General features: G+C 45.4%; 2 protein-coding genes across 3 annotated transcripts; one reads left to right on the plus strand and one right to left on the minus strand.

Annotated features, from left to right (window-relative positions):
- The first annotated feature begins 8,657 nt into the window (after positions 1 to 8,657).
- On the plus strand, positions 8,658 to 46,053 carry LOC121571353 (calpain-1 catalytic subunit-like). Of its 2 annotated transcripts, none has more exons than XM_045222073.1 (23): positions 8,658 to 8,769; positions 29,393 to 29,414; positions 29,791 to 30,068; positions 30,848 to 30,917; positions 32,355 to 32,473; positions 37,139 to 37,272; positions 37,564 to 37,732; positions 39,313 to 39,396; positions 39,655 to 39,740; positions 39,973 to 40,047; positions 40,210 to 40,370; positions 40,468 to 40,628; positions 40,741 to 40,752; positions 41,520 to 41,731; positions 41,855 to 41,894; positions 42,018 to 42,083; positions 42,179 to 42,236; positions 42,501 to 42,565; positions 42,710 to 42,778; positions 43,662 to 43,740; positions 43,963 to 44,079; positions 44,267 to 44,325; positions 44,906 to 46,053. In XM_045222073.1, the coding sequence occupies exons 1-23, from the start codon at positions 8,671 to 8,673 to the stop codon at positions 44,930 to 44,932; spliced, it is 2,262 nt and encodes a 753-aa protein (XP_045078008.1). In that variant the 5' UTR covers positions 8,658 to 8,670; the 3' UTR covers positions 44,933 to 46,053. The 2 variants fall into 2 exon arrangements, with proteins under 2 accessions (XP_045078008.1, XP_045078009.1); XM_045222074.1 differs by having other exon boundaries at positions 8,693 to 8,769; positions 29,393 to 29,475.
- A 577-nt stretch (positions 46,054 to 46,630) lies between these two features.
- LOC121571354 (purine nucleoside phosphorylase) lies at positions 46,631 to 50,673 on the minus strand. Its single transcript, XM_041882763.2, has 6 exons — positions 50,380 to 50,673; positions 49,005 to 49,174; positions 48,471 to 48,574; positions 48,011 to 48,186; positions 47,676 to 47,866; positions 46,631 to 47,486 (listed from the first exon to the last, which is right to left on the minus strand). Exons 1-6 carry the CDS (start codon positions 50,400 to 50,402, stop codon positions 47,269 to 47,271), a joined length of 882 nt encoding a protein of 293 aa, XP_041738697.2. The 5' UTR covers positions 50,403 to 50,673; the 3' UTR covers positions 46,631 to 47,268.
- Positions 50,674 to 65,923: the final 15,250 nt, after the last annotated feature.

A 65,923-nucleotide genomic window follows, 5' to 3' on the forward strand; every position in this document is an offset into this window, starting at 1 on the left:
GACCAACTGGCAAGTGTCTTCACTGACATTTTCAACATGTCTCTGACTGATTCTGTAATACCAACATGTTTCAAGCAGACCACCATAGTCCCTGTGCCCAAGAACCCTAAGATAACCTGCCTAAATGACTACCGACCCGTAGCACTCACGTCTGTAGCCATTAAGTACTTTGAAAGGCTGGTCATGGCTCACATCAACACCATTATCCCAGAAACCCTAGAACCACTCAATTTGCATACCGCCCCAACAGATCCACAGAAGATGCAATCTCTATTGCACTCCACTCTGCCCTTTCCCACCTGGACAAGAGGAACACCTAGGTGAGAAGGCTATTCATTGACAACAGCTCAGCGTTCAACACCATAGTGCCCTCAAAGCTCATCACTAAGCTAAGGACCCTGGGACTAAACACCTCCCTCTGCAACTGGATCCTGAACTTCCTGATGGGCAGCCCCCAGGTGGTAAGGGTAGGTAAGAACACATCTGCCACGCTGATCCTCAACATGGGGGCCCCTCAGGGGTGCGTGCTCAGTCCCCTCCTGTACTCCCTGTTCACCCATGACTGCATGGCCAGGCACGACTCCAACACGATCATTAAGTTTGCCGATGACACAACAGTGGTAGGCCTGATCACCGACAACGATAAGACAGCCTATGGGGAGGAGGTCAGAGACCTGGCCGTGTGGTGCCAGGATAACAACCTCTCCCTCAACGTGATCAAGACAAAGGAGATGATTGTGGACTACAGAAAAAAAAAGAGGACTGAGCACGCCCCCATTCTCATCGACGGGGCTGTAGTGGAACAGGTTGAGAGCTCCAAGTTCCTTGGTTTCCACATCACCAACAAACTATCTGTCACACCCTGGCTCTGGGACTCTATATGTTGAGCCAGGGTGTGTTCATTTCTGTTGTGTTTATTTCTATGTTGGCTAGAGTGACTCCCAATCAGAGGCAACGAGTGTCAGCTGTCGTTGGTTGTCTCTGATTGGGAGCCATATTTAAACTGTCTGTTTTCCCTTTGTGTTTGTGGGTTTTTGTTCCGTGTTGGTCATTGTTACCGTGGACTTCACGAGTCGTTTCTTGTTTTGGTTATTGTGGTCTATTATCACTAAAGATAATAAAGTTTAACCATGTTCGTTCATCACGCTGCGCCTTGGTCTATTCCTTACGACGATCGTGACAGAAAAACCCACCAAATAAGGACCAAGCAGCGTGTTCCGGGGCAGAACTTGGACTGGACATGGGAGGAAGCGCCGGGAGAGGCCCTGGCGAAAGAGGAGCAGCGGCGTCAGCAGTGTCAACGTCGGACAGGCGAGAGGCAACCCCAGAACATTTTTAGGGGGGGGCACACGGCATGGACGACGGGGCTGACGGAGGCAGAAAAGGGGCGGATTCAGAAGGCCACCAGGTTACGGGTACACCGCCCTGTACGTCCTGTGCGGATGCCTCACACAGAGTGTGTGAGGGTAGGCATTCAGCCAGGACGGGTTGTGGCCGCTCTTCACTCCAGGTCTCCTATCCGTCTCCACAGCCCGGTTCGGCCTGTCCCTGCTCCACGCACCAAGCCTACGGGGTGCGTCGCCAGCCCAGTCCGGCCTGTCCCTGCTCCACGCACCAAGTCTACGGTGCGCGTCGCCAGCCCAGTCCGGCCTGTCCCTGCTCCACGCACCAAGCCTACGGTGTGCGTCGCCAGCCCAGTCCGGCCTGTCCCTGCTCCACGCACCAAGTCTACGGTGCGCGTCGCCAGCCCGGCCCGGCCTGTCCCTGCTCCACGCACCAAGACTACGGTGCGCGTCGCCAGCCCGGCCCGGCCTGTTCCTGCCACTCGCACCAAGTCTACGGTGCGCGTCGCCAGCCCGGCCCGGCCTGTTCCTGCCACTCGCACCAAGTATACGGTGCGCGTCGCCAGCCCGGCCCGGCCTGTTCCTGCCACTCGCACCAAGTATACGGTGCGCGTCGCCAGCCCGGCCCGGCCTGTTCCTGCCACTCGCATCAAGTCTACGGTGCGCGTCGCCAGCCCGGCCTGTTCCTGCCACTCGCACCAAGTATACGGTGCGCGTCGCCAGCCCGGCCCGGCCTGTTCCTGCCACTCGCACCAAGTATACGGTGCGCGTCGCCAGCCCGGCCTGTTCCTGCCACTCGCACCAAGTCTACGGTGCGCGTCGCCAGCCCGGCCCGGCCTGTTCCTGCCACTCGCACTAAGCCAGGGGTGCGAGACGTCAGCCTGGTAAGGCCCGTTCCTCCTCCACGCACCAAGCCAGGGGTGCGAGTCGTCAGCCTGGTAAGGCCCGTTCCTCCTCCACGCACCAAGCCAGGGGTGCGAGTCGTCAGCCTGGTAAGGCCCGTTCCTCCTCCACGCACCAGGCCAGGGGTGCGCGTCGTCAGCCTGGTAAGGCCCGTTCCTCCTCCACGCACCAAGCCAGGGGTGCGCGTCGTCAGTCCAGCACAACCCGTGCCTGGGTCACCAGTGCCTGGTAAGGTACCGGTCAACTGCTCCACTATGGAGCTGAAGCTAACCGCTCCTGCTAAGTCCAGTTCAGCTCCAGCCAGCGGGGCCAGACTGGACCAGGGGCGCTATGGGGGGTTTATTGGAGGGTGGGTGGCAAGGCCGGAGCCAGAACCGCCGCCGAGGAGGTATGCCCACCCAGCCCTCCCCTGTTTTGTTCAAGTTGAGGCGCGGTCGCAGTCCGTGCCTTTAGGGGGGGGTACTGTCACACCCTGGCTCCGGGACTCTATATGTTGAGCCAGGGTGTGTTCATTTCTGTTGTGTTTATTTCTATGTTGGCTAGAGTGACTCCCAATCAGAGGCAACGAGTGTCAGCTGTCATTGGTTGTCTCTGATTGGGAGCCATATTTAAACTGTCTGTTTTCCCTTTGTGTTTGTGGGTTTTTGTTCCGTGTTGGTCATTGTTACCGTGGACTTCACGAGTCGTTTCTTGTTTTGGTTATTGTGGTCTATTATCACTAAAGATAATAAAGTTTAACCATGTTCGTTCATCACCCTGCGCCTTGGTCTATTCCTTACGACGATCGTGACACTATCATGGTCCAAACACACCAAGACAGTCGTGTCGAGGGCACGACAAAGCCTATTCCCCCTCAGGAGACTGAAAAGATTTGGCATGGGTCCTCAGATCTTCAAGAAGTTCAACAGCTGCACCATCGAGAGCATCCTGACTGGTTGCATCACCGCCTGGTATGGCAACTGCTCGGCCTCAGACCGCAAGGCACTACAGAGGGTAGTGCGTACGGCCCAGTACATCACTGGGGCCAAGCATCCTGCCATCCAGGACCTCTATACCAGGTGGTGTCAACGGAAGGCCCTAAAAATTGTCAAAGACTCCAGCCACCCTAGTCATAGACTGTTCTCTCTGCTACCGCACAGCAAGCGGTACCGGAGCGCCAAGTCTAGGTCCAAAAGGCTTCTTAATAGCTTCTACCCCCAAGCCATAAGACTCCTGAACAGCTAATCATGGCTACCTGGACTATTTGCATTTACCCCCCCACTCCACCCCCTCTTTTACGTTGCTGCTACTCTGTTTATTATCTATGCATAGTCACTTTAACTCTACCCACATGTACATATTACCTCAATTACCTTGACTAACCGGTGCCCCCGCACATTGACTCTGTACCGGTACCCCATGTATATAGCCTCCCTACTGTTATTTTATTTTACTGCTGCTCTTTAATTATTTGTTATTTGTTATTTTTTACTTTCTATTTTTTACTTAACACTTTTTTTCTTAAAACTGCATTGTTGGTTAAGGGCTTGTAAGTCATCATTTCACTGTAAGGTCTACACCTGTTGTATTCGGCACATGTGGCAAATACATTTGATTTGATTTGATCTGTCTTCAAAGAGCGAGGTCTGGGCCAAAGGCTCAAACGGTGGTTCACACAATGCATCTTGGGCCACAGTAAGGAGCCGCCGCGTCCCTAACAGAAAACGTTTCCCCAGCGAGTGGCTAAAAACAGACCGCCAAAACCCTCATGACAAGCAGAAATCGCCAAGGTATACACCTTGATGGTGGACGGCAAACGTTGCATGTCAAACAGATGTTGCAGGAGCTGCACCGTGCGCCCTGTATCATGCTGATCACAGCAGGTGACAACCCGTGACACACTGGCCGGTCCCTCTCAGGAACCAGGCCATCAGTGGCTGGCCAATCACAGACAATAGACTCTCCCCTGAGAAAAGGCGTCCCAACGATGTGGATTTGGCCAAGGGCTCGAGACCAGTTTCTGAATCAATTTTGCCAACGATCGGTACCTGTCAGGATGACATTGGGGGAAAAGCTTACAGGAGAACCCTCGGCCATGGGTGGTGTGCGAACGCATCCAATACCAGTGGCGGTTCATCCTGTGCCCAAAGAGAGAACCAGAGTGGGCAATGTGCGAAAAGTTCCCATAGCTGGAGGACAATGTGCGAAAAGTTCCCATAGCTGGAGGACAATGTGCGAAAAGTTCCCATAGCTGGAGGACAATGTGTGAAAAGTTCCCATAGCTGGAGGACAATGTGCGAAAAGTTCCCATAGCTGGAGGACAATGTGCGAAAAGTTCCCATAGCTGGAGGACAATGTAAGGGTGTAGGCGTCACTCGTCATCTAGGGGGCCTCCTCAGGACATGAGGTCTGCCCCCACATTGAGGTGGCCTGGAATGTGGCGTGCCGTCAACGAGAGAAGATGCTCGTGATCCCACAGCCACAGTTCCTTCCCCAGGGTGTGAAGAGCAGGAGATCTGTGAAGAGCAGGAGTTGATGTGACACTCCGTTGGAGGCCCCCCCCCCCCCATTGACAGAGCTTGACATGTCTTGACATATCTCACCCCATCCCATCAAGGATGCATGTTTGAAGACTGGGATGTGCCGTGTGCGAGGACACTCTACCCATGGGAACGCCGCGCGTCAGAATGTGCGGGTTTCTCCAATTATCCACATCTGCTCTGAGAGAGCAGGGAACAACCAACAGGCGATGGGGATGACGCACAGGGTGTAGCCGTAGCTGGGCAAACCACCACTGTTACTGCCGCATGCGCAAAAGTCCCCGAGGGACCACAGTGTGGAACGCTGACATAAGACTCAGAAGGGACATGACGGAGTGTACTGTCTCTGTGCGCATTGGATGAAACCGATTGAGGGGCGACAAGATCAAGGACTTCCGGGGATCTGAAATCTGTGTTGTCATAGTCACAATGTCTAGCTTAAGACTTAGGTAAACAATCCACTCACTTAGCCAAGGCGCGTTCTTTTCCCAATTTACTGCAAAGCCCATTCGCGTCAGATGAGTCACCAGTCGGGTCGTGTGTGCGATCGCCAGCTCTGCTGATGGGGCGAGAACCAGCAGGTCGTCCAAGTATGCTAGAACCCTGACTCCCTGGTGACACAGTGGCTCTATTGCCGCCTCCACGCATTTGAAATAGGTGTGAGGAGCGTGGGCGTACCCAAAATGCCATTCCCAATAATGCTCTGATAGCGAGAGAGTGCAAAGTCGAGGAGCGACTTAGTCCTTAGTCCTCTATGGCCCTGTCCGCCGCTGGCTGCTGCCTGTTGGGCGGTGGCACAGCCCAAGGGAGGCCCCCCTTGAAAGGGAGAGGAAAGTGTGTTACACTCTGTGTGAACCGGAGGCATCGCCGTGATGGTTACATCTGTAACCACAGCGTTTGAGCCTGCCGCAAACACAGTGTGTGTAGGCCCCATGCCCTTACTTGGCATGGTTGGAACCTGTAGTGCAGGGGCCGTAGAGCATATGACACAAGAGAGCATATGGCACGTATGTGGAAATGGCAGCTAGCGGCAGGTAGCCTAGTGGTTAAGAGCATTGTGCTAGTAACCAAAAGATTACTGGTTCGAATCCCAGAGCCGACTGGATGAAACGTCTGCCGACGTGCCCTTGAGCAAGGCACTTAACCCTAATTGCTCTGGATAAGAGCGTCTGCTGAAATGTAATGCAAATGCTGTTTTACTAGACCTGGAAGGGTAATCATTGCGGACCGCACGTCTGTGTGCATGAGAGGACCAGCTCCAGCACTTACAATACAGGAAGGGGCAGAGGACGCAAAGGACCCGCCTTAATAGAGAGAGAGGAGGGAGCGACTTTGGAGGTTGTCTGATCATTATGGAACATAGGTTATTTTGTGACTTTGTCAGGAATAAGAAAATCTTTATTTGACAAGCAATAAATAAAGTCTCTCCTCCCTTCAACAGAAGGAGAGAGCGTGCAGAGAGGAGGCTTAGCAACAGAACAGTTGGTCACTGAATCCTTGACACACTCTCCCGCGTCCCGTCAGTCTCGGCATCTCTTGTTGTAGGAACCTTGAGGCGCGTTCTGCCATGTAGGGGCTGCAACCAGCTATGACTTGACTGTGGGCCTTAGAGGCAGTCGGTGGCGCCTGGAGTAGGAGTAGAGGTTTTCACAGGTGTGACGACGATGTGCCACCACTCCGGGTCGGGGCCGCGAGGAGGTGGAGGCGTGGGGAGCCGAGTCTCGGTGGGCAGCTAGAGCTCTGGCTAGAGGAAGGTGTTTAGACAGATGTCATGTCTCTTCATCTTCTTAAAGCTCTCCGTAGCCTCCACAACGGTGACTCCAAATACGCCGTCATCGGAGATGGGAGCATTCAGTAGGGGCGTTCTGTCAGCTTCTTTGATGGCTGTCAGAGAAAGCCAAAGGTGCCTCTGTGTAACTACAGAGATGGCCATAACTCGTACCAAGCACACAGCCAATGCCTGGGTAAGGTGGAGCACGGTGCCAGACAGACGTGACACCTCCTCGACTTCTGCCTCGGAGAAGGATGTCTGACCCATTGACATTCGGGACAGGGCCGCAGTAAGCAAGGCGACATTGTTAGCTGCTGCCATAGCTTGCCAGCCGAGGGTATAGCTCGTGTCTGCCATTTGCGCAGTGAAGCGGTCTTTGAAGGGGGGCAGAGAGGGCGTCATTGCATTCCATTGGCTGTAGCCTGGAACGAAGTGGGCAGCCAGCCGAGGGATACCACTGGTGATGAGTTCTTAGCATCCATCCACTGTGGTAAAGGGCAAATACGATTTTGCCAGCGCCCTTGCCCTTGCGTACTTGTCCAGCGAGGCATGACGGGAGCCATAGGTTCCGTCACTTTGTCATGATCTCTGGCCGGGAGTCAGGAGGGGAGGGGGGTCCCGAGGCGTCTGGCAGCTCCCTCAATAAACCCCGGGAAGTCGGAGCGTAGGGAAGCTGGCAGAGTGGATGATTGTCCTGAGGAGAGGTCGAAAAACTCTTCCCTCTCCTCGTTGTCACGGCCACACTCACCCTTCCCAGAGGGGGAAGGGGGCCGTGAATTTATGTCAGTGAAGTCGGCTTTTGGAAAAGAGAGTCCTCCATATCCCCATTGTCATCCCTGTCAATGTCATCATGTCTGGAAGAACCCTCAGAACCTGAGATTGTGGAGATAACGTTTTCGAGGGGGACCTCCACACCGAAAAATGGCAAGCATTCCCGCTGCACCTTGGAGGACAGCAGGGCGCAGCTGACGCACTGCAGGGTTCCTGGATGCCGTCCCTGGCATGTTTTGGGCCCAAGCAAACGAAACACGTGTGAGTCCAAAGCCACAGAGAGAGAGGAACAGCAGCATTAAGCTCTTAAAACAGCTTTGGTGGTGGCTTCTTGCTCATGATAATGGACGATGCTGCGAGTTGATCAACAGCGGCAGGATCATCTTGAGGCTCATCTTGTCATGCAATTCTTCAGACTAATATCCAGTTTTGCTGAAGAAAATGTGTTGTCACTAGTTATTAAAGCCATAAAGTCACAATTGGCTATATCATAAAGATTAATGTAAACAAAAATTGGCTTTTTGGTCATCATTTAAATTTAGGTCAGTTGTCAGTTGCACAACAGAACGCATTCAACCGAAATGTGTCTTCCACATTTTACCCAATGCCTTAATCAAGGTCGTCACACCCAGGGAGCAGTTGTTGTTGGGGGTTAGGTGCCTTGCTCAAGGTCAGAACAACCCCTATTGGGTGGCTTGCCAATGCGCAGCCTCACTCCTCATACTCATCCGCGCGTTCTTGCTGGGTGACAGTGACGGGGCATTTCTAAACCAAATAGCTACGGCTGTGAAGTGTGAACAGGGGCGTATTCATTAAGCCAATTCTGTTGCAAAACATTTCATAAATGGAAGCAAACGGAACAGGGAGGGACCTATTTGAATTTGTCCAGTAGAAACTCTCGGTTTAGTTGCAAACGGAACTGTTTGGCTAGTGAGGGGGCTCGATTAATCTCGCCTGGGCGCCCGTGTATGCGTGTTTTGCACTACTGAAAATTGATTGCATTCGGAACCGGGCTGCCTACCGGGCGTGCCAGGTGCCCCCCTCATGTCCGATGGCAAAGTCGGCTCAAAACAAAAGTGATGTAATTAAGCACGTGTAGTAGTTAGTAGGATTCGTTTTTTTACCATGTGATTGCTTTTAATAATAAAAAAAACGCTTTATCTGCCTTCCCAATGAAAACTAGTTAGAAAATTGAAACATTTATTTTATGGAAAATATATATTTCTGGACTATGCACCATGCTACCTTGTGCCGAGCGGCACAGATTACTGTTCGATTTCAGAGGGCGCTCCTCCCTCCCGGCTTTCGCCCGATGACGTGCCCTGCGGCTATGCATAATCGAATCCGCCCACTGGTTACACCCATGAGCTTCACGCTGGCCTGTGGATGGAACGGAACTAAACATAATGGACTAGAGAACAGAGAAAACAAAACATTTGAACCGCTAAACAACCAACAAAAGGTAGGATATTTCTTGAACGTTTTTAAAATCAGTCAGAAGTGTAACTTCTTACTACTGATTAGGGCAATTACTAGTTTACTATGAAGAAGGGCGACGTCATTGCATTGGATGGAGCTGATTACATGTTCTACATCTGGCTCGCAATGAGTTTGAGAACATTTACATTTCAGTCATTTAGCAGACGCTCTTATCCAGAGCGACTCACAGTTAGTGAGTGCATACATTTTTCATACTGTCCCCCCCGTGGGAATCGAACCCACAACCCTGGCGTTGCAAGCGCCATGCTCTACCAACTTGAGCTACAGGAGAACAAAAGCAGGCATAGTTTTGAAACCATGTAACATCATGTAGTAGCTGTAATATATCATTTATGTGTGTATATATGTATGGCTATAGCAAGCAGTGTTGTAACAGTGTCTTGACATTTTCCTGTTCCAGTGAGGATTTCATGTGTGTTAGGCTAGTTTTATACTTATTTTAGACCGACCAATTCTTCAGTTTCTTCTGAAGGCAGCGGGTGTTAAGCACATTTCGAATTAATTAGCGTCAAGTAGCCTCTCTGTCCTCTCAGATACTCAACAAAGAGACTACTATGGTCGGACTTTCCGCTTGTTTATTAAAAAGCCACAACTAAATCCAAATGGGGTAACTGTCAATTGTGTGAAAGGCATGGGCAGTGAGATAAGAGTATATGTTCTTCAAATCTGCTTGTCCAGCAGTTTACTGTGTCAACTCGATGAGCGCATGCCTTTGACAGCTGGCCAGCCCATCAATTGTTTTTTGGGGGAAACTTTCCTGACCGTCAGAATTGAGTTTTACCTGTTCATGTCTGTTGATAGCCTACACTGTAAAACTTTTCCCTGTAAATGTACAGCATTATACTGGCACCACAGTAAGGATGCTGTAATACGTTTTACAGTAAGGAAAACAGTACTGTAAACTATATTACAACATCTCTGCTGTAAAGCAAAATTACAGTAATAAGCTGGTGACTGTGGTGCCAGTATAATGTTGTAAATATACAGGGAAATACCTACAGTAATGTACAATTATTTTACAGTGCTAAGCAGCATTGTAGGTTGTCTTTAGAAGACAGCTCCCTGAAATGTAATATTGTAAGAAAAATAATAAGTGTACAAATGATATATATATATATATATATATATATATATATATATATATATATATATATATATATATTCAAATTCATAACATGAATTTCACACGAATTGCACTTTAACCACAAAGAACAATATTTGAAAAGAGCAACATTACTCCAGATAGTAGGAGAGGGAGAGCGTGAGAGAGATACAGTGATAAGAACATTGACAAAAACTGGCCAATAATGTACTTCACCATACACAAACCAAGACATCAGAATAGGTAATTCTTGAAAATACTGGACTATGTAAGCAAATAAAACATATCAAAACAGATCAATGAAAAATAGGAAAACAACAGTCGAACAGGGATTTTTTTTTACAAAAAACTATAACAAGAACTGCTTGCCTGCCTGTCTTTGAGAGAGAGATGGAGAGAGAGGAGCGAGCAGGGCTAGACTGTAGCCAGAGAGGCACGCTACCGTAAGCCAACATTTTACATTTACATTTTAGTCATTTTAGCAGACGCTCTTATCCAGAGCGACTTACAGTTAGTGAGTGCATACATTCTTTTTAATACTAGCCCCCCGTGGGAATCGAACCCACAACCCTGGCGTTGCAAACGCCATGCTCTACCAACTGAGCTACATCCCTGCCGGCCATTCCCTCCCCTACCCTGGACGACGGGCCAATTGTGCGCCGCCCCATGGGTCTCCCGGTCACGGCCGGCTACAACAGAGCCTGGATTCGAACCAGGATCTCTAGTGCCTTAGACCACTGCGCCACTCGGGATGACAAACAGCCAACACAGGCTTGTTGCATTACAACCTGTAATTTTAATGGATTTTTATTTGGATTTCATGTAGTGGGCATACACAAATTAGTCCAAATTGGTGAAGTGAAATGAAAAAAATAGCTTGTTTCAAAAAAATTCAAAAAAAGTAATAACGGAAAAGTGGTGCGTGCATATCACCCCCTTTGCTTGAAGCCCCTAAATAAGATCTGGTGCAACCAATTACCTTCAGAAGTCACATAATTCGATTGCACACAGGTGGACTTTATTTCAGTGTCACATGATCTGTCACATGATCTCAGTGTATGTATACACCTGTTCTGAAAGCCCCCAGAGTCTGCAACACCACCAAGCAAGCGGCACCATGAAGTCCAAGGAGCTCTCCAAACAGGTCAGGGACAAAGTTGTGGAGAAGTACAGATCAGGGTTGGGTTATAAAAAAATATCTGAAACTTTGAACATCCCACAGAGCACCATTTAAATCCATTATTAAAAAATGGAAAGAATATGGCACCACAACAAACCTGCCAAGAGAGGGCCGCCCACCAAAACTCACGGACAGTGGCGGCTGGTGAAAAATATTCTCGGTGGGGCTGTGCCATACTTTTTTTTTCCTGTAACCATCGCGATATATTTTAACACAAACTGCAGGACAGCAGTGCTCAGTGAAACATTCAGTAATTATTTAATGCCAATATTAAAAAGTTGAGGCATTCTTACACAAAAACATATTACACAAACCCAAGCCTTTCATTTGCATTTAAAGTGAACTTTTTACCATTGGTAGTAAACAGGCAACGCAACAGGCATGCTGTCAGAACAGAGTGGAAAGTGGACAATAACATGAAATTATTATAAAGTTTATAGGAAATCTTACACTGTATAAAAGGATGTATAATATAGAAATGGATATCAAGTGGATGAACTCAAACCTTTGACTGGAAGAATAGCATACAGTATTTTATGATCATACTAAATGTGACTAATTGTTAATGTGCTCCAGAACTGCAACAATTAATTGATACAAAACAACATATATACAGTAATATTAGCAAAGACACTATTAAGACTTTCTAGAGTACCATATATAACTGGATTTTTTATGCTAAGGTCAACTATATACAAAGAAACATGCGGCCAGAGCTGCTCTGTGTGTGTGTGTCTGTCATCTTATTTGTACAGGAATTTTGCCCGTCTGTCCTTCTGAGTGGCAAACCTCTCAATGACCCTTTGATTAAAGTCAGGAATGTCCCTGACAAGTTTCTTCTCCATGGAGAGCATGGCCAGAGCGTTCAGGCGATCCTGTGTCATGCTGTTTCTCAGGAAGGTCTTGATCCTTTTCAGTGTAGAGAAGCACCTTTCTGACTCAGCAGTTGTCATGGGTGTGGTGATGAGGATCTTGAGGAGGCTGGCAGTCTCTGTGAAAGTGCTCTGAAGGTTGTTCTCCATGAAGAACTGGTACAGGGGCACTGCACCACTACAAGCCTTGAACTCACTGTTCTCATAGATGAGGGACAGTTCGGTTTTGAGCTTGGCCTTGTTCAACATGGGGTACGCCTCCACGGTTGTTTCAAGCGCTGTATCGGGGAACTTCACACTGTGTTGTGGGAACAACTCTCCGTGCAATAGTGTTGCGCTGATGAGGTGCTGGGTGAAGGAGAACCTCTCTTTGGCATGACTCAGGATGGTATCACATACCTGTAAAAGATACATCATCAGCTTTAATTTGCAATTAAGCTATTTTGATGCAAGTGATCCTGACTGACACATGCCTATGTCCAACTCAAGTATATGATTACCAAGGTGCTGATTGTTCAGGGTTTTGGCTACATACTACCAGGCCTGAAAAAAGTTCTATGGGGAAACACTGACAATTACATCACAACTTACCTCTATAGCCAACCTCTGTTGTTCTCCTGGTCCCAGCATCCTCCGTCGCTTGATGGGCTGTTGCTGCTCGTCAGATGCGCTGTCCCCACACAAAGAGGGAATTGAGGCCCTGGGTCCAAAAAATAAAGTTTAATTTGATAACTTGCAATCAGACTTCTTAGCTCACTGTAATTCCCCCTCAACACACAACCAGTGACTTTTATATATATATATATATATATATATATATATATATATATATATATATATATATAGACAGACAGACAGACAGACAGACAGACAGATAGTGTGTATATACACACAAACTATGTCTAGTAACTGCTTTTAACCTGTGATGTACATAATTAACTGATGTTATTACGTTTTAAAGCCTTTTTCTATTACATTTGTGAGAGGGATGCAACATAATTTTGTTCTGCTGTGCACTTAGCAATAAAGTTAATCTTCAATAACAACTAGGCCTCTTCTAGAAATTGACCTGGTGGACACCTGAATAATTATTACAAACTGTGTAGTACTTTCCTGCATTATTATCAACGTCTGATTGTGTCTTTTTGGACAAACACTTGTTCTCGTGGTCGAGTAACAACAACTGCGCTCCTTGAGTGACGGGGTGGTACTTGGTGAGAGAGGGAGAGAGACGACCCAAATTGCGGAGTAAACTAGAAAAAACGGACGTTACACATGGCGGAGTGGCATTACCACATTTAACAAACCAAACATTGAAATACCGTTATAGAAGGTAAAGTAAAAACCCAAACTGGTCTGTGCATCAATACCGGTATATAGTAATATATAGGCAACATACCGTAAATCTGTATCAATTATGTATCAGTTTTACATGCATGATGAGGTTCAGCTGATGTGCATAGCAGTGGACGTAGTGCGCATTTTCGTACACATCCACTATTTTACGCTGCACTCCGCCGGTGGCTCCCCTCATCACACTTGCTCCGTCGTAAGCCTGGGCAATAAGTTTGGCCTTTTGTCCATGTGAGAGTATGGTGCTGAGCCTCTCCAGCAGCGCTGTAAGCGTTGGTGTCGGCGGTTGCGTTCTCGATCAAAATGAACTCGAAAAACGCTCTTGGACGTTACTTTTAGCATCGATGTAGCGTATCACAAGCACCAACTGGCAGTGGGTGGAAACGTCAGTCGTCTCGTCAGCTTGAATGGCGATAAAATCAGCACTCTTTACTTCCTCCAGGATGTAATCCTTAAGCACTGACAACATACAGTCCAACAGCTCGTTCTGTATCGTCTTTGACGTGCCCTTAAAAACCGTAGCTGTCTTCAGGTGCTCCTCCAGCACACTGTCGAGGGAGGCAACAAAATCCACTAAGCCCCGGAAAATGCCGGGGTTGTCCGAGGAGTCAGTCTCCTCGTGCCCACGCAAGGCCAACTCAAAAGCCCCACAGAACTTCACACAATCGATAATTTTGGATAGAATGTGCCTGTTTTTATCCACCTCCTCATTGTGTTTCCTCACCGCAATCCTGTGGCCGTCATCCAGCTGCGTAGCAATGTTCACCCTTCCTAATACAGCTAGCTTTACAGAGTTGTCCATGTGTGCCCTGGTGTTCTCATGTTTCTTTACCTTCTCTGACAGGTGCTTCATATCCCTCACTCCGGTACCTGTCCATGCTGAATCTGACCCCGTCGTTTTAAAAAGCAAGCACGGAAAGCAAAATAAAGCATTAGCATCAGTGCACCCAGCTAGCCAAGCCTTCCTGGTGTACCAGCTACGGGAGAAGCCGCGCATTTACTGCTTCCCTTTCTCGCTAGCCTGCTGTCTGATTGAGAGGTCAGGTTGATCTGGGCCCAGCTCTTTCACCCGAACTTTCTCTGACAAAGTTCTCCTCTCAAACGGATCTTGGAGGAGAGATTTCACCGAGTTAGGGTTGGGTCTTGGAGGAGTAATCGTTTGCGTTCGCCATTGTCGTCTAGTAAAAATGGCGCCACTGGAGCCCGGTCCTTATTTTATCAGGGGCGAGCTTGGGGCGATAAAATAATCGCCCTCCTTGGATTCGAATTAAAATCGCTGATTAGCTACATTTTATGTCATACATTCATATCTTAAATTAGCAATTGGCTTAACTGCTACGTAGACCCGCCTCCTCGGGGCACTTTCTGTATCGCCCAGAGCTGACGAGGCGTTTGACAGGCAGAGGAAAGGTTGCGAATATGATTTTCTATCATATCTTACACATATTACTGTGTGCATTCCATATTTCAAACACACAAATATTGACATACTGATGTTTTTATTATTATTATTATTATTATTATTATTTTTTTTTTTTTAAATAATTTTATTTAAGGGGGCGGCGCCCTAGCGCCCTCTATCGGCCAGCCGCCACTGCTCACGGACCAGGCAAGGAGGGCATTAATCAGAGAGGCAACAAAGAGACCAAAGATAACCCTAAAGGAGCTGCAAAGCTCCACAGCGGAGATTGAAGTATCTGTCCATAGGACCACTTTAAGCCGTACACTCCACAGAGCTGGGCTTTACAGAAGAGTGGCCAGAAAAAAGCCATTGCTTCAAGAAAAAAATAAGCAAACACATTTGGTGTTCCCCAAAAAGCATGTGGGAGACTCCCCAAACATATGGAAGAAGGTACTCTGGTCAGATGAGACTAAAATGTAGCTTTTTGGCCATCAAGGAAAACGCTATGTCTGGCGCAAACCCAACACCTCTCATCACCCTGAGAACATCATCATGGTGGTGGCAGCATTATGCTGTGGGGATGTTTTTCATCAGCAGGGACTGGGAAACTGGTCAGAATTGAAGGAATGATGGATGGCGCTAAATACAGGGAAATTCTTGAGGGAAACCTGTTTCAGTCTTCCAGAGATTTGAGGCTGGGATGGAGGTTCACCTTCCAGCAGGACAATGACCCTAAGCATACTGCTAAAGCAACACTCGAGTGGTTTAAGGGGAAACAAATAAATGTCTTGGAATGGCCCAGGCAATGCCGACTCCTTTTATTCTATGTTAAAAACATAGAAAGTGCTGAAGAGCACAGAGAGGGCAGCAGCAAAGTTGGACTAACACAGACCACTCTCCCCTCGATCGACACCATCCACTTTGAGGAACCCAATAGAGTATCTCCTGAAATACACAAACGTAAGGGTGTCGGTGCATACATACTAGATATCTCTAGATAGGTACCACAATACTATGTATTTCTGTTCCACCTTAAGTCAAATAATTGTATTTCCAAGCATGATCAGCCTTCTTGAAGTGTACCTATGATAAAAATTACAGACCTCTACATGCTTTGTAAGTAGGAAAACCTGCAAAATCGGCAGTGTATCAAATACTTGTTCTCCCCACTGTATATGGTAGTACAGTGCATTCGGGAAAGTATTCAGACCCCTTGACTATTTCAACATTTTGTTACGCAACAGCCTTATTCTAAAATTGCTGATTAAAAAAAATATTTTTAAATCACAATACCCCATAAGTTGACAGTGCATGTTAGAACAAAAACCAAGCCATGAGGTCGAAGGAATTATCCACTTTGCTGTACAATAGACAGTTTAGTTTGAGTTAATTCGGGTCTCCCTCCCTCCCTCCCTGTCCCTCTCCCCTCTCTCTCTTCCTCTTCTCTCCCTCTTGTGGTGGATATCAAGTGATCTGGAGCAGTACTCGCAATAGTTTTTTCTTCTATTTTCCATTAGTTTACAATTCTAAACTTGACTAAAAGGGAATTGGACAAATATCAAATAAGGAACATGGCACTCGTCTCGCAGGCCTGCTCCTGCCCATGTCAAACACGTAGGTGTACTAACCCACTAGTCTAGCAAGCAACACAGTGTTGGGCGCGGCCTAGCGAGTGGCGCTTTTCGTCCGTTGGGGCTGGATTGAGGTGAGCACTTTTTGGGGGGGAAGCTACCATTTCTACCAATCTGCGTGCCAGTTATGATTTTTATATGCACATTTTCATGGAACAACTTAATTTAAATAATAACGTTTTCGTTTCTCAAAATCATTGTCACATGGTTAATTATACAAATCAAATAACAATATAAATCTAAAAGTAAAAATTCCACTAATGTGAGCGCACCAGCCTCTGCCATATAGACACATTGATTCACCGTGAGCCATTGGCGACTAAAGAAATGAGTGCATGGAACTCAGAGATAGCCTAGGCCAATGTAGCAGGAGGCCTATAACTTCCACTGTCAACTAAGTAAAAATACATAAAGCTGATTTAAAATGCAGGTTATTTCAATCGCATTCATCTCTACTCCGCCTGTCTGCCTCCCTTTCTATCTATCTTGACTTGAGCTATGCTAGTGAAGTGCAACATTGTATCAAATCAATCAGTCTTGTCTGGCTCAATGACTGTATATATGAAGGTCTGATGTCTCTAGCGAACTTGCAACATTGTATCAACTAGCCTATTCCAGCCCCTCAGAGTTTCCCACTCCAGGGAGCTTGGGACAGACACAGCTGTTTTTGCGCAAAGGGAAATGTGTTCAGGTATTTTATGTAGGGCTGTCAAACGATTAAAATAATTCATTGTGATTAATCGCATTAAATTCTGTAGTTAATTGCGATAAATCGCACATTTTTTATTTGCTCAAATTTGGTGCTAAATAAAGATAGCTCAATAAATAAATAAAAAGCAGTGTATTGAGTTATAGGCATGTATGGAATGAAATATTTTGAATGGCAACAGAATGCTTTTAATGGCATATTCACCATAAACAAGTTAAGACAATACAAAAGTCCTGGAACTTACTAATGCTCCCAGTAAGCCTACTAATGCTCCCTCATACATTCTCACTCAGCCATTCCAAATGATTGTTCTCCCAATTACTGATTGGAGGGTTGGCTATAAGACATTTATGTTCTGTATTCCACAGAACAAACCTGTGACCATACACTTCAGTCGTCCTCCTATTTCTTTTCACTGATTCAGTTGCAAAGACAAACATGCCTGTTGACATTTTCAGATGATAAAGCTGCTCTCTTCTTTAGTACGATATGCCCAGAGAGTGAAAACAACCTCTCACAAGGTACTGATGTGGCAGGCGTTGCCAGGTACCTTGGTGCAATGCAGGCCAGCCTGGTGTGTGCCCACCACTGTAGTGGACAGTCCTCCATGTTGATGCTGGGCTCTGCTTTGTAACGCCCCACACATTTCTCAATGGACTCCTCCTCTTCATCAAAGTCAGACTCAGAAGAACTCAACAAGATGGCAGATTTCTTCTTTGGTGGCTCTGACTCGGTTGCTTTATCAGGTTGCTGTGCAGGCCTCTCTTCCTACAGCAAGTTGTTGACCAAAGACCACACCTCACCCCTCAGGGAAGGCACTTCAGGTCCTTAATCCTTTGGGTCAAGTGCTGTGGCGATCTTCAGTCATGTGAAGTTGGTGTTTCCCTTGCATTTCTCCAGGTCTGTTGTGAATGTCAGCTTGAATCTTACCATGTAGGCAGAGTCATTATCGGAGCTCTCCATCATCCGAAGGAGATGACACAAAGCAGGCAACACCACCGAGCAGGAAATGTACTTCTCTCCTCCCAGAAGTTCAGTCAAGTACCTGCCGTGAAAGATGATTCAAAATCTCTTCAGTCAATTGTGAGAGACTTGTTATTCTCTCTCTCTCTCTCTCAAAATCTTATTATAACACTATTATTATTTTTTGGTCATTTAGCAGACGCTCTTATCCAGAGCGACTTACAGGAGCAATTAGGGTTAAGTGCCTTGCTCAAGGGCACATCGACAGATTTTTCACCTAGTCGGCTCGGGGATTAGAACCAGCGACCTTTCGGTTACTGGCACAACGCTCTTACCCACTAAGCTACCTGCCGCCCCTAAGAGTGAGATAAAGAGTATTACTTGCAGGGCTCCAGTAGTGCCTCCAGTTTCTCCAGTTTCTCCATGGTTGGCATGGTGATGTTCGTTTTCTGTTGGGCCAGAGGATCTCTCAGTGGTTGTTTGGTTCTGTGGAATTCTATCTGGTTGTGACATCTTGTGCGAGTGACTCCTTCTTTAGCCCATTTGCAACATGCTGTTGTCCTAGCTGTGCAGGATTATGGCATTTGGCTAGGGCATTGTCGAACCCACTGTTCTGTAGGGACACTGATGGACCTTTGGAGACTGTGCGCGTTGCAGGGTAGGTGTTCAAAAGGCAGATGTCTCGCAGCTGCAATCATGTTCCGTGCACTGTCTGTGCAAACTCTGGTAACTTTGTTTTCAATGTTCCACTGCTTTGCTAGATCCATGAAATGCTCTGCGCACATTTCAGCATAGTGCCTATCTTCTGTCTTCATTACTGTAGCTCAATTGGTAGAGCATGGCGCTTGTAACGCCAGGGTAGTGGGTTCGATCCCCGGGACCACCCATACGTAAAAATGTATGCACACATGACTGTAAGTCGCTTTGGATAAAAGCGTCTGCTAAATGGCATATTATTATTATTATTATTATTATTATTATTATTATTATTATTATTATTATTACGGCCAGAGTGTGTGAATGCAGTTTCCAGTTTTCATCGATGTGGTGCGGAGTAACCCCAAGGTATTAGTGGTTACTGACCGAAGTCCAGTGGTCTCCCGTGAGAGCAACAGCCATTGCATGTTTCAACTCCTCCGCTTTCGTAGCCCTCTCGCTTTCATACAGCTTGTGTATTCTTGTATCGACGGTGGCACTCAAGGGTAACTCATACGTTGAGTCGTTCGATGCTATGCGAATGATATCCCTCAAGTGTTCGTCCTCCACAATGTGGACTGGCCTGCAAGCTGTAGCTATCTACTTGGCTATTGCTTGTGTTAGCTTGCTGCTCGTCGACTTGTCCATAGGCCTCCCGCGCGCACACTCTTCTAGCTTAGCCTGCCGAAGATGTCCTCCATTGCTACTAGTAACATTACTTGTATTGCCGGCGTCAACCGTATGCTTCGCTTGTAAATGATGACGAAGACTCAATGTACTTCGTTGATGAACAAATTCAGCCTTGCAGTAGATGCAAATTACTTTGCTTTTATCCAGAGAGCCTTCTGGGAATGATTTGAAATTGAATTTGCCATTTAAAAGCCCCTTACTAGCATTCTCCATCATTCAGTCATACAAGTAGCTACCCAGTAAAGTGGTTGTCAAACTAGCGCATCGGATGCCAGGGCTTGAATTTGAACTATGGATGTTTCAGGGGGTCAAACTAAGAAAATGCGTTAATGGCGTCCCAGAAATGTACGGCATTAACAATGTAAGCATTAAAACGTTATTAACGCGTTAACTTTGACAGCCCTAATTTTATGACGTTTCCACTGGATAAATGGGATCCTCCGTGCATTACATTTTATTATTGCACAGAGGCCTGGTGATTATTGAGGGGGAGAGTGTTGGAAAGATTTTCAAATACTGTGAGGTACTATTATCATTCACAATGGATAAAACAACTGATTTCGTTGACATACTGTGTGAGGTGGTGAAAAAACTGTGAAGCTCAGCTTATTAGTGGTGTTGAGTTAAGAAAATCAGAAATCAGACATCCCCAAATGGGCACTTTCCTACATTTGCGCGTCACAAGCCAGTTAGCATACTTCTATGTGTGATCAGGCGCGCGCACTCCGTCAACATTAAGAGGACAAAGAAACCAGACACATGCTCATTGCTCACATATGGAGCGCTCCAAACAAAATACAATGACAAAATTGACAAAACTCGTAAATGATGGTATGAAATAAACCAAAACTTGTTTCTCACAAGTGTAGCAGGTTGTGACCTCTGCAAAAAACATTTACACGCCGAGAATGAGAACGGTAAATGACTGTAGGCCTAATTAAACAGAAATTAATGTAACCAAATAACGGTTAACATTAAATGTACTACTGGTGGCATATGTAATAGGGAATTGATTAAAAATTAATATAATAAAAAGGACAAACTATTAACACAATAAAACAATGAATACGCAAGAATTGGTTGCATTCTGGAGAGCTGAGCACATTCGGGGGAGAGAAGTGCCAATATATTTACCACACACCCCTCCCCTTCTTCTTGTCTCAATGTGTCTTGAGTATAATTAGACATTTTATCTTCACAAATATTTTAGATGCATTGCTTTTTACTGACAGCCGCATCTCAATAATAAGCTAGGCCTGTTGCCACGCGCGCTGCCCAAATTGCCGGCTTCCCAACTAGGCATATACAGTGAGGGAAAAAAGTATTTGATCCCCTGCTGATTTTGTACGTTTGCCCACTGACAAAGACATGATCAGTCTATAATTTTAATGGTAGGTTTATTTGAACAGTGAGAGACAGAATAACAACAAAAAAATCCAGATAAACGCATGTCAAAAATTTTATAAATTGATTTGCATTTTAATGAGGGAAATAATTATTTGACCCCTCTGCAAAACATTACTTAGTACTTGGTGGCAAAACCCTTGTTGGCAATCACAGAGGTCAGACGTTTCTTGTAGTTGGCCACCAGGTTTGCACACATCTCAGGAGGGATTTTGTCCCACTCCTCTTTGCAGATCTTCTCCAAGTCATTAAGGTTTTGAGGCTGACGTTTGGCAACTCGAACATTCAGCTCCCTCCACATATTTTCTATGGGATTAAGGTCTGGAGACTGGCTAGGCCACTCCAGGACCTTAATGTGCTTCTTCTTGAGCCACTCCTTTGTTGCCTTGGCCGTGTGTTTTGGGACATTGTCATGCTGGAATACCCATCCACGACCCATTTTCAATGCCCTGGCTGAGGGAAGGAGGTTCTCACCCAAGATTTGACGGTACATGGCCCCGTCCATCGTCCCTTTGATGCGGTGAAGTTGTCCTGTCCCCTTAGCAGAAAAACACCCCCAAAGCATAATGTTTCCACCTCCATGTTTGATGGTGGGGATGGTGTTCTTGGGGTCATAGGCAGCATTCCTCCTCCTCCAAACACGGCGAGTTGAGTTGATGCCAAAGAGCTCCATTTTGGTCTCATCTGACCACAACACTTTCACCCAGTTCTCCTCTGAATCATTCAGATGTTCATTGGCAAACTTCAGACGGGCCGGTATATGTGCTTTCTTGAGCAGGGGGACCTTGCTGGCGCTGCATGATTTCAGTCCTTCACAGCGTAATGTGTTACCAATTGTTTTCTTGGTGACTATGGTCCCAGCTGCCTTGAGATCATTGACAAGATCCTCCCGTGTAGTTCTGGGCTGATTCCTCACCGTTCTCATGATCATTGCAACTCCACGAGGTAAGATCTTGCATGGAGCCCCAGGCAGAGGGAGATTGACAGGTCTTTTGTGTTTCTTCCATTTGCGAATAATCGCACCAACTGTTGTCACCTTCTCACCAAGCTGCTTGGCGATGGTCTTGTAGCCCATTCCAGCCTTGTGTAGGTCTAAAATCTTGTCCCTGACATCCTTGGAGAGCTCTTTGGTCTTGGCCATGGTGGAGAGTTTGGAATCGGATTGATTGATTGCTTCTGTGGACAGGTGTCTTTTATAGAGGTAACAAGATGAGATTAGGAGCACTCCCTTTAAGAGTGTGCTCCTAATCTCAGCTCGTTACCTGTATAAAAGACACCTGGGAGCCAAAAATCTTTCTGATTTAGAGGGGGTCAAATACTTATTTCCCTCATTGAAATGCAAATCAATTTATAACATTTTTGACATGCGTTTTTCTAGATTTTTTGTTTGTTATTCTGTCTCTCACTGTTAAAATAAACCTACCATTAAAATTATAGACTGATCATTTCTTTGTCAGTGGGCAAACGTACAAAATCAGCAGGGGATCAAATACTTTTTTCCCTCACTGTAAGCCTACACGCTTGTGATTTCAAACAATCCACAGCTTTAAAAGAAGCAAATGATCGTCTGTGGCTAAGTCATGCTCTCTGGTGAAGTATTTTGAATGATTTTGAAAAGTGTTTCTTGTTCTCTTGACCTTCGTCAGAGCTTTAAAACTAAATACTGAACCATCTTTTGATTTCTGAATGTGTCTGCACCGGGGTCTCGGAATGTGGCTGCATTATTGATGTCATGTTAATCAGGCCTTTTGATTTGAACATATGGATTGATTTAAATCAAATCAAATGTTATTTGTCATATGCGCCGAATACAACAGGTGTAGGCCTTACAGTGAAATGCTTACTTACAAGCCCTTAACCAACAATGCAGTTTAAGAAAAATAAGTGTTAAGTAACAAATAATTAAAGAGCAGCAGCAAAATAACAATAGCGAAGCTACATACAGGGGGTACCGTTGCAGAGTCAATGTGTGGGGGCACCGGTTAGTCGAGGTAATTGAGGTAATATGTACATGTAGGTAGAGTTAAAGTGACTATGCATAGATAATAAACAGAGAGTAGCAGCAGCGTAAAAGGCGTGGGGGGCGGGGCAATGCAAATAGTCTGGGTAGCCATTTGATTAGATGTTCAGGAGTCTTATGGCTTGGGGGTAGAAGCTGTTTAGAAGCCTCTTGGACCTAGACTTGGCGCTCCGGTACCGCTTGCCATGTGGTAGCAGAGAGAACAGTCTATGACTAGGGTGGCTGGAGTCTTTGACCATTTTTAGGGCCTTCCTCTGACACTGCCTGGTATAGAGGTCCTGGATGGCAGAAAGCTTGGCCCCTACCCTCTGTAGTGCCTTGCGGTCGGAGGCCGAGCAGTTGCCATACCAGGCAGTGATGCAACCAGTCAGGATGCTCTCGATGGTGCAGCTGTAAAACCTTTTGAGGATCTGAGGACCCATGCCAAATATTTTCAGGCTCCTTAGGGGGAATAGGTTTTGTCTTGGTGTGCTTGGACCATGTTAGTTTGTTGGTGATGTGGACACCAAGGAACTTGAAACTCTTAACCTGCTCCACTATAGCCCCGTCGATGAGAATGGGGGCGAGCTCGGTCCTCTTCTTTTTCCTGTAGTCCATAATCATCTCCTTTGTCTTGATCACGTTGAGGGAGAGGTTGTATAATGACATTGCTCATCCATATATTTATATGTTCTTATTCCATTCCTTTACTTAGATTTGTGTGTATTAGGTTTTTGTTGTGGAACTGTTAGATCTTACTTGTTAAATATTACTGCACTGTCGGAACTAGAAGCACAAGCATTTCGCTACACTTGCAATAACATCTGCTAACCATGTGTATGTGACCAATACATTTGATTTGATTTGATTTTTGATTTTGTTGTCCTGGCACCACACGGCCAGGTCTCTAACCTCCTCCGTATAGGCTGTCTCGTCGTTGTCGGTGATCAGGCCTACCACTGTTGTGTCATCGGCAAACTTAATGATGGTGTTGGAGTCGTGCCTGGCCATGCAGTCATGAGTGAACAGGGAGTACAGGAGGGGACTGAGCACACACCCCTGAGGGGCCCCGTGTTGAGGATCAGCGTGTCAGATGTGTTGTTACCTACCCTTACCACCTGGGAGCGGCCCGTCAGGAAGTCCAGGATCCAGGTGTTTAGTCCCAGGGTCCTTAGCTTAGTGATGAGCTTTGAGGGCACTATTGTGTTGAACGCTGAGTTTTAGTTTTGTAGGCTAGGCTACCTATTTCATTATTTAATTCACGGATCAAGCCTTACAAGTCATTCTGATCTCTTTCCCAAAGATCAGTGCTTTAGCTTATTATGTTGCTGTCTAGCGGTTCTGAATTTGCGACGTACCCCACTGTCCATGTTTTTCTGTACAACCTCTTGATTTGAACATTTAAAAAGTTATTATAACCTACTAATGTTACTGTAATATTGTAAACTGTCTCTCTCTCTGGGTGTGTGGTCTATACAGTACAGTAGTGCTTTCAGGTGTGGTCTAACTCTGCCTGTGTGTGGTCAATCCTTTTCTTTGTATGATGCAATAGTTAGGCTACACTACACCTTTAGTAAAGCTTTAACTAGATTACCGCAGCCAAATACTGATACAGTATCACACTGTCTAACTGTACACATCGTCCATGTGTGAGTGGTAGGCTTTTTCCAGCACAGGTAGGCTACAGAGTGGTTTATCTATTATCTCAATCAGTCTTCTCTCTCTGCCTCTAAAGAGCTCACCAGTTTGTAGTCTTAAAAACCGGAAATGAAACCTCTGGTTCGTTCAGCCATTCCTATGGGGGAAATTAATTAGATTTTGAGATAAACGCTGAAAATAAGGTCTGAGACTTAGGAGATCTTATATGTTTTGTTCTATGAGATAACATCAGTCAGTTAACATTACCTTTATGAATTATGAAGCCTATGTGCTTATTTTGATTACATAAACGCTTCAAAAATTCACAAAAAGTGATGTTAGCTGATAGATTATCTCATAGAACAAAATGTATAAGATCTCCTAATCCTGTGTTTACCACAGACCTTAAAAACACAATTTATTTCCCCATAGGCTTTGGCCAACGAGCCATGCCAGAGTTTACAAAAAGATGCCATCACTATTGCTCTCTATATGCGGTAGCAGTTAGCCTGGGGACAAGGTTATCTCCCATGTTATACAGATGTCAATAGTTCCAAATTGTCATTTCATTGCTTAGTTGTCTCAGTTTTAGGCTATTTGAGTAGCAGTAATGTTACAATAGTGATAGGCTACAGATCAGTAAGAAACAGTATGTCTTGAATTGGGAACACCAGTAGGGCTGATCATGATGTGTCTTGACTACTAATCTGTCATTTCACGTCAGTGAACCTATTTGCAGTGAGGCGCAAACAGAAATATTCCACATGTGAGGAACATAAAATATTCATATGAGTTAAAAACCCTACTTGTTGTGAAGACTCCTGACTACACGCACACTCCCCTGTCTGTCAACGGACCACAGTCACAGAAATGTGAACGTTTCTACCCAGACGATGTGTAGAAAACTGACATGCATGTATAGGGGTTGAGTAGGTATTCGGTACGTGTTGAAACTGTCCCAAAATATGGTATCAATTTCCATTTTATTCTCTCCCATCTAAGATGGTAGAACTTCATTCCATTATCTTTCCCCTTAGTATTAGCCTCGAGACTCTAAAGGAGTGGTGAGAGTCAGTTAGAAAGTAAACTCTGACCAGTGGGAAAAATGTCAGAGTCAGGGAACAACAGGCCATAGTGATGGGTGTGGCTCAGTAGTCGGTGACAGCTGTGCCTGACCGGGTTCTCCTGACCTCTCTGCACCAATGAGAAACAGACAAAGCTCAGGGTTTGTTTTGACTGACAGTTGAGGGGTAGAACAGGAAGAGAGCTCAGTGTGAATAACAGTCAGCATGTGTGAGTGAGTGAAAGTGAGAGACTGAAAAAGAAAGAGAGAGAAAGAGGCGAAGTAGACTGAACTTCAGAATGTGAGGAAAGGTTTCAAATAGATTAGAAGCAGTTGTGTGCCTCACTCTCTCTCTCTCTCTCTCTCTCTCTCAATTGTTGTTTGTTTGTGGGAGAGCAAGAGTGGGAAAGGGGGAGAGAGAAAACAGAGTGATTATGATGTGAGGAAACGGGTTTGAAAGAAGGAAAGAGAGGCTGTGGAACTATGACAGCAAACTGAAACAGGCAACATCTCCCTTCCCCCCGACAGTGCAGTAGTTACCAGAGAGCCTGAGTCTTTTGCATGTTCTTGGCTGTGTTCCCTCCCATTCTGCGCTGTTTACACAGTGTCACACACACCCACCCACCCACCCACCCACCCACACACACACCCACACACACACACCAGACAAACCAGACACACCACACACACACCACACACACCCACCCACACACACACACACACACACACACACACACACACACACACACACACACACACACACAGAGAGAGAGACCAGCTACTTTACCTCAGTCTCTGCTCACGATTAGTAGCTGTCTCTTCAGTACAAATCAGTGGAGGCTGCTGAGGGGAGGATGGCTCATAATAATGGCTGGAATGGAGTATATGGAATGGCCATGTTTACTGTATTTGATACCATTCCACTGATTCCGCTCTAGCCATTACCACGAGCCTGTTCTCCCCAATTAAGGTGCCACCAACCTCCTGTGGTACAAATTCCATGCAATACATTCAGAGAGTTTTACATTTGCAGAATAGAACCCAGCTAGCACATTTAGTTCCTTGGAAGATTTGGGAACGTACGTTTTTGGTTTCCCATTGTTCTTGGAACGAAGCCATACGTTTTTAAAACATTCTGAGAACAGAAGTTAACATTTTCCCTGTTCTGGGAACTTAAATTTTAGGTTGCAGGGAGGTTCTGAGAACGTTTTACTATGGTTCCCTGAAAGTTTTCCTGGGAGTTTTTATTAACGTTCTGAGAATGGAAATTATAGGTTATTTTAAGGACTTTTAATAACACTGCTAGCTTAGTTTGGGTTAACTGGTTTGAACTCCAAGCACAGATAGGACACATGTAAATACATTTTCTTAGGCATTAATCATGCAAACACATTTCTTTTTTATTGTGGCACCGTGTCCGTGAGATTCAAACCTGTAATATTCTGTTCTCTATCCATGGAATTAGTCCACTGTGCCACCAGGATGGAGCTAGCATGCCATATTTATTTTACTGTTAGAAAGCTATTAATTTTTGTCTATTAAAACAGACCCCATTTCAAAGGAAACACGCACTCTTTAAGATCAGGTGTGGCCAGTTAGGGGGCGCGGCCAACACACCTGAACACACTTAACAAGATAGAGAAGAAGAATGTTGTTTCTGAACGTTCTCTGAACGTTCTGAGAACATGACTTTAAATAGAAACATCAGGAAACCTGTAGAAAACGTTATCATGAAGTAGTGAAATTCCCACTGAAGAATGTTGTTTCTTAACGTTCTCTGAACGTTCTGAGAACATTACTTTAAATAGAACCATCAGGAAACCTGTAGGAAACGTTATGCTGAAGTAGTGAAATTCCCACCTAAGAAACATATACAGTGGGGAAAAAAAGTATTTAGTCAGCCACCAATTGTGCAAGTTCTCCCACTTAAAAAGATGACAGAGGCCTGTAATTTTCATCATAGGTACACGTCAACTATGACAGACAAAATGAGGGGAAAAAATCCACAAAATCACATTGTAGGATTTTTAATGAATTTATTTGCAAATTATGGTGGAAAATAAGTATTTGGTCACCTACAAACAAGCAAGATTTCTGGCTCTCACAGACCTGTAACTTCTTCTTTAAGAGGCTCCTCTGTCCTCCACTCATTACCTGTATTAATGGCACCTGTTTGAACTTGTTATCAGTATAAAAGACACCTGTCCACAACCTCAAACAGTCACACTCCAAACTCCACTATGGCCAAGACCAAAGAGCTGTCAAAGGACACCAGAAACAGAATTGTAGACCTGCACCAGGCTGGGAAGACTGAATCTGCAATAGGTAAGCAGCTTGGTTTGAAGAAATCAACTGTGGGAGCAATTATTAGGAAATGGAAGACATACAAGACCACTGATAATCTCCCTCGATCTGGGGCTCCACGCAAAATCTCACCCCGTGGGGTCAAAATGATCACAAGAACGGTGAGCAAAAATCCCAGAACCACACGGGGGGACCTAGTGAATGACCTGCAGAGAGCTGGGACCAAAGTAACAAAGCCTACCATCAGTAACACACTACGCCGCCAGGGACTCAAATCCTGCAGTGTCAGACGTGTCCCCCTGCTTAAGCCAGTACATGTCCAGGCCCGTCTGAAGTTTGCTAGAGTGCATTTGGATGATCCAGAAGAGGATTGGGAGAATGTCATATGGTCAGATGAATCCAAAATATAACTTTTTGGTAAAAACTCAACTCGTCGTGTTTGGAGGACAAAGAATGCTGAGTTGCATCCAAAGAACACCATACCTACTGTGAAGCATGGGGGTGGAAACATCATGCTTTGGGGCTGTTTTTCTGCAAAGGGACCAGGACGACTGATCCGTGTAAAGGAAAGAATGAATGGGGCCATGTATCGTGAGATTTTGAGTGAAAACCTCCTTCCATCAGCAAGGGCATTGAAGATGAAACGTGGCTGGGTCTTTCAGCATGACAATGATCCCAAACACACCGCCCGGGCAACGAAGGAGTGGCTTCGTAAGAAGCATTTCAAGGTCCTGGAGTGGCCTAGCCAGTCTCCAGATCTCAACCCCATAGAAAATCTTTGGAGGGAGTTGAAAGTCCGTGTTGCCCAGCGACAGCCCCAAAACATCACTGCTCTAGAGGAGATCTGCATGGAGGAATGGGCCAAAATACCAGCAACAGTGTGTGAAAACCTTGTGAAGACTTACAGAAAACGTTTGACCTGTGTCATTGCCAACAAAGGGTATATAACAAAGTATCGAGAAACTTTTGTTATTGACCAAATACTTATTTTCCACCATAATTTGCAAATAAATTCATTAAAAATCCTACAATGTGATTTTCTGGATTTTCTTTTCTCATTTTGTCTGTCATAGTTGACGTGTACCTATGATGAAAATTACAGGCCTCTCTCACCTTTTTAAGTGGGAGAACTTGCACAATTGGTGGCTGACTAAATACTTTTTTCCCCCACTGTAGTTCTCAGAAGGTTATGTGCTAGCTGGGTAATCTGCACCATTCACAGAAAGTTGTGGGAAGGTTGCATGCAAAATAACCATAGGACAACCACGCTCTCACCAAGCTCTAAGAAACATATGCTTCTCAGAACATTATTGACTATTATTGTGAGTAATCCCAGTGGAATCCTCCTGCTAGATAGCGTGCACGGCCGGTTGACATTTTATAGGAGGCAGGGGGAGGGGGGCAATGTGCTATTTGCTAACTCTCTCAAGCTATGTGTATCTTGTTTCTTTTGTCCGTGCTGCACAGAGCTGTAGAGGCTGTATTTGAATGAAGTATAGATTCTTAGAGGAGTTAGACATGAGCAGATATTTATGCGTTTTGAATTTCACTAATTTCTCTCTCTCTCTTTCTTCTCCAGGGGCTTTTGGTGGGACAACAAGGTACAGCCAACTCGCTGAATCTCATCTCATTCTATTGGCTTCTGAGCCCTGTCTGCTAAAGGTACAGCCAGCCAATCAGTGAATTGTTTTATATTGTTGCCGTGGCTCTGAGATCTGCCTGGTGCTGTGAAGAAAACGTCTTCCTTCTGAGCCCATCTTCCAGTCCCCACTCTGTCACTTTTTACATGACTAGGACTGTCACTGCTCTCCGTTAAGCCATCTGCCTGTCACAGCCTATTATCACCACCTCATCTACAATTCACACCTCATAATTGGCTGTCGCTGTTCTCTGTCTGATTCCTAATTGGACGTCATCCATTAACCTCCTCCCTGACTGGCTCCCTGGATTATCTTTGATCTTTGACCTCTGCCACAGCCAACTACGACTACGGCGAGGTGAGAATGGAGCAGGTGTATGCGTCAGGGATGGCCGCCAAGTTGCGGAGCCAGTGGGACCGGGACGAGGGTCTGGGCCAGAACCACAATGCAGTCAAGTTCCAGGGACAGGACTTTGAGTCGCTGAGGGCCCGGTGCCTCCAGAGCCGCAGCCTGTATGAGGACAGCCTGTTCCCCTGCGCCGCCTCCTCTCTGGGGTTCAATGAGTTGGGACCACGCTCCTCCAAGACCCAGGGAGTACGCTGGATGAGACCTACGGTGAGATGATACTGTGGCTAGGACTGCCTGTTCCTTATACTTACTGAGCCTCTTGCATATTACCTGACCAGGAAAAACTCACCTACTGAACCTAGACCGTATCTGAACCTTACTGAGATGAATCTTAGTCCTGATCCTTAAAGGCGCCCTATAAGTATTATATAAGACTAAAGACTATTCTCAGATGACTCGTGTGGCGTGCCTGTCTATCCTAATGCTCTTCACACTCCGTCTCTCCTCATTCTCTTCCATAATGCATCTCCTCCAGCACCTCGCCCCTCAGAACTGTATTATTGACATCCCTGGAGAGAACAAACACCGTACTGCGCTTCTCTGCAGCTCAAAATGCGGAAAGAGCTTTTCATAGCTTAGCTAACTAGCTCTCACGCTGTTCTGTGTTGAGTTAACTGTGGATGAGGGATGGTTGGGAGGCGGAGAGAGTAGATGCATTACTCTATAGTTTAGCAGGAATGTCTCATCCAAAGAGTTATTGCTTTTATAATATATTCTATGAGTCACTTGTGTGATTGATGAGGACTCCATTCGCCATGACAACAAGGATGACAGGGATTACCAGTGCTGCAGTGTCAACACTGTGGTGAAAGAAAAAAGTGAAATGTCGGCCTACCTGTCACTGCTGTGTGTGCACGTGTGTATGTGCATGTTTGTGAGCAACAACAACCTTGCATATCTTACCGCTCTCTTTGTTCTCTCTCCCCATCTCTCTTCCCCTTTCTCTCTTTTTCTTTCTCTCTCCCCCTCTCTCTTTCTTTTTACAGGAGATCTGTACCCGTCCCCAGTTCATAGTGGATGGAGCCACTCGCACTGATATCTGCCAGGGAGCTTTAGGTGAGTGAGTGAGAGAGAGAGAGAGAGAGAGAGAGATTTTATTTGATTTGTGTGTGATTATGATGCTGCCTTTTGGTAAGCTCAGAGATTTGATTGCTATCTTGGTACTCTTGTGTTGTGTTTTCCTCTAAACACTGTAGGGGATGCATAATTTATACTCTGCTCTGCTTTCTCACATCTTTAAACAAATGAACAACCTCCCTCTGGCTGACATGCACTGGTACTATACCACCTCTACAGTAAACATAGGAAAGGTATACATGTTGCCTGGTACTGTATCACATACTAAACACTGAGCTGAATGGTTGATTTGAAAGTCTTCTCATCGCTTGGTACTGAATAAAATGCTGAGTTAACTGGGAGAGAGCTGCATACCTCTCTTAAATATGGGGCATGCCAAGCCCAGAAAGAGGAAGTGGCGTGCTCAACTCTAAAGTGTTTAGTAGCAAAAAGTATTTGGGTGCCGGATTCAAAAGGCATACATCCGAGAAAAGGAAAAAACCTGCACTCACTGGAATATTCTTTTAAGTTTGAATGTATTTTTAGCAGTAGCAGACAGCCTTGGTCAGCGTTTGGATAACAATAGGCATTCACCCATATTTATAGATGACGTCACATTGTAGTACTGCTTCTTTAATTTTTCACAGTCATTATTAACCTTCATTACTAATATACATTATTTACATACATTTTCTACTGTTTTCCACAAGAACTTCCAAATAACAGGAAGCAACCTAACAGAACAGCATGCCATGCCGAACCCAACCTTGGTGTCTCCTGTGGGCTTTTGAGCCTATGCCTCTACCCTGCATGGGCATTGTATTATATAGCCTCTTCTCTTAAAGTTGCGGTAGGTCTAGTGATTGAATCAGCATAGGTCCAGACAGTTCAAATTCAAACACACTCCTTGGAGGTTTCATAGCGTCAGGATGAAGTGTGTGTTAACAGATGCTCTGAACCCTCTCTCTTTACGGTTTCCTTATGAGGTGCATTCAAGGTTTCACCACTTAAGCCTGAAGTGCTCCGTTCCCACAGCAGTGAGGAACAGACTGCAGTATCTATCTGTAATGAATAAGTCATGTGTAAGATGACATGTTGTTGTCAGTTAGCTTCACCTAGCCTTGAGGCTAGAAATTATTCAAAAGAAGAACAGTTGGGAACTTTTGAAGAGATGAATGATGAACAGGGCCAGGTGTTTTTCCTTACCGTGTTACTAGATCAGGAAAAACTCTTGGCGTTACTTGTATGCTATGACTAGCGGCCAGAGTATTTCCAGGCGGTCAGAAAAAACTCTAACGACTAAGGGACTGATACAATGCATTGATATCATTAACACAGTCTACCTATGACTGATGTAATATTTTGTGTGTGTGCCTGCTTGTGTACGTGTGTGTGTGTGTGTGTGTGTGTGTGTGTGTGTGTGTGTGTGTGTTTCAGGTGACTGCTGGTTGCTGGCAGCCATAGCCTCGTTGACTCTGAACGACAACCTTCTCCACAGAGTGGTGCCTCATGGTCAGGACTTTGGAGGCCAGTACACTGGCATCTTCCACTTCCAGGTCATCACACACTCACTTCCTGTTTCTGATTTGACCATCTATACGATAATATACAGTACCAGTCAAAAGTTTGGACACACCTACTCATTCCAGGGTTTTTCTTTATTTGAACTATTTTCAACATTGTAGAATAATAGTGAAGACATCAAAACAATGGAATAACATATATGGAATCATGTAGTAACCAAAAAAGTGTTAAACAAATCAAAATATATTTTATATTTGAGATTCTTCAAAGCAGCCACCCTTTGCCTTGATGACAGCTTTTCACACTCTTGGCATTCTCTCAACCAGCTTCATGAGGTAGTCACCTGGAATGCATTTCAATGAACAGGTGTGCCTTATTAAAAGTTAATTTGTGGAATTTCTTTCCTTCTTAATGCGTTTGAGCCAATCAGTTGTGTTGTGACAAGGTAGGGTGGGTATACAGAAGATAGCCCTATTTGGTAAAAGACCAAGTCCATATTATGTCAAGAACAGCTCAAATAAGCAAAGAGAAATGACAGTGCATCATTACTTTAAGATATGAAGGTCAGTCAATCCGGAAAATGTCAAGAACTTTGAAAGTTTCTTCAAGTGCAGTCATAAAAACCATCAAGCACTATGATGAAACTGGCTCTCATGAGGACCACCACAGGAAAGGAAGACCCAGTTACCTCTGCTGCAAAGGATAAATTCATTAGAGTTACCAGCCTCAGAAATTGCAGCCCAAATAAATGCTTCACAGAGTTGAAGTAACAGACACATCTCAACATCAACTGTTCAGAGGAGACTGTGTGAATCAGGCCTTCATTACATTTTTGTCATTTAGCAGACGCTCTTATCCAGAGCGACTTACAGTTAGTGAGTGCATACATTATTTTTTTATTTTTTTCATACTGGCCCCCTGTGGGAATCAAACCCACAACCCTGGCGTTGCAAACGCCATGCTCTACCAACTGAGCTACATCCCTGCCGGCCATTCCCTCCCCTACCCTGGACGACGCTGGGCCAATTGTGCGCCGCCCCATGGGTCTCCCGGTCGCGGCCGGCTACGACAGAGCCTGGATTTGAACCAGGATCTCTAGTAGCACAGCTAGCACTGCGATACAGTGCCTTAGACTACTGCGCCACTCGGAAGACCTTGGTCGAATTGCTGCAAAGAAACCACTACTAAAGGACACCAATAGTAAGAAGAGACTTGCTTGGGCCAAGAAACACGAGCAATGGACATTAGACCGGTGGAAATCTGTCCTTTTGGTCTGATGAGTCCAAATTTGAGATATTTGTTTCCAACCGCTGTGTCTTTGTGAGACACAGAGTAGGTGAACGGATAATCTCTGCATGTGTGGTTCCCACCGTGAAGCATGGAGGAGGAGGAGGTGTGATGGTGTGGGGGTGCTTTGCTGGTGACACTGTCAAGGATTTATTTAGAATTCAAGGCACACTTAACCAACATGGCAACTGACCAAGAGGGATAGTGATGGAGTGCTGCATCAGATGACCTGGCCTCCACAATCACCCGACCTCAGGCCAATTAAGATGGTTTGGGATGAGTTGGACAGCAGAGTGAAGGAAAAGCAGCCAACAAGTGCTCAGCATATGTGGGAACTCCTTCAAGACTGTTGCAAAAGCATTCCAGGTGAAGCTGGTTGAGAGAATGACAAGAGTGTGCAAAGCTGTCATCAAGGCAAAGGGTGGCTACTTTGAAGAATCTCAAATCTCAAATATATTTTGATTTGTTTAACACTTTTTTAGTTACTACATGATGCCATATGTGTTATTTCATAGTTTTGATGTCTTCACTATTATTCTACAATGTAGAAAATAGTAAAAATAAAGAAAAACCCTGGAATGAGTAGGTGTGTCCAAACTTTTGACTGGTACTGTATAATAATATACAGTAATACAGATGTTCAGCTACTCTTGAAGTGAACTCGAAGTTCTGGCGGGGAATGAGCCGTCAACCAGAGGCAATCTCAGGTGCCACATACCGGCGATATTCCCTTGAGCTTCACCCTCTAAACTGCTCATTGGGCGCAGCACTGCGGCTGTCCTCTGCTCCAGCATCTCCAACCTAATGTGTGTTTGTGTGTGTGTATTTCGGGTGGGGGGGGCAAGCTTCCTGCTTTTGCCAGGCCTTATCACGATGACCTTTGCTTTGTACACAAAACCAATCCTCTGACACAGAGACACACCTATCAATCTCTGTATAGGACTCAGCTCTGGGACCTTAAAGCAACACCACAGTTGCCCTCTAAATGGACGTCCCCATGCATGGGCGACCAGGTGGACTTTACACATGATTAACCCGTGTGTGTGCCCACTGTAGCGGCCCTCACTTTCACTCAGCCTTCCTCTCACTGAACCCTTTGATGGCAGCCAGCTGCCCACATTAATAGAGTCAGACTCAGCTGGGGGCCAGGGTGCCAGGACAGAGATGGAGAGACACACACAGAGACGTGAGCCAATACGGAGCCTGCTAGCCTAGTGCTGACCACTGTCCACTGCCCAGTCATTCAGAGTAACCATTACTGCTGCTACACTGAGCAGCAGGCAGCCAAGCTAAATACAGCACACCCATCATGAACACATGCATTAATGCAAACACAGTACTATAACAATTGCATACCACACAGAAGTACACTACTAACACACTAAAATAGCCTTTTTCTCTGTGGGGACCCGGTGAAATGTCCCCACTTGTCAGAATTGTACTTGTTATACTATCCACAAAGATAGTAAAACCAAGAACACACACAAACACTGTCTAAACCCAATAATACAGTGTTCTTTTGAGATCCTGTGCCAGATCTCATAAGCCTGGGTGACTCATCCTCCCAAATGTAATTGGATGTTCTTATTGGTTTAACCAGACAAAAGGGGAGCTGTGCTGTGCTGCACTGCAGACTCTGGGAATGCAGTAGGTAGCTTAGCTAGGCGCAGAGATGAGCTGTGAGACTAAACAAATCCTGTATTTTAAAACAGACTACAGTATGCCTGTAATTTTCAGTTTTGAAATCTCTAGGTTGTTGATATTCTTATCAGAAATTGAAAGGGTAAATGAACTGCGCAGTTTAAGTACTGCGGCTCTAAGACAGATTACACTCACTCAAGCTCGCTACACAGATGTAGTTATTTGGTTTACTTTCCTTGTAGCCAGCACTGGTGTGTTTATATCAGATATTGTTGTGATAATGTTGGGGTCAATTTCAGTTCAATTCTCCTGTCCGTTGAACTGGAATGCAATTCAGTTCCCAAATTGATTGGAGTTTATATGGAACAGACCCCAACTCTGCTAAATAGATACTGTAAGATATAGTTATGATAGAGTCGAATCTTAACTTCCACCTACGTCAAATTTTGACATCAATGTAGGATTTGCCCCATAAAGGCTAACAGAGTAGACAGTGGCTCATAGTTTGGTTCCCCCTCTGTGTGTGTTGGTGGGGTAGGGGGTGTTGTGATACTTCTGTGTCAACCCAGCCGGTCGGATGATCCTGTTCTGCGGTCGACCGTACTCTGTGACCCGACCGCACAGTCCCAGCAGTCCCTTTAGCCTTGCAGAGCATGCAAAATTAACCATATATCGCTCTCTGTCTCACACACACACACAAAATAACAGCTCAGCTGTGGCTCTCTGCTCTACATCTCCTCCCCTTGCCACTGTTTGGGAGTCACGAGTCAGAACAGTGTGAATCTAATTAGGTGTCATTGTAACTGCTGGTTTTGAAGCTTGAGAAAAATGACTTTAGTATTGTTACATTTGTGTATCCCAGAGCCATATACCTAAAACTCTATATAATGTTCTGGTGTCCTTGATGTGATTTGGTGGTGGTGGAGTTATATTGCCTTGCCGTAGGTCTGCATCAGTCAACTACATGCAGCTGAGGAGAATGGTACATACATTATTGGACAGCCTGTATTTCTCCCTTTTGAAAGCATACTAACATCACAGTGGTGTAGGCAGGATACATGGAACCCCTGAATACTGGAAGGAGTATTCACAGCGTGATTGCTCAAGATCTGGCCATAAATTCCTGTGGTTGTTAACTCAGTCTTAGTTCCTCCCTCTTTGTTGTTGAGCCCTATGATGAGATTGTTCTAATGCCACCTCTGCCCCTTGGTGGTCATTGGATGTAAGTGACTAAACACTCCGCTCTGGTTAGAGGTTACCCCTAGGCACAGTTCTGGGATCAGCTCACCCTCACCATTAGAGGGGAAATCAGAGCTTGTCTGGATAAGAGCGTCTGCTAAATGACTGAAATGTCAAATGTAAATGTCTTCAATGTATTCGTTCTAGGTGCTTGTGCAAAGTAAGGCACTAAATGTTAAACTGACCTTAAATCAGTGCTTAGCTGCATCTCACTTCATCCTATCCCTATTCGGATTGCAGTGGCAGGTTGGAAAGTGGGTGGAGGTGGTGATATTGAGCTCCCTACTATCTGTGTGTTGTAGTTCTACTGTCTGTGTGTTGTAGTTCTACAGTCTGTGTTGTAGTTCTACTGTCTGTGTTGTAGTTCTATTGTATGTGTGTTGTAGTTCAACTGTCTGTGTGTTGTAGTTCAACTGTCTATGTTTTGTAGTTCTACAGTCTGTGTTTTGTAGTTCTACAGTCTGTGTTTTGTAGTTCTACGGTCTGTGTGTTGTAGTTCTGATAGTCTCCCTACTGTCTGTGTTTTGTAGTTCTGGCAGTATGGGGAGTGGGTGGAGGTGGTGATCGATGACAGGCTGCCGGTGAAGGATGGGAAGCTGCTGTTTGTTCACTCTGCCGAGGGAGGAGAATTCTGGAGCGCCCTGCTGGAGAAAGCCTACGCCAAGTAAGGAGGGAGGAGGGATGGGAGGAAAGGAGAAAAAGAGAGGAGAAGAGGGTGGTTAGAAGGATTGAAATGTATATATGGGCTTTGCATTTCTCTCACTCTGTATATGTTGGTATGGGTTATGATATCTGTAAGTCGCTCTGGATAAGAGCGTCTGCTAAATGACCAAAATGTAAATAAAAATTACGTTGAATTATGTAAAATTATGTCTATATGTCCTGTGTGTATATTGTACAGAGATTTATGTTTTTAAATAGTATTTTGACACAGAGTTGTCCACCCTCGTTGCAGGCTGAATGGCTGTTACGAGGCCCTGTCGGGAGGCAGCACGTCAGAGGGTTTTGAGGACTTCACAGGAGGGGTGACGGAGATGTACGAGCTGAGGAAAGCACCCTCTGACCTCTACAGTATCATCAGCCGGGCCGTGGAGAGAGGATCGCTGCTGGGCTGCTCCATAGATGTCAGTACTCAGACTTGTTAGATTATGTCATAAACTCATAAAAAAAAGAAACGTCCTCTCACTGTCAACTGCGTTTATTTTCAGCAAACTTAGCATGTGTAAATATTTGTATCAACATAACAAGATTCAACAACTGAGACATAAACTGAACAAGTTCCACAGACATGTGACTAACAGAAATTGAATAATGTGTCCCTGAACAAAGGGGGGTCAAAATCAAAAGTAACAGTCAGTATCTGGTGTGGCCACCAGCTGCATTAAGTACTGCAGTGCATCTCCTCCTCATGGACTGCACCAGATTTGCCAGTTCTTGCTGTGAGATGTTACCCCACTCTTCCACCAAGGCACCTGCAAGTTCCCTGACATTTCTGGGGGGAATGGCCCTAGCCTTCACCCTCCGATCCAACAGGTCCCAGACGTGCTCAATGGGATTGAGATCCGGGCTCTTCGCTGGCCATGGCAGAACACTGACATACCTGTCTTGCAGGAAATCACGCACAGAACGAGCAGTGTGGCTGGTGGCATTGTCATGCTGGAGGGTCATGTCAGGATGAGCCTGCAGGAAGGGTACCACATGAGGGAGGAGGATGTCTTCCCTGTAACGACAACAAGCTCAGTCCGATGATGCTGTGACACACCGCCCCAGACCATGACGGACCCTCCACCTCCAAATCGATCCCGCTCCAGAGTACAGGCCTCAGTGTAATTCTCATTCCTTCGACGATAAACGCAAATCCGACCATCACCCCTGGTGAGACAAAAACGCAACCCGTCAGTGAAGAGCACTTTTTGCCAGTCCTGTCTGGTCCAGCGACGGTGGGTTTGTGCCCATAGGCGACGTTGTTGCCGGTGATGTCTGGTGAGGACCTGCCTTACAACAGGCCTACAAGTCCTCAGTCTCTCTCAGCCTATTGCGAATAGTCTGAGCACTGATGGAGGGATTGTGCGTTCCTGGTGTAACTCGGGCAGTTGTTGTTGCCATCCTGTACCTGTCCCGCAGGTGTGATGGTCGGATGTACCGATCCTGTGCAGGTGTTGTTACACGTGGTCTGCCACTGCGAGGACGATCAGCTGTCCCATCCTGTCTCCCTGTAGCGCTGTCTTAGGCGTCTCACAGTACGGACATTGCAATTTATTGCCCAGGCCACATCTGCAGTCCTCATGCCTCCTTGCAGCATGCCTAAGGCACATTCACGCAGATAAGCAGGGACCCTGGGCCTCTTTCTTTTGGTGTTTTTCAGAGTCAGTAGAAAGGCCTCTTTAGTGTCCTAAGTTTTCATAACTGTGACCTTAATTGCCTACCATCTGTAAGCTGTTAGTGTCTTAACGACCGTTCCACAGGTGCATGTTCATTGATTGTTTATGGTTCATTGAACAAGCATGGGCAACAGTGATTTTAAACCCTTTACAATGAAGATCTGTGAAGTTATTTGGAGTTTTTGGAGAATTATCTTTGAAAGACACGATCCTGAAAAAGGGACGTTTCTTTTTTTGTTGAGTTTAGTTGTCACGTGCACAGGATACAGCAGGTGTAAACAGTACAGGGAAGTGCTTACCCTGACCTTGTCTTCTGTCGCCAGATCACCAGTAGTCAGGACATGGAGGCTGTGACCTTTAAGAAGCTGGTGAAAGGTCACGCCTACTCAGTGACCGGGGTCGACGAGGTGAGCCAATGACTGCTCTGGTTTGAGTGGCACTAAGGGGTCAATTCCCCCAACTGCATCATGTGTTAGTGGAGTTCTGAACAGAGAGAACAATAGTTACATCCATCTAATTGGACACAAAAGACAGCGTTGAAACGAATACTAATGTGTCTACCTTTACATCAAACAAATTTCAAATGACATCAGTTTGATTTACAAAAGGGTGGCCATTTTCCCAGTTACTATACATCTGTGTAATGCAGTATCCCTCTCCATCAGGTGGTGTACAGGGGGAATATGACCAAACTGGTCCGCATCCGCAACCCCTGGGGAGAGATAGAGTGGACTGGTGCCTGGAGCGACAAGTAAGAGACAGAAGCACCGCTTTACACCTCTCATATTACATATCATATAACTAGTGAGAGTTATTTTATACTACAGGTGTCATATTACATATCATACTGTATAACTAGTGAGAGTTATTTTATACTACAGGTGTCATATTACATATCATACTGTATAACTAGTGAGAGTAGTTTTCTATCCCTGTTGATATGGAATACAGTCAGAAATGTATTTTCATTGTGGATCTTTTAGCTCCAGAGAGTGGGAGAGCGTGGACAGGTCAGTCAGAGGGCGACTCCAGAACCGCAGTGAGGACGGAGAGTTCTGGTGAGTGTGCGTGTGTGTGTATATTTGTTTCACCAAGGTCTGATGGCCTCTGGGTATGATACTTGAGAGTATGTGTGAGTTATTGCATCATAAACATTACAGACTGTCACTTTGTCTCCCTCCCTGCCTTCTACCTCTCGCCCTCTCCATCCCTCCTCTCAGGATGTCGTTCAGTGACTTCCTGCGTGAGTTTACACGTCTGGAGATCTGTAACCTGACAGCAGACGCCCTGGAGGCCACCCAGCAGAAGAAGTGGAGCTCAGCCGTCTACCAGGGGGAGTGGAGGAGGGGCAGCACGGCCGGGGGCTGCAGAAACTTCCCTGGTAAGGAGGGAGGGAGGGAGGGAGGGAGGAAATAAAGAAGTGGTACACAGTTGATTAAAATATTTATTCTGATAACTTTTCCCCCCACAATCCTTAGCCACATTCTGGATCAACCCACAATTCAAGATTGACTTGCAGCACCCCGACACAGCCGGCCAGTCAGATTGCAGCTTCCTGGTGGCGCTGATGCAGAAGGACCGGAGAAAGAAACGCAAGGAAGGCAAGGACATGGAGACAATCGGATTTGCCATTTACGAGGCAAGAGACGTTTTCTTTATTTCTTTCTATTGGGTTTTACATATCAAAGACAGTGTTTTGAGTAACTAGTAATTGACTGTATGTTTCTGTCTTTCTCTGTGTCTTTCTACAGGTTCCTAATGAGGTATGTGTGTTCTGCTGGCCAGGATTATCTTACATTGGGTTGTGAGGTAACTGTGTAATAAATGGAAAAATTTGTTGGACAGCATAACTGTATTTGAGAGGTATTTAGTGCATTAAAAACCTGTTGGACAGTGCATTAACAACCTATTGGACAGTGCATTAACAACCTGTTGGACAGTGTGTCATAGCTGAAGTGAAATGTAGCCAATAGGCCTATATTGACCTGCATGTCTCAAAGGTCAATGTAGCTTGTGCTTAGGCTCACAGCCAATTGTCTCATATGGAGATGCATGGTAGCATGCTCCGCATTTCTTTGGTAGCGTTGTCCTCATAAGGTCAGGGGTTAGAGGTCAGGGGTCAGAGGGTTCACCTCCCCCACAGTGCCTAGTAGGTCAGAGGTTAGGCTCAGCTAGAAGGGATACAATTAACTGAACTTCTGTGACGTGAACTAACTTGCGCACAGTGCTTTCCCTTTGTCTCTGTCCTCTCAGTATGTGGGCAGGACAGGGGTTAGAGGTGAAGTGTTATAGGTCATTAAACAAATTCACTCACAGAGCTTTCCCACCTCGCTAGTTAAATTAGGTTCACCTCGCTAGTTAAATTAGGTTCACCTCACTCATAAAATGTAAAAAAAATACTGCTTTCCCCTGCCCTTTGTCCTTAGTATGTGGGCAGATCAGGGGTTAAGGGTTAGAGGTCAGGTGTTAGTGAGTTTACCTCCCTCACAGCATTTTCCCCCTGCTCTCTCTGTCCTCTCTGTACTCTCAGTACGTGGGTAGATCAGGCGTCCACCTGAAGAGAGATTTCTTCCTGACGCACGGTTCCAGCGCCCGCTCTGAGCTCTTCATCAACCTGCGAGAGGTGAGCTCTCGCTTCCAGCTGCCCGCCGGGGAGTACATAATCGTCCCCTCCACCTTCGAACCCCAGAAGGAGGGAGACTTCGTCCTCAGGGTCTTCTCTGAGAAACCAGCCAACTCAGAGTGAGTGACAGGGAAACAGAGTGGTGAACAGGAAATATGAGAGGATGGAGATTATGTACGGTAGAAAGGCGATACATTTGATGTAAGGACATTGATACTAGTGTTCTTTTCTGTATGTGTTAGGGAGCTGGATGATGACGTCACAGCTGAACTTCCTGCAGAGGTGAGTGGAAGAGACAAGGGCTGCATCCAAAATGTTTGATAAATAAGCCCATACTGTAATATGCCGATACCAGACCTACCAACAAGAAAGAAGAGTTGACGTTCCTCTGTATCTCTGTTTCAGTCTCAGCTGGACGAGAGCCAGATTGACGCTGGCTTCAAGAGTCTGTTCAGACAGCTGGCTGGGGAGGTGAGGAGACTAGGGAGGGGAAGTGAGGGGACAGCAGGGCGAAGGGGCTGATGGGAAATGTAGTCTTTCCTCATCTTCTGTTTCTGTGCCTACAGGACATGGAGATCAGTGCCACAGAGCTGCAGACCATACTCAACAGGATCATCAGCAAGCGTGAGTCCATAGGAATAGAATTCGAACACAGTATTGTGCTGTATATCTCTGTATATGTGAGTCTACTCGAGATCATTCACAATCCTTCGAACTGAGACCCACACTGTCTGACTTTTCAGGCAGGAATTCTAGTGGAAATATGTAAAGATTTGGATTTTACAGATGCATATAAATCATCTCTCCTTCTCTTGTGCTCTCTCTCTCTATCTCTCTCTCTCTCTCTCTCTCTCTCTCTCTCTATCTCTCTCTCACACACACATACAGACAAAGATCTGAAGACAGATGGATTTGGACCAGAAGCTTGTCGCACTATGATCAACCTGATGGATGTATCCTTGGTGTACTTCAAACAAATGTTTATACATGACTAGTCCTCTCTGTCTGGTCTTTCTGCATCTGTCTGGTCTCTCTGTCTGGTCTCTCTTTCTCTACGACTGTCTGTATAAACAGGGTTCCTTGACCGTGTCCTTCAGACTGATGGTAGTGGTAAACTGGGACTGGCAGAGTTCCACGTGCTGTGGGAGAAGATTAAACGATACCTGGTGAGCTGAGCTATAAATCCTGTTCTGCTATTCACTTACATCATTCTCTTGAACTGAGCCTTCGCTCTCATCATTAGTTCCTTGTCCAGTCTCAGTAGAGCATTTCACTAGTTTCTCTCTCAATCTCTGTCCCTCTCTGTCTTTGCCTCTCCGTCTCTCCTTGTCTCTCTCTCCCTCTCCTTGTCTCTCTCTCTCTGTCTCTCCTTGTCTCTCGCTCTGCCTCCTTGTTTCTCTCTCATTGTCTCTCTCATTGTCTCTCTCGCTCTCCTTGTTTCTCTTTCTCTCTCTCTGTCTCTCCTTGTCTCTCCTTGTCTCTCTCTCTGTCGCTCCTTGTTTCTCTCTTTCTCTCTCTCTCTCTGTCGCTCCTTGTTTCTCTCTCTCCTCTCTCCCTCTCTCTGTCTCTCTCTCCCCCTCTCTCTGTCTCTCTCTCACTCTCTCTCTGTTTCTCCTGGTCTCTCTCTCTCTCTCTCTCTCTCTCTCTCTCTCTCTCTCTCTCTCTGTCTCTCCTTGTCTCTCTGTCTCTCCTGGTCTCTCTTTGTTTCTCCTGTTCTCTCTCTCTCTTTTTGTCTCTCCTTGTCTCTCTCTCTGTCGCTCCTTGTCTCTCTCTCTCTGTCTCTCTCTCTCTCCTCTCTCCCTCTCTCTCTGTCTATCCTTGTCTCTCTCTCACTCTCTCTCTGTCTCTCCTGGTCTCTCTGTTTCTTCTGGTCTCTCTCTCTCTGTGTCTCTCTCTCTCTCTCTCTCTGTCGCTCCTTGTCTCTCTCTCTCTGTCTCTCCTTGTTTCTCTCTGTCTCTTCTTGTTTCTCTCTCTCTCTCTGTCTATCCTTGTCTCTCTCTCTGTCTCTCTCCGTCTCTCTTTCTCTCTCTGTCTCCATCCCTCCACCAGACTGTATTCCGTCAGTTTGACCTGGACAAGTCAGGCACCATGAGTTCCTATGAGATGAGGATGGCCCTGGAGGCGGCAGGTACAGTACAGTCCCTCCTTCCCTTAAACCCCAATCTGTTTCTTTTGTAGTGCATCATCACTATTTTGATTTAGCCATAGTAAGGACACCTGACTAACCGACAATAACATAAAATAGAAATTCATACGTTTGACTTATTGTTCTCTACGAAAGCATATCTAGCTGGTTTAAACCCCTTTTAAATGGTTCCTGCCTTTGTTCTTTCTCTGTCTGTGTCATCAGGCTTCAAGCTGACCAACCACCTGTTCCAGCTGATCATTCTGCGCTACACTGAGGCTGACTTGACAGTTGACTTTGACAACTTTGTTACCTGCCTGGTTAGGCTGGAGACCATGTTCAGTGAGTACAGTTATCCATCATCCATACGATGTCCTGTATAAGGTATATTTTACACTGACGTTTCAGATTGGCCAATGATGTATGATCTTGATCCCAATGTTCAGAATAGTGAATGTCATATTCATATGGGTGCTTTACATTTAGATGAGTGTTTTAGCTGACTTTCAATACTCTACTGTACCTACAGAAACCTTCAAGACGATGGACACAGATGCTGATGGAGTCATACAACTCAACTTCTTCCAGGTCAGATCTCACATTTCTATCTCTCATCTGTTAGTTTTTTTTTTTTCAGTTGATGGGAGTATAAGAGTGTTATGTCTCAGTCATATCTAGCCTACACAGTTGAAAGGGGTTGCTTGTTATGTGATTCTTATGTCACTATTCATAATGAGCAATGTTCTGATGAAGTAAATGTGCTCTCTCTCCCCCTCCTCTCTACTCTCTCTCTGCATCTCTCTCTACTCTCTCTCTATCTCTCCCCCTCCTCTCTACTCTCTCTCTCTCCCCCTCCTCTGTACTCTCTCTCTGCATCTCTCTCTACTCTCTCTCTTCCCCTCCTCTGTACTCTCTCTCTCTCCCCCTCCTCTGTACTCTCTCTCTGCATCTCTCTCTACTCTCTATCTCTCCCCTTCCTCTCTACTGTCTCGCTCTCTCTTCCTCTCTACTCTCTCTCTGCATCTCTCTCTACTGTCTCTCTATCTCTCCCCCTCCTCTCTACTCTCTCTCTGCATCTCTCTCTACTGTCTCTCTATCTCTCCCCCTCCTCTCTACTCTCTCTCTGCATTTCTCTCTCTCTCTATCTCTCCTCCTCCTCTGTCTACAGTGGATCACCCTGACCATGTTTGCCTAGAGATGATGGACTCAGATGTTATTGCACCAGGCTACACTAATGTCATTTCTGAAGTGCCTTTCTCTGGCTCTTCCTCTCTGCGCTGCAGAGATCCATGGATTTTAAAAAAAGAACTAGTAATGTTTACAACATTTAATATGGGGATCATCATGTGCCAAAGCATTGCCTGTTACCTTAGAAACAGAGGGAGACAACTCTACTCACATGGCACCATAACATAGAGGAAGACGGCAGGGAATTTTGATACTGCCTCCTATTGGATAGGAAGGAAACTTCCTAAAGGTTTTGTTTTACTTGTGCCAATTTTCACAATTGCCTTGTCATATTTTCAACATTCCTTTCAGGAATAGGCAATGGGGGTGTTAGTATGGAGTTTATTGTGTCAAAAGGATTTTCTCTGCAGAGAGGGCAAAGTGCTGTTGTAATTTGGAAGTACTTCATCATCCTTAGAGGATCGAATCACCGGCATGACAATTTTTTTTCAGTGGGAAAAAAACACTATCATTGTAATGCTGCATACTCAAAACTTGATATCCTCATTTTTAATGGATGCCACAGACATTTCAAGGATATCCCACCTTTTTATCTTCAATTTATTTTAGTGTTCAAGGGGAACATGAAACTACCCACTGGGCACAGATGTCAATTCAACGTCTATTCCACGTTGGTTCAACGTAATTTCATTGAAATGACATGGAAACAATGTATTCAACCAGTGTGTGCCCAGTGGGTATTTTATTTGTGTTTTAGTATTTGGGATGTAGGTTATAAGCGATGACTGATTTTGATTGGAATAGCAGGCCTCAACCTGATCGCATGATATGTCAGATGTGTTCATGGATGGAGGAAGGTAAATAACAGAGTTGGAGACATTTTGCCAAATAGGCTATGAGACTGAGGGAACCAGAAACAGTATGACACTTTTATTGCCATGACATTCTATAGTTGCCATTTTTCTGTGTAGATGAATGCTAAAATGTATTATATGCACTATGCAATCACGACTGTTGTTTACAGTGTACACTCTGGAATTGTGTTATGCTTTTTCTTATTATGGAATTATGTACCTTCTCCATTTCTATCTTTACAAAACTTCAATAAACTTTTCCTGAACACAATTATATTCATGTGGATATGCCATAATTTGGATTTTGAGCAAAGCTAAAATCTCTTCTAAAATCAATATCAGACTCATGGAATGTGTCCTATTGTAAATCTATCAACCCATGAAGAATACTCAAGTTTCTTCCTCAAACTTTTCTGAACTTATAATTCACACATAATTGAGTATCAGAGGGGAAAATGTGAAGCGAGAGGATTTACTCTGCCTAAAATCTGTCTCTGTGAGAAACAGACCAAGTGGGGATTTTTGTATGGAGGTCTATGAGAGCGTGTCGAATTACATTAAGCTTATTTGATCGAATGGAATGTTTCGGTTGTTACAAAATGTACTGATGTAAGTGGTGGCATTCCAGCAACTTTGAGGAAAACTACTTAGTTGTGCCAGTTGTTCACATGCGTATCTGCCCTCTCATTGGCTAGAATGGTCCCACCTCCTCCCGCCTGCCTTCCATCTTTGAGGACATGTATTTCCATTGTTAGAGCGGCCACTCGACTATCTTGTCACTATAATAGACAATCTTTGGTATCATTGAACAATAAATCCTCCAATCGCCCTCAATAAAACCAAAGACTTGATCACATCAATAAATATAAACTTTAGTAAGCACATTCATATTAAAAAAGAACAAGAGCGGAAATAATACTTTACGTCAACAGCTAATGTACATTATAAACAGGATACATATGTTAAGACGTACAGCAGATTCATTGGTTTCTCATTGTTAAGTTAAATCAAGACATTTACACCTGCAGATCAATATTAAGTTAACAGTATCAACTTATAATAGACAATAATAATAATAACAATACAATAAAAAAAACAAAAATTGAGACGGCCTGCAGAGCCGCTCATGGCAGGAATGTACACTTTCGTCTTGAAAATGGGAAGAATGTTTTAAAAAGAGGGACTGTGAGGGGTGAGAGGTCAGCCAGTAAGTGACTGTTCCACACAGCTCTCAGATCAGGCATCGTTGTGTCACAAGCAGGTCATTGGGTTTCATAACTTCAAGGCTGTCGGTTTCTACTGATCCAGAGCCAGTTTTACCATAGAAATAGAATTCCTAGAATGGGTTTTGCACCTCAGACCATGGCAATTTGACTTACCCTTCATTGGTACACTCAAAATGGCCGCCAGTCCACCCATTGACTTGAATGGGATTCCCATTGTAGGAATTCTATTTAGATGAGTTTGGTGGTTGATTCCATTCGTTCATTTAGGCGTTGGTGGTGTTGTATTCCATGCGGGTGACCATGGTAGAGACCAGTTTCTCCAGCTGGATGGCGCGGTGCTGGCCTGTCTCCAGGACTTCCTCATGGTTGGCCTTCTCCTCACTGTCGTAGTCCATCACAGCCTTGTTGGTAATCAGGGACAGGGCGAACACACGCATGCCGCAGTGACGCGCCGCGATCACCTCGTGAGCCGTGCTCATGCCTGGGAGAGAGAGAACGTTAGAGCAGTGCAGACATGGGGATAATACGTTTGATAACCGCATCAGTTATGTTTCCTCAATATAAGAGAAGCTTTTGAGTTCAATGTGTCAAATGCAATAAAAGGAGCATTGTGAAGGTCTTGTGATTAAAACTATTCCAAGAGGGAAGGCAGGGGAGAGATGAGACTTACCGACAGCATCAGCTCCCAGTTTGTGCAGCATGCGACACTCCGCGATGGTCTCGAACGAGGGCCCGCCCAGGACGCAGTACACGCCCTCACGCAGGAAGTCACCGTAGCCCAGTTCCTGTCCCACATCCACAGCCAGCTGCTGCAGCTCTCTGTCGTACGCGTCAGACATACAGGGGAACCGCACACCGAACCTAGGAAAGCGAGGGAGGAAGGAAATTAGAGATGGTTACACCTCAATGCCACATAACTATTGTGAATGCAAAGAAATTCAAAACAAGTATCTGTCACGCAAGCACACACACACACACACACACAGACACACTTTCCAAGCCCACCTGTCGTCGTTTGATCCAGCAAGTGGGTTGTTGCCAGCAAAGCCGGGCATGTTGATGTGGTCTTTCATGATCATGATGTCTCCCACTTTGAAGTCCTGGTTGAGACCGCCAGCAGCGTTGGTCAGGATGACCGTCTCTACACCCAGCAAGCTGAAGATACGCATGGGCAGGGTGATCTGGAACACACATCACAAATACACTGGTATTATACATTACAATATACAGCTAAAATGTGGATATTCTAATATAGGCTAGTTGATTTAATACTCTGTTTTTATTCTCTTCTATGTACTGTATATTTAATATTTTATCTGTGTGTATTTGACTGACTCGTCTTGTTGCAAAGCATATTGCCCCTTAATTAAGGCATTATAATGAATCTATCTCCTCTACATCCTCCGCATGTCTGAATCCTACAGTAGCTACATGGTATGTTGGTAGACAGACATGATAGACGTACCTTCTGGATGGCGTATCCCTCGTACAGGTGGAAGCGTCCCTGCATGCACACGCATGGCCTTCCCTTCAGCGTCCCGAACACCAAGCGTCCAGCATGGCCGTGCACTGTAACACACAACAACCAATTAGAATGCACAGACAACTCACGGCAACCAATCAGAAAACATCTTATAGAACCACACTCTTAGAAGAAAAGGTGCTATCTAGAACATACAATAGTTATTTGGCTGTCCCCATAGGTGAACCCTTTTGGGTTCCATGTAGAACCCTTTCCACAGAGGGTTCTACATGGAACCAAAAAGGGTTCTACTTGGAACCAAAAATGGTTCTCCTATGGGGACAGCCAAATAACCCTTTTGGAACCCTTTTTTCTAAGAGTGCAGGTGTTTTTCATAGGCTATAACCTGAGCCCAGAATTCTACCTGGTTAAGTCACACGGCCAATGCAGACCCCATATACCTTGCCCTATACATCTGCAATGTAGATTCACCAAATAAGAAAACAAGACAGATAGATATACATTACTAGTACATACCTGTGCTCTGGGGGAAGTTGGGGATGTCCATGTAGTTGAAGGCCACTTGGTCTTTCAGCATGTCAGCCAGTCCTCCCATTCCTGAACCACACACGATGCCCACCACGGGGCGAACGGCGGTCTGGGCCAACAGCCAGTCTGCTGTGGCCTTGCAGTCCTCATAGCTGTACCTGAAAACGACAGAGATATATGTTAGAATAGAATTTACTTACACTTATACTAATACTTAAAACCAATAGATGCCATGGTCAATACGATCACGAACACATAGCTGATATGCCACGGGTTGTTTCAGAGCGTCTATGGGAAGTTGAAGTGTGTGTCCTTATTAAACAGATGTTTTCTGAGCAGTAATCTAAGTCTGTGTGTTAATGAGTGTGAGCCTCCATAGTGTGGAATCTCCTAAGGACACAAACACATGCACACACACACATTCCATCGGAGTCACAATGAAGTAATTCTTCTCCTTTGCCTTTCACAAAGGTCAACACAACACACAGCCCACAGGTTTAGCCTACTATAACACCCTATTGTTCAAGCCTATATTAGTTAGTTATGTTATCTTATCTGAGTATCAACTTTGACCTTAAACACACACCCTTTTCTAAGAACCACCATATTATGAAAAAAAGTCTATATGGTTTTATTGTACACTATATAGCCTAACCATAACCATAAACCTGAGCCCACCTCATAAATGAGGCTGTAGCCTATCTCAAGTTAAGTTGCATTACTAAATTGTCAAACACCTGCTAACAGAATAACTGTGAATTAAAGTGTAAGATACACATTATTTAATCAAATATTATGCTACAATATATAAGAGTAAATTGAGTGAATTGACTATTAGGCTATTCTGAACAATTTATTATAGCCTACAGTAGGTTTACGTTTGATTTATTTATTTTCAGAAATGATGTTGGCTAATAGGGGTGCACCCTTTCCCATTAGAATTTCCACACCCCACATCTGTCTTGTATAATACAAATCATGTTCGGCAGCCAAGTGCGCTCCGACCTCACCTGCTATTCTGCTTCTATAGAGTTTTTTGAATGGGAGGATCTTTAAAAAAATCGATATATGATTTCAACTATCGTTTAATCTCAATGAAAATATCAAACTCCATCTGCTGCCCCCGTCGCACGTGAGTGGTCGGATCCACAGAATTCAATTTCTGGTGTTTCATCTAAAAAAACACATACTATTTCCTCCACGTGCACACTTGACCATGTGGGATAGGCCTACAGTAGCGTCACGTTTGAATAAAAGTTGCGGGTGAGTACTGTTAGTTAAATACAATGATAGAACGATTAAATGATAGAATGATGCAATTTCCTATTAGTCCTATTAGTTTCCTATTAGTCTTACTACTCACCCGGTGCTTGACTCTGGAAACATGTTGAAGTAATGAATCCTCTCAAAAGCAGCGATTTATCAATTGGCTTAATGAAACCGCAGCAGATAGACTTGACTGGCGGCAAAACGTCAAGCGGGAAAATTCCTTTAAAATGTAAATTAAGACTTAAAATAAATACATTAAAGTGGTAGGCCTACTTATAATAATGTTATGTCGTTTCAACGGTGAAAATCTTCAGTTGAAAACCGTTGAGCTGTTTAGTAGTCTACCAGTTAACGGTTAAAATGCCTAGGCGCTCGTGTCTCTGATCAGTGTTCAATCAGCGGCGTAATTATAGACGGAGCCCCTCTCTGTTACCCCTCCCCCCGAGTGACGCAAATAGATCCCGAGGGTTGGATTGGTCTGCACAACACACCTCCTTAAATTACGGAATTTTGGACAGAAAGAATGCACTGTGACTAGTGGAAATATGTTACACATCAGTTTGAGTTTATTCTAGGCCAAATCCTGAGAAGCATCTTCAGAAGGGTCTACACATCAGAAGCTTCAAATAAATATTTGTCAATCAAGGGGTGTAGCCTAGGGTCTAGGCTACTGATTGTATCACACGTTTCACATGAACCATCTGCTGTTGATAATTTGAAAAAGGGACAGTAAAAAATCGTATCCTAACTTCTTGTCTATTTTTCATCATTTTCCTCGATGTTAAGACAATATATGATATGATGGGGATTCACATAAGGAAGTGACTCAGCATCCTGCACATGAATGATGCTTTTGTTTTGAACATCACGCGTGACTCAATATACTTGTCTCATCACAACCCACAGATGATTATTGCATTATTTGGGTTATAGGCACAGACAGACTCAAAGAAAACAAGTGCAGGCGCACACAAAACCCATGCAAAAATGTTGCAACCTGAACTTTGGCAGGAATTAGCAAAGACAGAGAAAAGTCCCTCAATACTTTTGAAATCTTTGGATCTACCAGTTTTTCGAAATATAAGAAATAAGCTCTAAAACGAGTGAAATTATCCATGTGTGATGGACACCACCTCGCTCTTTCCTCCATTTTTTGTGTAGGCTACCACTTTGTACATAGTGTAAGGGCAATAAAAAGAGTTATTTGACACTTGGTGAGATAGTGTGCCAGATAGTAAGATTATATAACTTCCTTATAGGCTATATAAAATCAAATTAAATCTTATTTGACACATGCACCGAATACAACAGGTGTAGACCTCACCGTGAAATGCTTACTTACAAGCCCTTAACCAACAATGCAGTTCAAGAAATAGAGTTAAGAAAATATTTACTAAATAATCTAAATTATAAAATAAAAAAAAGTAACACAATAAAATAACAATAAAGATAATATATACAGGGGGTACCGGTACCAAGTCAATGTGCGGGGGTACAGATTAGTCGAGGTAATTTGTACATGTAGGTAGAGGTAAAGTGACTATGCATAGATAATAAACAGCAAGTAGCAGCAGGGGTTGTCAATATAAACAGTCCCCTTTACACCCTTTGATATGGAGCTGCGTGATATCAATAGACGGGAAGGTAATTTAGTGAGTTATAAATAACACATTCTTATTGTTTTTTGATTTACTTATGACACGCTGTTACATGTTCCTGGCTCCACTATAGTCAACATGATGGATGACAATGGCCTACACCATCAAAAATGAGTTTTGCTTCATTCTTAACTATTATAACTATAACTGTTGTGTTGCTGTTTTGTTATTATCATATAACTAGATTATTATTCATGTACTTGCCAACAAAATCTTCAACCAAGCCTCTCAAAAGAATGCCTCTCTTCAAACCAACAATGTTAAACAAGGCCTACCTAAGCCTAAATAGCCCTTTGACATAATAGTACATGATGTATATGGTCTCTCTTTTTTAGGATTTAGCATTCAAAACTTAGTGGCAAGAATCTCAGGGAGGAGTTTTGTACAGTTCCAGTCAAAACAACTAGTCCTGAACACAGTAAACACCACAACAGTGGTGAGGTAAAGCGCTAACATACATTGGCCTTGTGGGGTTGTTTGGCATTGACACCCATCTTGAAGTACTGTGTTATGTTGCTCGCACAGAGAATACCCTGCTCTGTTTGGGTGCTTTTCCATATCTGTTATTGCTTTTTGAGCGGCGGAAGAGGGTAATCCAACCCCAATACATACAGACAGATTCTAACTACACAGGGCCCTTTTCCAAGGGACTCGCTGGCACGCCTTTCACTTGACCAATAAGAGAGCTCAGTGAGCTCAACTGCTGTGATGTCACAATCTGACCTGTTTGCTCTTTTCCCGTTCGCCAGTGTTTACAGCCCAATAAAGATCAATACAAATGTTCTAGAGCCTTCTAAAGCACCTGTCACCTTGCCCCTCTTCTGTTCCCTTGTTCCATCAGATCTCAGACTGAAAAAATGTCAGCACAATCATTTAGATGACTATCTGACCAGCTGACGGTGATTGTGTGTGTGTTTCAAGTTTCAAGTTTTAATGTTACATGCACAAGTACAGTGAAATGCCTTTCTTGCAGTAATCAATAACAATGTAATACTAAAAATAACAAGGTAAAACAAAAACACACAAGATATAAAAACGAGAAGAACACGATAAAGTAAGGAAGCATACTATATACAGGGTCAGTTCCAGTACCATATTTACAATGTGCAGGCATACTGGATTGATAGAGGAAGATATGTATAGGGTAAGGTGACTAGACATCAGGATAATATACAATAAACAGAGTAGCAGCAGCTTGTATGTGTGTGTGTGTGTGTGTGTAGAGTCAGTATAAATGTATGTGGACATTATTTGTGTGTGAGCAAATGATGGAGTGAGTGTTTGAGTGTGTGTTGGAGTATCAGTGTGCATAGTGTGTAGGGACATGTGAGTGTGCATAGAGACGGTGCAAAAATAAGAATAGAATACAAAGGTCAACTCAGATAGTCATTGTAGCCATTTTGTTAGATATTTAGTTAGCTATTTAGAGGGATAGAAGCTGTTCAGGAGCCTGTTGGTGTCAGACTTGATGCATCGGTACTGCTTGCCGTGCGGAAGCAGAGAGAACGGTCTATGGCTTGGGTGGTTGGAGTCTTTAACGGTTTTCCGGGCCTTCCTTTCACACCGCCTGATATTGCGGTCCTGGATGGCAGGGAGCTCGGCCCCAGTGATGTACTAGGCTGTCCGCACCACCCTCTGTAGCGCCGTGCGATCGAGGGCTGTGCTATTACCATATCAAGCAGTGATGCAGCCTGTCAACATGCTGTCAATGGTCCAGCTGTATAACTTTTTGAGGATTTGAGGGCCCATGCCAAACCTTTTCAACCTCCCGAAGGGGAAGAGGCGCTGTCGCGGCTTCTTCACGACTGTGCGTGTGTGTGGACCATTTTATGTTCTTAGTGATTTGGACACCGAGGAACTTGAAGCTCTCGACACACTCCACTGAAGCCCCGTCGATGTGGATGGGGGCGTGCCCCCACCCCCTTTCCTGTAGTCCACAATCAGCTCCTTGGTCTTACAGACGTTGCCAGGTGACTGACCTCCTCTTTGTAGGCTGTCTCATCATTGCCGGTGATCAGGCCTACCACCATCGTGTCATCAGCAAACTTGACGATGGTGTTGGAGTCGTGCATGGCCACGCAGTCATGGGTGAACAGGGAGTTAAGGAGGGGACTAAGCACACACCCCTGTGGGGCCCACGTGTTGAGGGTCAGCATGGCAGAGGTGATGTTGCCTACCCTCCTCGGTCCGTCAGGAAGTCCAGGATCCAGTTGCAGAGGGAAGTGTTCAGTCCCAAGGTCCTAAGCTTGGTGACGAGCTTGGAGGGGACAATGGTGTTGAACGCTGAGCTGTAGTCAATGAACAGCATTCTCACATACGTATTCCTCTAGGTGGGTGAGGGCAGTGTGGAGTGCAATTGAGATTGCGTCGTTTATGGATCTGTTGGGGAGGTATGCAAATTGGAGTGGGTCTAGGGTGTCTGGGATGGTGGAGTTGATGTGTGCCATAACCAGCCTCTCAAAGCACTTCCTGATTACAGATGTGAGTGCTACAGGGTGGTAGTCACTGTGGCATGAAGCCTTAGAGTTCTTGGCAACAGGAATGATGGTGGTGTGTGTGTTGCGGGGAATGGAAGGAGGAGGTGGATCATCATAGACGAGACAGATACCAGTGAACAATGTGATAGTAATGTGATATTATGCCATTAGCATGCGTGATATTGTTTTTTTTGCTTAATATTTTTCCTACCTTGCTACTCAAAGTACATACATCCTTAGATGTAGGCCTAATGCCTGGTCAAATACTAGTAGACAGACACACCCAGCAGGAACTATGAATGGGGGGTGTAGTCTAACAGGGTTAAAGACCACATAACACCGTTATCCAGCGGAGAAACGTGCCTGCTGAGGATACACTTCATGATGGGGACCAATGTCATCCCGTCTGTCTGTCTGTCTGTCTGTCTGTCTGTCTGTCTGTCTGTCTGTCTGTCTGTCTGTCTGTCTGTCTGTCTGTCTGTCTGTCTGTCTGTCTGTTCTGTCTGTCTGTCTGTCTGTCTGTCTGTCTGTCTTCTTGCCTTTATGTCTGTCTGTCTGATTGCTTGTCTGTTTGTCTGTCACACCCAGCAGGAATTGTACGATGAACGGGTGATGTAGTCTAATGGGGTGAGTGACCAATGTCATCCCAGGTCAACTGTCATTGCGTGTGTGTGTGTGGTTGTGCGTATGTCTGTGTGTCTGTGTCTGTCTCTCTGTCCATCTGTCTGTCTGTCGGACTGCTTGTCTGTCTGTCTGTCTGTCTGTCTGTCTCTCTACATGTTTATGCAGAATGTGTTTACCATACATGCTGGTTGTAACCTGATTGCATGCCCACCATGTGAATATAAAATCTATGTTTTCTGTGTCTGATTATGTGCACGCTGCTGTGTCTGAAACAGTGTTAGTCCTGCATACACAACACTGTTATATCCCATATTGTCACGATCGTCTGAAGGAGGAGACCAATGCGCAGCGTTGCGAGTGAACATGATGACTTTATTACTTAAAAGCAACCACGAAGAAAAAACAACAAATGACGATCCGTGAAGTTCTATACAGAATACTACTAACAGCAAACACGGAAACAAAACCCACAACCCACATGCGAACACAGACAGTTTAAATATGGCTCCCAATCAGAGATAACGAGCCGACAGCTGACACTCGTTACCTCCGATTGGGAGTCACACACTACAACAATCAACAACCTAGAAATAGACACACAGAACTCCCAACCTAGAAATAAACGTGACAGACATGCAAACATAAAAAATCACCCAAAACCCAACAAAACAACATACACCCTGGCTCAAATACACAAGTCCTGGAGCCAGAGTGTGACAGTACCCCCCCCTAAAGGTGCGAACTCCGGGCGCACCAGCATACAGTCTAGGGGAGGGTCTGGGTGGGCGTCTGTCCACGGTGGCGGTTCTGCCCCTGGTCGTGGTCCCCATCCCACCTTAGTCACCACCCGCTTCCCTAGCCTCCTCCACATTACCACCCCCCAACTACACCCCACACAGGAGTTATGGACGCCTCCTAAGGTCGGGACATGGGAAGAGTTATTGGACGGAAAGGATCCTTGGGCACAACCGGGAGAATATCGCCTCCCTCGTGAAGAGCTGGAGGCAGCCAAAGCCGAGAGGAGGTGGTACGAGGAGGCAGCGCGAAGGCGAGGCTGGAAGCCCGTGGAAGACAGAATAACCCACCACAAAAGGACCAAGCAGCGTAACAAGCGGCAACAGGACCTACCTACAAAGGAGAAAACACACAGAATATATATGGCTCCCAATCAGAGATAACGAGCCGACAGCTGACACTCGTTACCTCTGATTGGGAGTCATCGACCAATCACCACATGACACAAACAAAATGAAACTCACCCATCCCCAACACCACCAAATGAAATACACCCAACACAAGAAAAGGAACAACCCTGGCTCAATATAAACGTCCATAGAGCCAGAGTGTTACACATATGGTACCAGATTTCTTCAAGCAGGTCTATCATCTGATTAAGTCACATGCCACATCACAAGTACCATGGTTCCAATAGATGTACTAATTCAATCTTACCACAGTACCCAAATAATAGGCCTGGTAGCTAACCTGGATTTAACAGTATCTGTTCTGACTGTTCAGAGCAAGATATCTGTATATAGCTCTTATTGTGTACACATCCTTCTGGAAATAGGTCAAGGTTGGGGTGTGTTTGTTTTTGCCCCTGGATGAACGGGTTGCCCCTGGATTCGGGAAGTATTCAGACCCCTTCCCTTTTTCCACATTTTGTTACAGCCTTATTCTAAAATGGATTAAATATTTTTTCATAAATCTCCAGAAATGTTTGCACATTTATATTTCACAAAAAAAAAAGTATTCAGATCCTTTCCTATGAGACTCAAAATTGAGCTCTGGTGCATCCTGTTTCCATTGATCATCCTTGAGATGTTTCTACAACTTGATTGGAGTCCACCTGTGGTAAATTCAATTGATTGGACATGATTTGGAAAGGAACACACCTGTCTATATAAGGTCCCACAGTTGACAGTGCATGTCAGAGCAAAACGAAGCCATGAGGTCGAAGGAATTGTCCGTAGAGCTCAGAGACGATTGTGTCGAGGCACAGATCTGGGGAAGGGTACCAAAACATTTCTGCAGCATTGAAGGTCCCCAAGAACACAATGGCCTCCATCATTCTTAAATGGAAAAAGTTTGGAACCACAAAGACTCTTCCTAGAGCTGGCCGCCTGGCCAAACGGAGTAATCGGGGAAGAAGGGCCTTGGTCAGGGAGGTGACCAAGAACCCAATGGTCACTCTGACAGAGCTCCAGAGTTCCTCTGTGGAGATGGGAGAAACTTCCAGAACGACATCCATCTCTTTAGCACTCCAACAATCAGGCCTTTATGGTAGAGTGGCCAGACGGAAGCCACTCCTCAGTAAAAGGCACATGACAGCCCGCTTGGAGTTTGCCAAAAGGCCCCTAAAGGACTCTCAGACCATGAGAAACAAGATTCTCTGGTCTGATGAAACCAAGATTGAACTCTTTGGCCTGAATGCCAAGGGTCACGTCTGGAGGAAACCTGGCACCATCCCTACAGTGAAGCATGTTGGTGGCAGCATCATACTGTGGGGATGTTTTTCAGCTGCGGGGCTGGGACACTAGTCAGGATCGAGGGAAAGATGAACGGCGCAAAGTACAGAGAGATACTTGATGAAAACCAGAGCGCTCAGGACCTCAGACTGGGCCGAAGGTTCACCTTCCAACAGGACAACGACCCTAAGCACACAGCCAAGACTACGCAGGAGTGGCTTTGGGACAAGTCTCTGAATGTCCTTCAGTGGCCCAGACTTGAACCTGATCGAACATCTCTGGAGAGACCTGAAAATAGCTGTGCAGCGACGCTCCCCATCCAACCTGACAGAGCTTGAGAGGATCTGCAGAGAAGAAGGAGAGAAACTTCCTAAATACATGTGTGCCAAACCTGTAGTGTCATACCCAAGAAGACTCAAGGCTGTAATCGCTGCCAAAGGTGCTTCAACAAAGTACTGAGTAAAGGGTCTGAATACTTATGTAAATGTAACATTTCAGTTTTTTATTTTTAATAAATTTGCAAAAATATCTAAAAACCTGTTTTTGCTTTGTCATTATGGGGTATTGTGTGTAGATTGATGAGGGGAAAAAAACAATTTAATCCATTTAGAATAAGTGTAACGTAACAAAATGTGGAAAAATCAAGGGGTCTGAATACTTTTCCGAATGCACTGTAAATGATGGAGGACATTCTTGCTTGTGAGACATTGAGTAAGATCTGTGTGTGTGTGTGTGTGCATATTTTCTACATTGTACAATAATAGGGAAGACATCAAAACTATGAAATAACACATATGGAATCACATATGGAATCATGTCAATCACAAAAAAGTGTTAAACAAATCAAAATATATTTTATATTTGAGATTCTTCAAATAGCCACCCTTTGTCTTGATGACAGCTTTGCACATTCTTGGCATTCTCTCAACCAGCTTTATGAGGTAGTCACCTGGAATGCATTTCAATTAACAAAAGTATTTGAGATCATTGATCAAGTATTTGATCCCCTGCTGATTTTGTACGTTTGCCCACTGACAAATAAATTATCAGTCTATAATTTTAATGGTAGGTTTATTTGAACAGTGAGAGACAGAATAACAACAAGAAATCCAGAAAAAAAACGCATGTCAAAAATGTTATAAATTGATTTGCATTTTAATGAGGGAAATAAGTATTTGACCCCCTCTCAATAAGAAAGATTTCTGGCTCCCAGGTGTCTTTTATACAGGTAACGAGCTGAGATTAGGAGCACACTCTTAAAGGGAGTGCTCCTAATCTCAGCTTGTTACCTGTATAAAAGACACCTGTCCACATAAGCAATCAATCAATCAGATTGCAAACTCTCCACCATGGCCAAGACCAAAGAGCTCTCCAAGGATGTCAGGGACAAGATTGTAGACCTACATAAGGCTGGAATGGGCTACAAGACCATCGCCAAGCAGCTTGGTGAGAAGGTGACAACAGTTGGTTCGATTATTCACAAATGGAAGAAACACAAAATAACTGTCAATCTCCCTCGGCCTGGGGCTCCATGCAAGATCTCACCTCGTGGAGTTGCAATGATCATGAGAACGGTGAGGAATCAGCCCAGAACTACATGGGAGGATCTTGTTAATGATCTCAAGGCAGCTGGGACCATAGTCACCAAGAAAACAATTGGTAACACACTACGCCGTGAAGGACTGAAATCCTGCAGCGCCCGCAAGGTCCCCCTGCTCAAGAAAGCACATATACAGGGCCGTCTGAAGTTTGCCAATGAACATCTGAATGATTCAGAGGAGAACTGGGTGAAAGTATTGTGGTCAGATGAGACCAAAATCGAGGTCTTTGGCATCAAATCAAATCAAATCAAATCAAATTTTATTGGTCACATGCGCCGAATACAACAGGTGCAGACATTACAGTGAAATGCTTACTTACAGCCCTTAACCAACAGTGCATTTATTTTAAACAAAAAAAGTAAGAATAAAACAACAACAAAAAAGTGTTGAGAAAAAAAGAGCAGAAGTAAAAATAAAGTGACAGTAGGGAGGCTATATATACAATAGAATAAAGTGACAGTAGGGAGGCTATATATACAGGGGGGTACCGTTGCATAGTCAATGTGCGGGGGCACCGGCTAGTTGAGGTAGTTGAGGTAATATGTACATGTGGGTAGAGTTAAAGTGACTATGCATAAATACTTAACAGAGTAGCAGCAGCGTAAAAGTATGGGGTGGGGGGCAGTGCAAATAGTCCGGGTAGCCATGATTAGCTGTTCAGGAGTCTTATGGCTTGGGGGTAGAAGCTGTTGAGAAGTCTTTTGGACCTAGACTTGGCACTCCGGTACCGCTTGCCGTGCGGTAGCAGAGAGAACAGTCTATGACTAGGGTGACTGGAGTCTTTGACAATTTTGAGGGCCTTCCTCTGACACCGCCTGGTATAGAGGTCCTGGATGGCAGGGAGCTTTGCCCCTGTGATGTACTGGGCCGTACGCACTACCCTCTGTAGTGCCTTGCGGTCAGAGGCCAAGCAGTTGCCATACCAGGCGGTGATGCAACCAGTCAGGATGCTCTCGATGGTGCAGCTGTAGAATTTTTTGAGGATCTGAGGACCCATGCCAAATCTTTTTAGTCTCCTGAGGGGGAATAGGCTTTGTCGTGCCCTCTTCACGACTGTCTTGGTGTGTTTGGACCATGATAGTTCGTTGGTGATGTGGACACCAAGGAACTTGAAGCTCTCAACCTGTTCCACTACAGCCCCGTCGATGAGAATGGGGGCGTGCTCAGGCGTGCTCAGTCCTCTTTTTTTTCCTGTAGTCCACAATCATCTCCTTTGTCATCAACTCAACTCGCCGTGTTTGGAGGAGGAGGAATGCTGCCTATGACCCCAAGAACACCATCCCCACCGTCAAACATGGAGGTGGAAACATTATGCTTTGGGGGTGTTTTTCTGCTAAGGGAACAGGACAAATTCACCGCATCAAAGGGACGATGGACGGGGCCATGTACCGTCAAATCTTGGGTGAGAACCTCCTTCCCTCAGCCAGGGCATTGAAAATGGGTCGTGGATGGGTATTCCAGCATGACAATGACCCAAAACACACGGCCGCGGCAACAAAGGAGTGGCTCAAGAAGAAACACATTAAGGTCCTGGAGTGGCCTAGCCAGTCTCCAGACCTTAATCCCATAGAAAATCTGTGGAGGGAGCTGAAGGTTCGAGTTGCCAAACGTCAGCCTCGAAACCTTAATTACTTGGAGAAGATCAGCAAAGAGGAGTGGAACAAAATCCCTCCTGAGATGTGTGCAAACCTGGTGGCCAACTACAAGAAACGTCTGACCTCTGTGATTGCCAACAAGGGTTTTGCAGAGGGGTCAAATACTTATTTCCCTCATTAAAATGCAAATCAATTTATAACATTTTTGACATGCGTTTTTCTGGATTTTTTGTTGTTGTTATTCTGTCTCTCACTGTTCAAATAAACCTACCATTAAAATTATAGACATGTCTTTGTCAGTGGGCAAACGTACAAAATCAGCAGGGGATCAAATACTTTTTTCCCTCACTGTATGTGTGTGTGTGCAAGTGTGCATGTTCTTGTGTGAATGTTTGTTCTTGTGTGCATCTTGTGTGTGTTTTTTGTGGACTATGACTGGAGGACACACCTTCTCCCTCACTGAGCCTGCCAGCCAGCCCGGTTATCAAACTCTAGCTCAGTCCCCTGTTATATTATATAATAGCACAGTGCCCTGTTCTTTCTTTCTGCAAGTCATCTGGCACTGACCTGCTGTTGGGCTCTGTCTATCTGGAGCTCACACAGGCCTGTACAGACATAAGCTAAGCACAGAATGTACAGTGCCTTCAGAAAGTGTTCACACCCCTTGACCTTTTCCACATTTTGTTGTGTTACAGCCAGAATTTAAAATTGATTAAATTGAGATTTTGTGTCACTGGACTACACACAATACCCCATAATGTCAAAGTTGAGTTATGTTTTTCAAATTGTTTACAAATTAATAAACAATTTAAAGCTAAAATAATAATAATAATATAATATGCCATTTAGCAGATGCTTTTATCCAAAGCGACTTACAGTCATGTGTGCATACATTTTTATGTATGGGTGGTCCCGGGGATCTAACCCACTACCCTGGCGTTACAAGTGCCATGCTCTACCAATTGAGCTACAGAGGACCACGTTTTTAAAATGTCTTGAGTCAATAAATATTCAACCCCTTTGTTATGGCAAGCCTAAATTAGTTCACGAGTAAAAATGTGCTCAACAAGTCACATCATAAGTTGCATGGACTCACTCTTTGTGCATTAATAGTGTTTAACATGATTTCTTAATGACTACCTCATCTCTGTACTCCACACATACAAATATCTGTAAGGTACCTCAGTTGAGCAGTGAATTTCAAACACAGATTCAACCACAAAGACCAGGGAGGTTTTCCAATACCTTGCAAAGAAGAGCACCTATTGGTAGATGGGTAAAAAAGAAAGAAAGAAGCAGACATTGAATATCCCTTTGAGCATGGTGAAGTTATTAACTACACTTTGGATGGTGTATCAATACACCCAGGCACTACAAAGATACAGGTGTCCTTCCTAACTCAGTTGCCAGAGAGGAAGGAAACCGCTCAGGGATTTCACCATGAGGCCAATGGTGACTTTACAACAGTTACAGAGTTTAATGGCTTGATAGGAGAAAACTGTGAATGGATAAAGAACGATACTAACCTAAATGACAGAGTGAAAAGAAGGAATAAGGCATTAAAGTAAAACAGCAAAAAATGTGGCAAAGAAATGAACTTTATGTCCAGAATACAAAGTGTTATGTTTGGGGCAAATCCAACACAACACATCACTGAGTACCACTCTTCATATTTTCAAGCATGGTGGTGGCTGCATCATGTTATGGGTATGCTTGTCATCGGCAAAGACTGGGGAAATGGAATAGAGCTAAGCACAGGCAAAATCCTAGAGGAAAACCTGGTTCAGTCTGCTTTCCAACAGACACTGGGGGACAAATTCACCTTTCAGCAGGACAATAACCTAAAACACAAGGCCAAATATACGCTGGAGTTGCTTACCAAGACGACATTGAATGTTCCTGAGTGGCTTAGTTACAGTTTTGACTTAAATCGGCTTGAAAATCTATGGAAAGACTTGGCTATCTCGCAATGATCAACAACCAACTTGGCAGAATGATTTAAAAATAAATAAATAATGTGCAAATATTGTACAATCCAGGTGTGCAATGTCACGAGTTGCTAAGCCAGAACCCAGAAGCAGACCAGGACAAGGTAAGTTGAAACGAAGGTGAGTGTTTATTTACAAGTTCAAGAGTGATGCTGAATAATCCAGGGAACAGAGCGGGCGGCGTTGATTAGTTGTTGGGGGTGCAGTGGTTGATCCCATCCTGGGTCGGCAGCCGCCGACCACCAGGCAGAGGTTGGATGAAGGTTCCGGACGGGTGACTGCAGATGGAACAAAACGGGGGTAAGTAAGCAACAAACCAACAAGGTGCAAAAACAACAAAACTAACGCTAGGCTCTAAGACTGATACTCTGGTAAACCTACTGTTCATGGCTAACGATCCGGCAGGGAATGGATGTTAGGCCAGAGCCTAAGAAGGGTGATGATCAGGACCAGGTGTGCAGATTGCTGATGGGATGCAGGTGCGGAAATCAAGAGAGCTCCCCGGAGCGTTCCAGAACCCTCGGGAAACTGGAGATCACGAACATAACAACTAGTCCACAGACAGGACCCGACTCAGACTGCCGGGATCGTTACAGTACCCCCCCTCCGCCGAACGCCACCGGGCGGACTCCCGGAGCGCCAGGATGGAGGCGGTAGAAGTCACTGATGAGGTCAGCATCTAGGACCTGTCGCCGCGGAATCCAACTCCTCTCTTCAGGACCATACCCCTCCCAGTCCACGAGATACTGGAAACCCCGGCCCCGCCGTCTGGAATCCATGATGCGACGCACCGTGTAGGCAGGACCACCTCCGATCATCCGAGGAGGAGGAGGAGGAGGCGGAGGAGGCAACAGAGGACTGAGGAAAACAGGCTTGAGGCAGGAGACATGAAAGGTGGGATGGACTCTGAGCGTCCTCGGGAGTTTGAGTCGAACTGCCACCGGATTGATCACCTTCTCCACCACAAACGGACCAATGAACTTCGGTAACAACTTCCTAGACTCAGTCCGTAAAGGAAGATCCCGTGTGGCCAACCAGACCCTATCTCCGATGGTGTAGGTGGGAGCGGGGATCCGGCGACGATTCGCCTGGAGCTGATACCGGTCCGAAACTCTAAGGAGTGCTTTTCTGGCCCGATGCCAGGTCCGGTGACAACGACGAATATGGACCTGAACAGAAGGCACTGAGAGCTCCTTCTCCTGAGAAGGGAACAAGGGAGGTTGGTAGCCATACAGGCACTGGAAGGGAGACATCCCAGTGGCAGATGTAGGGAGAGTATTGTGGGCATACTCAACCCAAGGCAACTGAGAGACCCAGGAGGTGGGGTTGGAAGAGGCCAGGCAGCGTAGCGTGGATTCCATCTTCTGGTTGGCTCTCTCCGCCTGACCATTAGATTGGGGGGTGAAAACCAGATGTGAGACTGACTGTAGCTCCAATGGCCAAACAGAAGGACTTCCAGACAGCAGAGGTAAACTGAGGGCCACGGTCGGAAAACGATATCACTGGGCAACCCGTGGACCCTGAAAACCTCCTAACCAGGATCTCGGACGTCTCCGAGGCAGAGGGAAGCTTGGCAATAGGCACAAAGTGGGCGAACTTGCTGAATCTGTCCACGATAGTCAGAACGACCGTGTTCCCCTCAGAAGCGGGCAACCCAGTGACAAAGTCCAGGGCCAGATGCGACCATGGTCGCCGGGGAATAGGAAGGGGGGTGAAGTAGTCCAGAGCTGGGCCGATTGGTACTCTTATTCTGCGCACACACTGGACAGGCAGCAACATAACCCCGAGTATCCTCGGCCATGGCAGGCCACCAAAAACGTCTGCGAAGAAACGCCATTGTCCGAGCCACGCCAGGGTGACAAGCCATCTTGCTGGCGTGGGACCATTTGAGGACAGCAGGACGAACCGACTCAGGCACAAACAACCGACCGGGTGGACCGTTACCGGGACCGGGCTGAGTCCGAAGGGGCCGCCAGCACCTCCTCCTCAATCTTCCACATAACTGCTCCCACGACGCAGTTCCGGGGAGAATTGTCTCGGTCTTGGACCCACTCTCCTCCGTCTTGGAGAACATCCGGGACAAGGCGTCCGCCTTGCCGTTCTTAGATCCAGGTCGGAACGTCAGGGAAAACTTGAATCGTCCGAAAAACAACGCCCACCTGGCCTGAACGGGAGTTGAGACGTTTAGCCGATTGCACGTAAGCAAGATTCTTGTGGTCAGTCCAGACAATAAACGGTTGCTCCGCCCCTCCAACCAGTGGCGCCACTCCTCCAAGGCAAGTTTCACCGCGAGAAGCTCCCGGTTACCCACATCGTAATTCCTCTCCGCAGGCGAAAGGCGACGAGTAGTAGGCGCAGGGATGGAGTTTACTGTCCGTGGAGCATCGCTGCGACAGGATGGCGCCAACTCCCACATCAGACGCGTCCACTTCAACGGCGAACTGACGGGCCGTGTCCGGTTGAGAGAGAATCGGTGCGTTGGTGAATCGCCTCTTCAAATCCAGAAACGCTCGATCCGCCTCCGGATTCCACTTGAAGGTCCTGATACTGGAAGTCAAGGCAGTTAACGGAGCGGCCACACGGCTGTAATCCCGGATGAATCTGCGGTAGAAATTCGCAAACCCCAAAAATCTCTGGAGCTGCAATCTCGTACCGGGCTGGGCCCATTCCAGAACCGCTCTAACCTTCTCCTGGTCCATCCTAATCTCTCCCCTGGAGATGATGTACCCGAGAAAGGATGTCGTGTGGGCGTGAAACTCGCACTTCTCGGCCTTCACGAACAGGCGATTCTCCAACAATCGCTGCAGAACCTGCCGGACATGCTGGACGTGGTCGGAAGGTTCCTTCGAGAAGATCAGAATGTCATCCAGGTAAACAAACACAAAGAGACCGATCATATCTCTCAGGACGTCGTTCACCATACTCTGGAATACCGCTGGAGCATTGGTCAGTCCAAACGGCATCACCTGATACTCGAAGTGACCCATCGGTGTATTGAAACCCGTCAACCACTCGTCCCCCTCTCTGATCCGGACCATGTGATACGCATTGCGTAGGTCTAGCTTGGTGAACACCGTAGCACCCTGTAAGGAGTCGAAGGCAGAACTCATCAAGGGCAGGGGATACTTGTTCTTGACCGTGATGTCATTCAACCCCCGATAATCAATACACGGTCGAAGAGAGCCATCCTTCTTACCCACAAAGAAGAATCCTGCCCCCAGGGGTGA

The sequence above is a fragment of the Coregonus clupeaformis genome, chromosome 8 (genome assembly GCF_020615455.1).
Source record: "Coregonus clupeaformis isolate EN_2021a chromosome 8, ASM2061545v1, whole genome shotgun sequence".
NCBI lineage: Eukaryota > Metazoa > Chordata > Actinopteri > Salmoniformes > Salmonidae > Coregonus > Coregonus clupeaformis.

Excerpts from the sequence above, each read along its gene's own strand:
- LOC121571353 (XM_045222073.1), top strand. The coding sequence starts at position 8,671 with ATGAGCTTCACGCTGGCCTGTGGATGGAACGGAACTAAACATAATGGA. Across the intron at positions 30,069-30,847 it reads TACGCTGGATGAGACCTACG|GAGATCTGTACCCGTCCCCA; the intron begins GTGAGATGATAC and ends TTCTTTTTACAG. Across the intron at positions 41,732-41,854 it reads GAGAAACCAGCCAACTCAGA|GGAGCTGGATGATGACGTCA; the intron begins GTGAGTGACAGG and ends TGTATGTGTTAG.
- LOC121571354 (XM_041882763.2), bottom strand. The coding sequence starts at position 50,402 with ATGTTTCCAGAGTCAAGCACCGG. Across the intron at positions 49,175-50,379 it reads TTTCCAGAGTCAAGCACCGG|GTACAGCTATGAGGACTGCA; the intron begins GTGAGTAGTAAG and ends TGTCGTTTTCAG. Across the intron at positions 47,487-47,675 it reads ACTGGGAGCTGATGCTGTCG|GCATGAGCACGGCTCACGAG; the intron begins GTAAGTCTCATC and ends TCTCTCTCCCAG.